Genomic DNA, 72,089 nt, shown 5'->3' with positions numbered 1-72,089 from the left:
TCTCAGTTATTTCCAAATTTTGGCAATTGTGAATAAAGATGCTATACACAACCATGTGAAGATTTTTGTGTGAGCCTGAGTTTCCAATTACTTTGGATAACAGTATATTTAGTTTTTGTAAAGAAATGACCAAACTGTTTTCCAAAGTGACTGTATGTATCAATTTGCATTCCTACCAGCCTTGAGTGAGAGTTACTATTGCTCTGCATCCTTGCCAGCATTTGGTTTTGTCAGTGTTCCAAATTTTGGCCATTCTAATAGATGTGTGCCAAAGACTTTTAAAATTTATAAAATATGACTAATGAAGCTGAATAGCATTGCTTCAGCAATAATAGCATTGATTAAGCAAGTTGTGATTTTACTTCAACGTGTTTTCTTTTTGTGTTTTTGTATTCATATTCATTGGAAGGACTGATGCTAAAGCTGAAACTCCAATACTTTGACCACCTGATACAAAGAACTGACTCACTAGAAAAGACATTGCTTTTCAAGGCCTATTTTTCTGTTCTGGTGATGACTCATTACCTCACTCTGAAATCCTTCAGCAGCATTTTCTTTTTCTTTTTTTTTTTTAACCATTTTTCCAAGTAAGTCAGAGGCCAGAGAGACATAAGTAATTAACTTGCTCAGTGGGCTCTAATACGCTCTGTTTTACTGCACAGTCATTATTCCAGATGATAAACTGGACCCTGATGCTAGGAAAAATGGAGGGCAAGGGGAGAAGGGGGCAACAGAGGATGAGGTGGTTAGATGGCATCACTGACTCAATGGACATTCAGTTCAGTTCAGTTGCTCAGTTGTGTCCGACTCTTTGCGACCCCATGAATCGCAGCACGCCAGGCCTCCCTGTCCATCACCAACTCCTGGAGTTCACCCAAACTCATGTCCATCAAGTCGGTTAGTTCGAGCAAACTCAGGGAAATAGGGATGGAAAGGGAAGACTGGCATGCTATAGTTCACGGGATCTCAAAGAGCTGGACATGACTTAACAACTGAGCAACAATTCAATAGCAGTATGCTTCTGAATGAAGTAAATTTATAGCGTTTAGAACCTTAAAAATTTTAAATTCATTTTGTATGTTATCTTACCAAATTCAGGAATACCACCCCCGTGCTACATAAACACACAAATTCTTTAAAGTTACACACACAAATTCTTTAAAATCAATGGCACAGACACTGATTGCATAATTTCATTTTAGGCACCTGCTCTGTAGGGGAACAAATGAGACATGAAATAAGTGTTCAAACATATAAGCTCTAGACAGATTGTTTTGTTCCTACTAACAAGATCCTTGGCAAGGTATTAAACATCCTCTGTATTTCAGTCTCCTCACCTCCCCCAAATGGGCAAAGTAATATAATACTTTAAGTATTGAACCAGAAAATACATGTAAAGTGATTAAGGCATGCTGGTCTCTACCTAAATCTTAGTAAAGCACAGTTATTATTAGTAAATATACTTATATATAAAATGGCATTTATCACACTAAAGTGTTTCCACTTGAAATTCAATTAATTTCTTTTAAGATTGTCCAGTTTGTTAACAAAGGATGGAAAGGAGATCTGTATAGGAACTCATGATATTACTACCTTTCTCTTTTAATCTTGTCCCAAATTTACATTATAAAATTTTCACCTTTAAGGTTCATTGCCAATTTACTCCATCCTTGATTTATATACACATTTTATCAAAGTAGGAGGCACTTCCAACCTGTTTACTAGTCCTGAAACATGTCTGGGAGCATCTGTGATATGTACGAATACAGGGGTCAGTACAATAGATATTGTGCCCAAAGTTATTTCCATAGTGCAAAAAATCATCAACCTTCTTACTCCTTGCCTAGTTCATTGTCTTCCCATCATTATAACAATTTTCACTTCAACAGGGAACTCAAATCAGGGCTCTTAACAACCTAGACACATGAGATGCAGTGGGAGCATAAAGCAGAGTTTCAAGAGGCAAGGAACATATGTATTCCTATGGCTGATTCATTTTAATGTATGACAAAAACCAACACAGTATTGTAAAGCAATTATTCTTCAATTAAAAATAAATTTTAAAATGTAAAAAAAAATGGGGAAAAGTCTTAAAAAGGTAAATTATGAGCAATAAAATGTTCGTGGTTTTCATGATAAAGCAGTCTTATTTTAGTCTATTTTTTTTTTCTCATACATACTCCTGATCTGCAGTGATAGTTCATACCATTTGATCAATCAGCATTTAAAAGGTCACCTCCTTAGGCATGTTTATTCCTCGGCATTTTATTCTTTTTGATGAGATGGTAAATGTTTCCTTAATCTGTCTTCCTGATCACTGGTTGTTAAGAGTATAAGAATGCAAAAGATTTCTGTATATTAATTTTGTACTGGAAACTTTACTAAATTCTTTGAAGAACTCTGATAGCTTCCTGGAAGCATGCATATGGTTTTCTATGTGTAGTGTCATGATTGTTATCTTCAAACCATGACAGTTTTACTTCTTTTCCAACTTGAATTGATTTTATATATTTCTCTTCTCTGATTGCCATGGCAAAACTTTCAAAACAAAGCTGAATAAGAGTGGCAAGAGAGGACATTCTTGTCTTGTTCCAGATATTAGAGGAAATGCTTTCAGTTTTTCACCACTGAGAATGTTTGCTACTGGTTTGTCATCAGTTCAGTTCAGTGCAGTTCAGATACTCAGTTGTGTCTGACTCTTTGCGACCCTATGGACTGCAGCACACCAGGCTTCCCTGTTCATCACCAACTGCCAGAGCTTACTCAAACTCATGTCCATCAAGTCAGTGATGCCATCCAACCATCTCATCCTCTTTCCTCCACTTCTCCTCACGCCCTCAGTCTTCCCCAGCATCAGGGTCTTTTCGAATGAGTGAGTTCTTCCCAAAGAACTTCCCAAAGTGGCCAAAGTATTGGAGTTTCAGTGTCAGCATGAGTCCTTCCAATAAATATTCAGGACTGATTTCCTTTAGGAATGACTGGTTGGATCTCCTTGCAGTCCAAGGTACTCTAAGAGTCTTTTACAAAACCACAGTACAAAATCAATTCTTTGGTGCTCAGCTTTCTTTATACTCCAACTCTCACATCCATATATGACTACTGGAAAAACCATAGCTTTGACTAGATGGACTTTTTTTGACAAAGTGAAGCTTCAGATTTTTAATATGCTGTCTAGATTGGTCATAGATTTTCTCCCAAGGAGCTAGTGTCTTTTAATTTCATGGCTGCAGTCACCATCTGCAGTGATTTTGGAGCCCCCGCAAATAAAGTCTGTCACTGTTTCCACTGTTTGCCCATCTATTTGCCATGAAGCAATGGGACTGGATGCCATGATCTTCGTTTTCTGAATGTTGAGCTTTAAGCCAACTTTTCCCTCTCCTCTTTCACTTTCATCAAGAGGCTCTTTAGTTCTTCTTTGCTTTTTGCCATAAGGGTGGTGTCATCTGCATATCTGAGGTTATTGATATTTCACCCAGCAATTTTGATTCCAGCTTCATGCAGCCCCACATTTCTCATGATGTACTCTGCATATAAGTTAAATAAGCAGAGTGACAATATACAGCCTTAACGTACCCTTTTCCTATTTGGAACCAGTCTATTGCTCCATGTCCAGTTCTAACTGTGGCTTCCTGACCTGCATACAGGTTTCTCAAGAGGCAGGTCAGGTGGTATGCACCCAGTGTGTTCTCTTGGCAAAACTCTGTTAGCCTGCTTCATTCTGTACTCCAAGGCTAAATTTGCCTATTACTGCAGGTATTTCTTGACTTCCTACTTTTGCATTCCAGTCCCCTATAATGAAAAGGACATCTTTTTGGCAGTGTTAGTTCCAGAAGGTCTTTTAGGTCTTCATAGAACTGTTCTACTTCAGCTTCTTCAGCATTACTGGGTGGGGCATAGATTTGGATTACTGTGATATTGAATGATTTGCCTTGGAAACAAACAGAGGTCATTCTGTCATTTAGGAAACTGCATCCAAGTACTGCATTTCAGACTCTTTTGTTGACCATGATGGCTACTCCATTCTTCTAAGGGACCTTGCCCACACTAGTAGATATAATGGTCATCTGAGTTAAATCACCCATTGCAGACCATTTTAGTTCTCTGATTCCTAGAATGTCTGTGTTCACTCTTGCCATCTGTTTTACCACTTCTAATTTGCCTTGATTCATGGACCTAACATTCCAGGTTCCTATGCAATGTTGCTCTTTATAGCATCAGACCTTGCTTCCATCACCAGTCACATCTACAACTGGGTGTTGTTTTTGCTTTGGCTCAGTCTCTTCATTTTTTCTGGAGTTATTTCTCCACTGGTCTCCAGTAGCATATTGGGCACCTACTGGCCTAGAGAGTTCATCTTTCAGTGTCCTTCCTATCTTTTTGCCTTTTCATACTGTTCATGGGATTCTCAAGGCAAGAATCCTGAAGTGGTTTGCCATCCCTTTCTCCTGTGGACCACGTTTTGTCAGAACTCTCCACCATGACCCATTCATCTTGGGTGGCCCTACATGGTGTGCCTGGTAGTTTCATTGAGTTAGACCAGGCTGTGGTCCATGTGATCAGGTTGGTTGGTTTCCTGTGATTGTGGTTTTCAGTCTTTCTACCCTCTGATGGAGAAGTGTAAGAGGCTTATGGAAGCTTCCTGATGGGAGAGACTGACTGAAGGGGAAACTGTCTTGTTCTGATGGTCAGAGCCATGTTCAGTAAATCTTTAATCTAATTTTCTGTTGATGTGTGGGGCTGCATATCTGAAATTATTGATATTTCTCCCAGGAATCTTGATTCTAGCTTGTGCTTCATCCAGCCCAACGTTTTTCATGATGTACTCTGCATATAAATTGAATAAACAGAAAATATACAGCTTTAACATACTCCTTTCTCAATCTGGAACTAGTCTGTTGTTCCATGTCCTGTCCTAACTGTTGCTTCTTGACCTGTATATAGATTTCTCAGGACACAGGTCAAGCGGTCTGGCATTCCCATCTCTTTAAGAATTTTCCATAGATTTTTGTGATCCACACAGTCAAATACTTTGGCGCAGTCAATTATGGAGAAGTAGATGTTTTTCTGGAACTCTTACACTTTTTTGGTTTTTCATATATGAACTTTATTATGTTGAGGTAACTTCCCTCTATGCCCACTTTCTGGATAGTTTTATTCTTAGAAGACTAATGAGCTTTCTCTAAAGCTTTTTTTCCATCTACTGAGATGATCAATTTGCCAATATGGTGTATTACATTGATTTATTTGCATATATTGAAGAACGTTTTCCTCTCCAGTATAAATCCCACTTGATCATGGTGTATAATGTTTATAACATGTTGTTGGATTTGTTTTGCTAGTGTTTTGTTGAGGATATTTTTGTCTATGTTCATCAGTGATAATAGCATGTAATTTTCTTTTTTTTTTGATGTTTTTGTCTGATTTCAGTATCAGGAAAATGGTTGCCTTTTAGAATGTTCTTGAGAGTGTTCCTTTGTCTTCAGTTTTTTGGAAGAGTTTCAGAAGAGTAGGTGTTAACTCTTCTCTAAATGTTTGATAAATTCCGCCTGTGAAACCATATGTTCCTGGCCTTTTTGCTTGTTGGAAGAGTTTTAATCATGGTTTCAATTTCAGTACTTGTGATTGATCTGTTCATACTTTCGATTTCTTCCTGGTTCATTATTGGAAGGTTGTACCTTTATAAGAATTTATCCATTTCTTTCAGGTCGTCCACTTTATTGGCATATAGTTGCTTATAATCATCTCTTTTTGATTATTTGTATTTATATTTCAATTTATCCTTTGAATTTCTTCCACCAGTTGCTGTGGCTTATGAGCGTGATTATCCAAACCTTTTTTGGTTGCCCTCAAAGTTAGGCATTAAAGATCCATCTGTATTAAACAAATTACTGTACTTTCTGTGGCAAAATAATGAGATATTTTAATAAACCCTATAAATGTACAAGTCATTAACAACAATGCCCACATAATGAGACAGTGCTTTCACATAACCCCTCACTTAAGAACAAATTTATGTATAATTTATTATTTTTCTTTAAGGTTTTAAATTTGAGTTCTATAGCTGCCATAAAAAAAATTTTTTTTTTCAAATCTTTGACATAGAAAAGCATAGTTGATCAAATCCTAGTATTCTGGATTTTGAGACCCATCTGCATGTCTGAGCTGAAATATTTTACCCATGCTCATGACTGAGCATGGCAGGGATACTAGACAGCCTCATTCCTAGGAGATACAGCATTCCTCTGCAAGGCAACTTAGCCTTGAAGATTCCCCTTCAGGCTTGCTGGACACACTGGAACTGCACTGCAGTTTAAGACACTCCTCCCCACTTTCTTTCCTTCTCTCTCCCTTGCACAAAAATCAGAGCTACACTGTGGTCTGATGGCTATCCCAACACAACCTCCATTCTTGTCCTTTTAATTTGCCCACACAAATTATTCTTGCCTAATGAATCTTGAGTTTTTTTCTTCCGTATTGCAATCTGTTTGTCAGATCACCTGAACTTATATGTCCCATCAAAAAAATTTATCTCGTTTGATCACTGAAAAAAAGGATGATAATTTAGATAACACAAACATGTAGAAAAAAAAAAACTTTTTAAAAAGTTAATAGGATGTTTTAGTAGAGATTTTTAACATAGATACCCTTGGAAAATAGATTGCGGTTATAAATTATTCTGGTAAATGTTTTCATTTATTGAATTCTAGAAGTTATACACATATATTTAACTTGCAATTTAGAAAGGTTTATTAACATCTAGTTGATAATTTCATTATAATTTTTATGGGGCTTCCCTCATAGCTCAGTTGGTAAATAATCTGCCTGCAATGCAGGAGATCCTGGTTCAATTCCTGGGTTGGGAAGATCCACTGGAGAATGGAAAGATCACCCACTCCATTATTCTTGGGTTTTCCTGGTGGCTCAGCTGGTAAAGAATCCACCTGCAATGCGGGAGACCTGGGTTCAATTGCTGGGTCAGGAAGATCCACTTTAAAAGGGAAATACTACCCCCTGCAGTATTCTGGCCTGGAGAATTCCATGGAATTTATAGTCCCTGTGTCGCAAATGCTTGGACACAACTGAGGGACTTGATTATGGTTATAAATTATTCTGGTAAATGTTTTCACTTATTGAACTTTAGAGATCATACATATATAGGCAATTTGTAGTTTAGAAAAGCTTTGTTAACATCTAATTGATAATTTCATTATAATCTTTGTAGATCCTAAAGACACATAAAAAGAGACATAAAATTATTTGTGCTTGTCTTTAGAAAAGCTCAAGATACCTCAAGTTAAGAGGAGAAGATTAAAAGTGCTTTAGAAATTACAGGTTTCACTATCAGAGATTCTCTATTTGTTGTATTACTTCTGGTACCTTAACTAATGCACACTATTTTTCCAGCTAAACTTTGTTTTTTCATCTGATCCATGAACTGTTTGAAAACAGGAACAGAAGCAAAAATTGGGAAACCACAGTAAAATGATATCCTATCAAGAAAGTTTAAAACCACTCTACCTTCTGTTTCAATTACCAGTGACAAGCTAAGCATAAAACACGTCATAGGAAATGTCACCTCCTGGATTAATTTGTCACATATCTGTTGAAAAACAACAGTCCATATCAGGACTCTGATATTTGTTGCTCAGAGAAAGTGCAAATCAAATTTTTCTAGTTCCAAGCATATTTAAAATTCTCAAATTAAAATATTAGTTAATATGCAAGATGTTATGTTAGTTTCCAGAAAATTTTAAAAAGTTTGAAAAGGGACAGTTTGTGTAGTGATCCAGTCACTTATGATTGCAGTTAATAATGCACAGTAATATTCTCTGACACAGTTAAATTCTGGGCTTCTAAAAAAAAGTGTAGGAGTTCCTCTCAGATTATGGAAAATATAGCAATGATGAAACAAAATAATTTCAAACAGAGGGATTAAAATGATGAAATGAAAATAATCTATAAGACTAGAGATGTATATCTGGAAAATCCAATGTATTTAGTTGGACTGGAGTGAAGGTTCATGAAGAACATTTTTGGAAATAATTTTGAAAACAATAGTTAAGTAAGGCTCATGGAAGAAGTTGAATATCATAGAAAATATCATAGGCCTGTATTTCTTATTGTTTAAATTAGTGTTTCCCAACTGGTATACAAGGAGATATACAGTGAATTCCCAGAAAGGGGATAGATTTAAGGAATTCACTATTGTTGATATTTCTGAGAAGTCAAGAGGAAGAAGACTGAGGAAGGAGATTGTATTTGATAAATAATGACACCATTTATTGTTTAGCTGTAGCAAAAATTGTGGCAACTAATTTATCTACATGTATGTTATTTTATTATCATAATAATCAGATAAGTTAAATATTACCGTATCCACTTTGCCTGTGAGGACTGGCAGCTTAGAGGAATTGAGTTACTGTTTTAGTCATTTGTTCAGTAGCAGGGTTTACATGCAAACACAGATCTGTAGGACTTCTATTCCACAGAATCCGTGACCCTTCACCAAATCTACATGAGAAGATTAAAGAGTTACGTGAACAAGTAATCAGAAAATAAAATCAACTAGAAAAAAATTCTTTTGCGAGGCTTTGAGGTTAATAATAAAAAGAAGGAAAGCTCAAGAAAGGGACAGGATCAAAGTTGTTTGGTCGTTCTAGTTTGGAGAATGGTGTGTGTCTTGTTTGTCTCCAGCCTTGCTTTTTCACACACTTTGCCTGTCTTTCACTTGTGGTAAATATCACTAAGTTCAATGTGAACTCTTGCCTTTGACTGTTTTACATTATTATAGTTAATGTTTAATAATTAAATAGCGTCTTTGTCCCTTAACCAGGGTATTCTTATCTTTTACCAGAAACTAAGAGATGGGGTTTATATTTTCAATTTATCCAATATTTGGGACATGATGCATTATCTTTCTTCCTTATAAAGGACAGCACAGTAAAATAGGGATGAGGTTTCTTGGTGCATATAGCTCTTAAAAGTCCAAGAACTAATGTCAAATGCATATTTTCAGCAACAGAAAAAGATACTAAAAGTGAAAGAAAAAATCTGAAGGAAACTCATGAGAATGGGGAAGAACTTGAAGAGAAGCTATGTCCTTTGGGGAATGTGAGAGCTGACGCCAAAAGCAATGAAAGCCAAGATCCATAGCTTGTTGTGGTTTCCGGTTACTAATCAATACTTAGCCAAGGATCGTAGGCACAGAGCAGGTGAATCACCAGCATTGGTGCAGTTTGGGGTCACCTAGCTCATCCAGCTTTACCAAAACCCCCAGGGAGAACCTCCTACAACCATAGGAAGGAATAATCCTATTCATGAAGGACTGGGACCTAAATGTTTGCACCAGCTTCTCTCCCAAAGAATCTGGGAAAGGAAGCAATGTAAGCATTCTTTGAGGAAAGACCCTGTGTTTTTGAAACTTAAAAGGGTAGAAAATAGATGCAATAATTAAGGAAATACAGTATTAAAAAAATTACATCATTTAACGTAAGATTTTTACTATTCAGTCTGGGACCCTTGCTCCTGACAGGAGACTCCTCTAAGGGCTGATTTTGATATATGGCTGTTTGAGGCCTCAGGGTTGCTATGCTCCTGTGCATGAATCCACACAGGGGAAAAGCATGGATGATGAAAGATTTTCATGGGTATGGTCTAGAAGTAAGGTTTTTAACTTATCCCCACAATTTTTTGGTTAACACATTCTATACCTACATGCAAAGGAGAGTGGTTAATAGTGACCAAACCAAAGGTAATAAATTTGGTGATCAGCTTTCAGTCACTGCCACAGAAGGGAAAAAAATCAGTATTTTAAAGCTGTCAGCAGTAGTTGTTAATCTTGTTTTAGGCAAAAACAGGTTTCTTTTTATTTAATGGAAAGCATTAATGTGCATTTTGTTTTTGCAAAAGTCCAGTTGCAAGCTTTTATGGAGTGATTTAGGCTAAATTCCGCTGCACAATAATTTAAAAGTTTCTCTTAATTTGTAGATTGTTTGCATTTCCAATTTTATTGAGATTTTGATTGGAGGTGGACAAGAACCTGGGAGCAGAAAATAATATTTTCTTTCATCACCACCATAATCTGAGAAGATGAAGGTAGAATTCAGGTTCAAAACATCACCATTGAGGGAAATAAACTGGCCCTTGCCATCTGACAGTAGGAGAATGGGCAATAAGGCAAGAAGGAGCCAAAAATACTCACTCTGTGAAGACTCATCGTTTTGGGTGTCCAGGAGAATTTATGGCCCCTGTCTGTTGCTAACATTTTCTTTTCAGAGCTATAATTTCTTCTTGCTATCTCCAAGCTTTCACTAAAGTTTGGTTTAGAATTACAACCTGAGCTAAGCAAACTTTGGTAGAATTAAGGGAGAAATCTGTTCCTGTGTTTGGAGTAAAGAATTATGGGCAGACTGATGGCACCAAAGCACAAACTAGAGTCCTTTCACTAGTGACTAGAGGATTATGGTCTAGCAATACTGAAAAAAACTATACTTTCATTTATATTCTTAAAAATACTTTTCTTATTTGTGAAAAAAAAAAAAGCTTTCCTTATTCTTCAATAGTAGAATTAATATCTATGGTATATCAGAGTTAATTTTATCATAGAATATAAATACATGATTCCAGCACTATAACATGAGTTAATTTTTCCAATTATATTGTGTCACATACTTGTTGGTTCTGATTGTATTTACTCAAAATAATATGTTGTTGTCATTCAGGCACTAAGTCGTGTCTGACTCTTTGTGAACCCATGGACTAAGCACACCAGGCTTCCCTGCGCTTCACAGTCTCCTGGAGTTGCTCAAACTCGTGTCCAATTAGTCGGTGAAGCTGTCTAACCATCTCATTTTCTTTGTGCCCTTCTCCTCTTGCCCTCAGTCTTTCCCAGCATCAGGGTCTTTTCCAATGTGTTGGCTCTTCACATCAGGCAGCCAAAGTATTGGAGCTTCAGCTTCAGCATTAGTCCTTCCAATGAATATTCAGTGTTGATTTCATTCAGGATTGACTGGTTTAATCTTTTTGCTGTTCAAGGGACTCTCAAGAGTCTTCTCCAGCACCAAATTTCAAAAGCATCAGTTCTTCAACACAGCCTTCTTTATGGTCCAGCTCTCACATCTGTACATGACTAGTGGAAAAACCACAGGTTTGATTATATGAACCTTTGTTTGCAATGTCTTAATATCTTAATGTCTGTGCTTTTCAGCATGCTATCTAGAATTTGTCAGAGCTTTTCTTCCAGGGTGCAAACGTCTTTTAATTTTGTGGCTGTAGTCACTGTTTACAGTGATTTTGGAGCACAAGAAAATAAAATCTGCCACGGTTTCCATTTTTTTTCCCTCATGTGTCTGCCATGAAATGATGGATCAGATGCCATGATCTTCATTTTTTGAATGTTCAGTTTTAAGCTAACTTTTCAGTCTCCTCTTTGAGCTTTATCAAGATACTCTTTAGTTCCTCTTACTTTCTGTCATTAGAGTGGTATCATCTGCATATCTGAGGTTGTTGATATTTCTCCTGTTAACCTTGATTCCAGCTTGTGATTCATCCAGCCTGGCATTTTGCATGATGTATTCTGAATCTAAGTTAAATAAGCAGGGAAACAATATACAGCCTTGATATACTTCTTTCCCAATTTTGAACCACATCATTGTTCCATGTCTGGTTCTACTTGTTGCTTCTTTACCTGTATACAGGTTTCTCAGGAGGCAAGTAAGGTGATTGGGTCTTACTATCCATATAAGAATTTTCCACAGTTTGTTGTTATCCCAACAGTCAGAGGCTTTAGTGTAGTCAATGAAGCAGAAGTAGAGGCTTTTCTGGAATTGTCTGTTTTTCTATGATCTAGTGGATGTTGGCAATTTGATCTCTTGTTCTCCTGCCTTTTCTAAATCCAGCTTATATAACTGGAAGTTCTCAGTTCATGTACTGCTGAAGCCTAGTTTGAAGAATTTTGAGCATTTTCTTGCTAACTTGAAATAAGTCCAATTGTACAGTAGTTTGAACATTCTTTAACATTACCCTTCTTTGGGATTAGAATGTAAACTGAGCTTTTCCAGTCCTGTGGCCGTTGCTGAGATTTCCAGATTTGCTGGCATTTTGAGTGTAGCACTTTAACAGCATCATTTTTGAGGATTTTTAAATAGTTCAACTGGAATTCCATCACTCCGTCTAGTTTTGTTAGTAGTAATGCTTCCTAAAGCCCACTTGACTTCACACTCCAGGATATCTGGTTCTAGGTGAGTGACCACACCTTTGTGATTATCTGGTCATTAAGACATTTTGTGTACAGTTATTTTGTGTATTCTTGCCAGTACTCTTGCCTGGAAAATTGCATGGATGGAAGAGCCTGGTAGGCTGCAGTCCATGGGGTCACTAGGAGTCGGACACAACTGAGTGACTTCACTTTCACTTTTCACTTTCATGCATTGGAGAAGGAAATGGCAACCCACTCCAGTGTTCTTGCCTGGAGAATCCCAGGGACAGCGGAGCCTGGTGGGCTGCCATCTATGGGGTCGCAGAGAGTCGGGCACGACTCAAGCGACTTAGCAACAGCAGCAGCAGCCACCTCTTCTTAATCTCTTTTGCTTCTATTGCCATTTCTGTCCTTTATTGTGCCTGTCTTTGCATGAAATATTTCCTTAATATCTCTGCTTTTCTTGAAGAGTTCTCTAGTCTTTCCCATTCTATTGTTTTCTTCTATTTCTTTGCATTGTTCACTTAAGAATGATTTCTTATTTCTCCTTTCTCTTTCTTGGAACTCTGCACTCAGTTCAGTATCTTTCCCTTTCTCCTTTGCCTTTCGCTTCTCTTATTCCTCAGCTATTTGTCAGGCCTCCTCAGACAACCATTTTGCCTTCTTGCATTTCTTTTTCTTGGGCATGATTTTGGTTATCACCTCCTATACAGTGTCAAAAACCTCCATCCGTAGTTCTTCAAGTACTCTGTGTGTCAGATCTAATCCCTTCAATCTATTTGCCACTTCCACTGTATAATCATAGAAAGTAAGAAAGTGAAGTTGCTCAGTCGTGTCTGACTCTTTGTGATCCCATGGACTGTAGTCTACCAGGCTTCTCTTTCCATGGGATTCTCCAGGCAAGAGTACTGAAATGGGTTGCCATTTCCTTCTCCAGGGGATCTTCCTGACCCAGGGATTGAACCTAGGTCTCCTGCATTGCAGGAAGATACTTTACCCTCTGAGCCACCAGGGAAGCCAGTATAATTATAAGGGATTTGATTTAGGTTATTACCTAAATAGCCAAGTAGTTTTCTCTACTTTTTCAATTTTAATAATTTTGCAATAAGGAGTTCATGATCTGAGTCCCAGTCAGTTCCAGGTTTTTTCTTTCTTTTTTATTTTTTTGTACAGATTTTCATCATCTATAGTATAGTATAAAATGTATGTATGTATGTATGGGCTTCCCAGGTAGCACTAGTGGTTAAGAACCTGCCTGCCAATGCAGGAGACATAAGAGACATGGGTGTGATTCCTGGGTTGGAAAGATCCCCTGGAGGGTGGCCCACCAGCCCACACCAGTATTCTTGCCTGGAGAATCCCATGGACAGAGGAGCCCTGCATCCTGCAGTCCATGGGGTCACAAATAGTTGGACATGACTAAAGTGACTCATCACACACATACTTGTATATGTATAATATATATATATATGTATAAAACAATATGATAATATGTAATTCATGATTCTTTTTGTTATTTAAGGTATATGAATGTTCTCTGGGAACTCTAGAATACTATAGAAATGTAAGGAGTAATGATTCATGCTGAAAATCACAGATAGTCCTATATATTAATATCTTACTATCTAATAAAAGATCTATTTTCTTCTTGATGTTCTATGAATTCCATTAGACAGTTACTGTATTCCTGAACCATGGATATCAGTAATAATGTTTCATGTTGAATGAAAGGAAATATGGCCTGGAAATAATTTTATTATTTTTTTCTCAACTGTATCAGATAAGGGACGTTCACCACTGCTGTAGGGGATGGAGTTCATCTCCACTGAATCACCAGACTAAATAGTGAGGCATTAATCAGAATTGCATCCAGGTTGTTTTAAAGGTTAAAATCTGCTCAAAGCCATGAAAATAATTCAAATTAAAAATGGAGCTTGCTCTTGCCGTGTTGTTCTGTATACTTTCAAGTGGAAAGCACACAACATTCATTTAAAAACATATTGAGTTATCAAAATGCAATGCAAAAATATGATATTTAGGTAGAAAAGGTCAGATTTGAAAAAAAGCAGGAGTCTCAAAAACTTGAAATGTCAAGATTCTTGGGAAAACTATGAAATAATTTTTAAGCTTACTATTTGATTGAAACTATTTCTCATGAAGTATAAGGAAAATGCAATATAGCAAACTTTGATACAACCCTTTGTAAAAGATGTGAGTGGTAATTTCTTTCTAGGGAATACCATTTTGAGACCCCAGAGTTGGAGGGTATGTTTGAAAGTATGAATTGAAAAATAAATGCTATTGCTTTGATAATCTTGAAATTTCAGGTGGGGGGGTAATTTGACATCTTTGGAACTTTTAATACAAAGATAACTCTATGTATGTGCATGAAGATACACCTAGAGCTTCTTGGTAGAAGGAATTAGTAGACTCTATAAAGTAGCAGAAGGAATTAGAGAACATAAAGATGTATTTTCTGAAGTGAAACAGAATTCAAAAATTGAAAGTACAAAATAACTTGAAAGCAATCAAATATTCATCTCAACTGTAGACAACTTTATTAGCAAATTAGGCCACTGACTGCCAGTGGTACTAAAAGATAGACTTGATTTCTAAAACTTTATATTTTTTGGAAATTGTGAGATCCTCTATTCCACTTTCGAATAGGGTATCTCTGGCCCTCTTGGAATTTATTGTTTGTTTCTATGTGCATCATAGGGTATTTAGAATTCAATATTTTTATTTAAGGATATTCAGGAATTCCAGACAGCATCAAAGTTCAGAGAAAATGAGAAAGAAAAGAAAAATTGTGATGAGAGTTATATTGGCTCTTTTATTTATAAGGAGTCCTTTACCCCTAAGATTTTATTTCAGAGAAGGAGCAAAATTATTGGTGGGAAAAATAACTTAGTTTGATCTCATGTTTTGAAATGGTGTTATTCATTTCTACTTATGTGGTATGATCTATAGAACTCCAGACCAACAAAAATGCTTCCTGAAATTCAGCAAAACTTTTTCCTTGTGTTAAAGGAACCAAAGGCTTTAATGTGCAACTTATGCAATGATTGATATTTCTAGTTTTTCCAAAGCAGAGACTCAAAAACTGTGAAGGAGCCAAAGAAATACTTGATGGCCTAACTGAAAATTGAAGACAGACACAGAAAATAGGAAGAAAATTCTGCCTTAAGGAAATAGATTCTTACTTCTTCACAGTTTCTTCTGGAAAAATCAGTAAATAAAGTCATCTTAAACTAACAATTTATCTTGAGAGGAGTTTAGGAAGTTCATTTTTATTTTCCTTTTACTTTAAGGAATAACAATCAAACAGAAATCCAAAAATACATGTTAATCTGGAAGGATATCTTCCTAATTGACAGTATTATATACAAAGTACAAATATGAAGCATAATCTTTGTCTCTTCTCTTTTGATAACATCAATATGTTTAAAATAGTATTTTCTAGAGCTGCAGAAATGGAAATCTCACAGTGGGCAACTTTTTGCTTACAAGTATGGATTCTGTTTGCAAGAGTGGTAGAATATAGGAGAGTTTTTTTGTTTTTTTTTAAAGAAAAGAAATGGAAAAAGTAATTTTCTGTCATAGATGTATTTTCTCACCATTTGAAACGGCATTTGCATCCTTGTCCACTGTCTCTAATGTCCTCATTCTTCTGGTAAACACTCTTAAAGAATTTTTCAAAAACTTTATCATTCAGCACCTCTTTCAGGAAACTTCTCTTAGCTTTCCCTTCTTCCTGAGTCTTCTCGGGTTTTTCGATGTACTATGAATGAGCTCCATAAATGCAACCAGTATTCTTTAAAAATTATATGCGCTCTGTACCAGAAACTGTGGTTGGCATGATACATGTAAGACTGAATGGTGCTGTTCTTCAGTCACCCAGCTGTGTCCCACTCTTTCTGACCCCATGGACTGCAGCATGCCAGACCTCCCTCTCCCTCATCGTCCCCCGAAGTTTGCCCAAGTTCATGTCCATTGCATTGGTGATGGCATCCAGCATCTCATCTTCTGATGCCCTCTTCTCCTTCTGCCCTCAATCTTTCCCAGCATCAGGGATTTTTCCAGTAAGTCTGCTGTTCACATCAGATGACCAAACTACTGGAGCTTCAGCTTTAGCATCAGTCCTTCCAACAAGTATTCAGGGATGAAGTCCCTTACGATTGACTGGTTTGATCTTCTTGCTGTCCAAGGGACTTTCAGGAGTCTTCTCCACCACTGCAGTTCGAAGACATCAATTCTTTGGTGTTCTCCTTTACGGTCCAACTCTCACAACCATATCTGACCACTAGGAATACAATAGCCTTGACTATATGGGCCTTTGTCCACAGAATCATGTCTCTGCTTTTTAACACACTGTCTTGGTTTGTCATAGCTTTACTGCCAAGATGCAATCATCTTCTGACTTCATGGCTTCAGTCACCACCTGCAGTGATTTTAGAGCCCAAGAAGAGGAAATCTGTCACTACTTCCATCTTTTCCCCTTCTATTTGCCATGAAGTGATGGGACCAGATGCCATGATCTTAGTTGTTTTTTTTTTTTTTTTTTTTTTTTAATATTTACTTTTAAGTTGGCTCTTTCACTCTCCTCCTTCACTCTCATCAAGAGGCTCTTTAGTTCCACTTCACTTTCTGCCTTTAGAGTGGCATCATCCACATATCTAAGGTAGAGTGGTATCATCCACATATCTAAGGTCGCTGTTTCTCCTGCCTCTATTGATTTCAACTTGCAACTCGTCCAGCCCAGCATTTCTCATGATGTACTCAGCGTTTAGGTTAAACAAACAAGGTGACAGCAGACAGCCCTGTCAAGACTGAATATTTAAGTAAAATAATCAGCGATATGCTTTTGACTTCTTCCTCTCACAAATTCATTTTATTTTTCAAGACCTGATTTTAATTTCCTTCATCAGCAGTTTCTCTCCTATGGCACATTATGCATATTCCTACCAATATATTGATTCTATTTCATGATGATGTAATTTGATTGTATTCCCACCAAAGTGGAGATGCTCATGGTTTTTCATTTTTCTTTCTCACACAGGCACCTTGTAAATGATATGGTAGGCATTCTAGATATGCTTAAAAGAGAGGATGAGTAGCACAAATGAAAATTGTGCATGTGAACAAATTGCTTTCTACTTGATGTCGCAAATACAGTTTGCTTAGAAATAGGAATTGCTGTATTGTAAGCTTGGGAGAATATTGTGATTGAGGAGAAACTTTGCTTGGGGTATATTGAAATCTCCTGGCATAATGAACAGGCATATTTTTTCCTATTAGTGATTACATCAATTTTTCTTTCATTTCTTTTGAAGTTATGTTATTAGGTATATACCAAATTATAGTCATTATGCATTTTTGGTGAAAAAAATCTGTCATCAGCGTAAGGTGATCCTTAATATGAAGTCAGAATCTAATAAGGAAAACAGAAATTGCAAGAAGTGCTTCAAACAGAAGGAATTTAAAGCCCAATATTAAATGACCCAGGAGAGTTGGGAGTTCAACAGGGAATGTTAACACAGCTGAAAAAGTAGCAGCAGAAGGAGGAGGCCACTGCTATGCTTGCTAGAATGGAGGAAAGAGGGAAGGAGCTGAGGCAACTAAGCCAGGAGCAGGGAAGATTTGTTCAGCCCTTTCAAATACAGACAAGGGAGGAACCACTGCACACAAGTCCCAGCGCACTGAGAGAAGGGTTGAAACACACTGACTTCCCTTCCTACCCAGCGCAGTCTCTTGCTGATGCTGCTCTTTGGTCAGATGACAGGGAGCCTGCAAGAGCCAGAACCCCTGTATCAATGGGAATAGCTGGAAAGAGTGGGAAATGGATCCAAGGCAAAATAGGCCAGATTCCAGCATATCCTTTTTTAATTTTTTGGGTAGTGTAAAATATAATATTTTATCAAGGTTAAAAATTTTAATTTGGAAAGTTTTGTCTGGTATAAAATTTTTTTTCCATCCTTTTACTTCCAACTGTTTTATTCTTGTCTTAAATATAGGTTTTAGTACATAATACATTGCTAGATTTTTCTTTTTATTCTATTTTTACACATTATTTTTCTATAACTAAAGGATTTTTATTTTCTTTATACCATAACTTTTCTGTGATTTCCATTTACTTTGGCTTTGTGTGTCTTTATTTTCTCTATTCCTTCCTTCTTTTATTTTGAATAATTTTATGTTAGCATTCTATGGTTTTCTTAACTATGTTATGAGTTATATGTATATTCTATTTATTTATTATTTATCATAGAAAATGTAAATGGTCAAAATCTAAATGTTAGCATTTAATCTTTGCCTCTCTTACAATGTTAAGCATCTAAAGCCATTTATCTTTCAAGCCTCCCCTCTAAAAATACATTAATTTCAATTGTAGCCATATCTATTTTATATGCTATAGTTATTAGCAGCAGCAGCATGTTAGTTTTATATTATTTAACCCTGTATAGCTTTATTATTTTTGCTGTATTTAGCCATTGTTTGTTCAAATATACCCACATACTTACTGATATCTTTCTTTTCTTCATTCCTTTGTGCAGTACATTTCAGACATAGTATCCTTTCTGAACAACATTTTGTACATTCTTTGGTGAAATCTCTTCTTGGCAAGCTTAGAAAATTCAATATCTACATTTCATACAAACTACTACTCTTACTTACATATGTTCTTTTCCTCAGGCAACCCCCTCTTTCCTGTAATCACTGATAGTTGAGCAGAACCTAAAGTAATGACTAATATCATTTTTTGCCAAATGCAGCTTATAAATTATCTTTTGTTCAAGTTACATGCTTTCCATTGACGACTGGCTTGTATTAGGCTATATTCTCCTTCCACAGGGAAGCTAAATAGGACAATTAAGAAAAAGGAGTTTAATAGCCTCTACAATTTCAAATCACCAGGGAGGAAAGCATGGTCCATCTCTATCATTATAGTGAAAATATCCATTTGTGTCTTAGCTGGCATGAAGTCACAGAACAGAACATTTCACTTAAACACAGGATCAGCTGGGATTTTCACATGACAACCTTCAGGGCAGAATTGGGACTCCACTTGAGTGAACAATTAAATACAGTTAATCTTTCTAGGCAATTGCAGTTGTTGGCCTGGCTGTATCTCAGAATAGGTAATGAGGGATAATTTGGGGATTAAGAGTATTGTCATTTTACACACTGGTAGTAAAGCATAGGCTACCACTAGCTGAAATATCCTTATCAGTTGTGCCTTTTATCTATCCATATGACACAAAACAAACAAGTTTAGAAAGGCCAGTGTGTGTGTGCTCAGCTGGAAGATAATTTAATGTGTTAAATCACCTCCAATCTGGACATAATTTATTTTGGAAATAGTATCTATGTAATAAAAATGATATATGGAGATGTGTCAGTTACCCCTTATTCCACATCACTATTTTAGGTTTTACAGAATGAAAGCAATGCTTTAGTGAAAACTACTTTTTCATTTTTCAGATAGTTTGTCCTCAGGTGCACAAGAAGCTTACAAAAATATTTACAAATAATCAGATGATCCATTGACACTGGCAATTTTAAAACAGTGTTTATGTGGTAATATATTTAGTTCTTAAAGGAGTAGTAAAGATAATTTTTAAGTATAAATTAGCATTCATTCACATGTATATTAAATATATTGAATTAGTATAAATTTATATCCTATAAATGCTGTTAATAACCTATTTCATTTACCTATCAATATGTACTAAGAGAAAAAATGTAAAATAGGTTTATTTTAAATTTTTATGCTATTTTAGTGTGTAAAATATATATTTTCATAGACAATTTTTGATGGGTATTTTATGGTTTAGCACTTCAGTGAATGAAAATGTACGTCTAAAAGAAAATAAATTAGGGACTCCACAGATGGCACTTATAATCTTTACTTACTATGCTGTAACAGGTGGCAGAGAGTTAGACCTCTAATATGTTTAATAAAGAAATGCATGCATTTCCATATCAATAATATGACACTTCTGTCATCCATCAAACTTCATTTTCCAGCAATGTTGAAGTTAACTCTAAGGGTATCTGAGAATAGAATGACATAGTTTACTGTACCTTCAATTTTTTATTTGTACTTTTCCTTTTCAGTACATGACCAGGGTCAGTTTGTCGGAGTCCATATCCTAAGCAGTGACCTGAAATGGTCCTTAAAGTTTAAAGATGTGGCTGGTGATATCCCATTAGGCAGAAGTACAAGTTTCACCATCTGTTGGGTCCTATTCTTAGTTAGATTGCATGCTGTTACTTCAATCGTGTCTGATTCTTTGTGACCGTAGGGACCATAGCTCTCCAGGTTCCTCTGTCCATGGGATTTTACAGGCAAGAATACTGGAGTACTGATTTGTCATGTATTCCTCCAGGGAATCTTCTTGACCCAGGGATCAAACCTGCATTTCTTAAGCCTTTAGCATTGGCATGCAGGTTCTTTATCATTAGTGCCACTTGGGAAGCCCTTTAGTTAGATTGAAAATGGAGTTTAACCATTTAACATGGAAATATTCTAAATCAGCTCTGTCATGACTCATTGTTCTATGCTTTTTACTTTAGTTCAACGGCCATTTACCAGTGATACCGTAGAGTCGTAGCTTCAAGTTCATTAGTATTGTAACTTCAAAATAATATTGGTGGTATCTTGCTATATGATCTATGGTATATCCTGACATTTCCTGCAAACCTCTGAATAGCTTTATATTATATTATTCCAGATTATATTATCAATTTAAAAATAGTGCAAATATTGATGTATGAAAACATTAAAATCTAAAAAAGAAGTGTAATTTAACTTTCTCAATAAAAATATATACTACAAATTAATACATTTTTCTATCTTATTAATCATCTTCAAAGTTGGCCAAAAAGAAAATGGCAATTTTGAACCTCTTATATCCACTCAATCAAGTAAAACTAAATCTGTCACTCATAATTTATAAGGGAGGACTTTTTTTAATCCAGCAGTTATCCAGTGCAAAAGAAAATATGCACTTATGATAAAAAGTTCAGAAAATTTTGTAGAAATTCAAAAGATGCCATCTTACACTTAAAAAATGTATTTTTACCTCTCCAGATTGACTTTTAGTAATTTTATTTTATATATATTCATATATAATAAATATATGAATTTATTTAACTATTCATAGTAGCCCAAGGTGTATGGTTCTCTCAAAAATGATCCAAGTTTAGCAGAGTAAGATTTATCAGAATAGTGGAGTTCTACAAAATTTGCACTTGCTCTAATGTTTTTATTATCATTCATACATTGCTGTGGATCCAAAACTCAACTCCCACTTCTCTGAAAATTTTTTTGCTTTTTATACTTTCCAAAAAACTCCAATTTATTTAGACATTGTTTCCTCAGGATACACTGTGATCTGTTTGTCTCTCAGGCAAACATGTAAGCATGTTTGTAAGTTTGTCATAAAAATGAATGCAAACAAAATTTACATAAGATTCTAGAGATGCATAAAATATCTACTTATATAATTTTTGTCATAGTGCACCATCATCAAATGTGTGAAGCAGTGTTTATTTTCTTATTGATTCCTTTTATATTCTCTGATTCTACTGTGTTTTCCCCCCTTTATCATCTTGCCCCTTCATTTAACTCTCTGTCTAGATTCACTTGTCAAGATGAAAAGAACATCTTGTATATTTGTAACAGTGGCTAGTCGGTAGTGTTTAAGATGGCCAGCAATCTCAAGGCAGTAAATGTTTTGGGATTCCTTTTATAATCAGTTAGAAATTATTTTAAGATTAGTATAAGGAAAACTTGTCAGATAATATTTGGCCATTGCTTAGTAACTTAATCAATCATTTGTATGGCCTAAAAAGAAGTTTAACTTTTTTCAAACATTGAGGAATGAATATGTCAATTTTAGCTAAGTTAGACTACTGTACAGATTTCTCCCACATCTCAATGGTTTACTACAACCAAGGTTTATTTCTCTCTAAAGCAATATGCCCATCATGTGTCATCTATGGGCCTGCTGCATGAATTCATGTCTTCAGATTGACACCGTGACTGAAGAAGCAGCCCTCATGTGGGACATCACCAGTCTTGTGACAGAGAAAACATCTTGTGAAGCACCTGTCAGTTCTTCGAGCTTCCATTCAGAAATAGCACAATACTTTCCTCTCAAATTTTCGTTTTAGATCAAACCATGACACTACCAGCTACCACATAGAATATGCTTTTACATATGGTTTTTACAGTTGTTAAATGACTTTCTTTATATAAAGTGATCAGAAACTTTTAAATAAACGACCCAATCAAAAAATGGGCCAAAGAACTAAATAGACATTTCTCGAAAGAAGACATACGGATGGCTAACAAACACATGAAAAGATGCTCAACATCACTCATTATCAGAGAAATGCAAATCAAAACCACAATGAGGTACCACTTCACACCAGTCAGAATGGCTGCGATCCAAAAATCTGCAAGCAATAAATGCTGGAGAGGGTGTGGAGAAAAGGGAACCCTCCTACACTGTTGGTGGGAATGCAAACTAGTACAGCCACTATGGAGAACAGTGTGGAGATTCCTTAAAAAATTGCAAATAGAACTCCCTTATGGCCCAGCAATCCCACTGCTGGGCATACACACCGAGGAAACCAGAATTGAAAGAGACACATGTACCCCAATGTTCATCGCAGCACTGTTTATAATAGCCAGGACATGGAAACAACCTAGATGTCCATCAGCAGAGGAATGGATAAGAAAGCTGTGGTACATATACACAATGGAGTATTACTCAGCCGTTAAAAAGAATTCATTTGAATCAGTTCTGATGAGATGGATGAAACTGGAGCCGATTATACAGAGTGAAGTAAGCCAGAAAGAAAAACACCAATACAGTATACTAACACATATATATGGAATTTAGAAAGATGGCAATGACGACCCTGTATGCAAGACAGGAAAAAAGACACAGATGTGTATAACGGACTTTTGGACTCAGACAGAGAGGGAGAGGGTGGGATGATTTGGGAGAATGGCATTCTATCATGTATACTATCATGTAAGAATTGAATCGCCAGTCTGTCTGACGCAGAATACAGCATGCTTGGGGCTGGTGCATGGGGATGACCCAGAGAGATGTTATGGGGAGGGAGGTGGGAGGGGGGTTCATGTTTGGGAACGCATGTAAGAATTAAAGATTTTAAAATTAAAAAAATAAAAAACTATTAAAAAAATATAAAATAAATAAATTATAATAACCAGTTTCATCAGAAAAAAACAAATGATGTGAGTTCAAACATAAATGATATAGTCAAGGAAATTTTAGATCATTTTCAGAGCCATCAGTAAACATCTGATGTATGAATAAGTGCATAAAAAACAAACATTACTTCATAAAATCATGTATAATATCAAAGAAGTTCTGTTTATTTTCAGCCGATGGTTGTGCTGTCTGCTTCTTCCCTCCTCTTCCCCTTCCTTCCCTCTGTCTTTTTCTTCTCTGTTTTCTCTATTACTCTCACATCTTATTTATGGAAACTTTCTAAATAAACTTGGATTCATAATAAATATAGGCATGTTGATGAATATACACAAATAAGTATCCCTAGTATTCCCAATAATATAAATTATGCACCTGTTATAATAAATCCAGGGCTTCTGAGGTTAATAATTCACATTTAAGTTATATTAGTTTTCTGATATTTAACATTTTGGTGGCTTTTCCAAGTTACATAAAATTTCTGATTACTTCACAAGTTTTTACTATCCTTTTAAGCTCAGGGAATGTTATTCCTGAGTTTACATCCTACTGTTATAAATGACTACAAGACCTATGAATAAGTCTTGATCATCTCCACTCTTACTATTCAACTATGAAATGTCTGTAACAAACCACTGGCACTGTTACTGAGCATTAAGCTTTAATGCCACCATTTTCTTTAAATAACTATTAAAGGTATACCATAGCAATCTTGTTGTATAACCATAACTCTAATACTATCAAATGAATGCATACCATTAAAAATGATTCATTGAACCTTTGTATTTGGAAACAACTACAGCACTTTTCTCCTTGTTTGTCCCAAGCTAATCCCCAGGTGTCTGTGCCCCAAATTTCAGATCCCTCAAACTGTTCCATCATCTCTTCAGATCTTCCATCTATAATAACCTCACCAAGACTAGGGGGTGCCCCCATCATCTAATATTTTAGTCTGTCTCCAACACTTCTGATTTCATTTTATTTTGTTCAAATTTCTGTCATAGAATAATATTTTTATGAAAAATTCAGACTCATGTACATGGATAATGAGGTAGAAAGCTTGAAACAGGATCTGTACTTAAAGATGGCATGTCATGAACAAAAGACTATTTGCCTAAGGCTCAGTAACAGGGCAAGTAGTTCGTTACAGAGATTTCATAGTTGAAGGCAGAAGTGGAGATGATCAAGAGTTATTCATAAGCGTTATAGGTGGAACTTCCCAGGTGGCACTGGTGGTAAAAAACCTACCTGCCAACGCAGGTGACATAAGAGATGCGGGTTCAATCCTTGGGTCAGGAAGATCCCGTGGATGAGAGATTGGCAATCCACTCCAGTATTCTTGCCTAGAGAATCCCATGAACAGGGGAGCCTGGCAGGTTACAGTCCATAGAGTTGCAAAGATCTGGACACAACTGAAGTACCTTAGGACATATACATAGATAGTTGTTGTTGTTGTTCAGTCCCTAAGACATGTCTGACTCTTTGCGATCCCATAGACTACAGCACACCAGGCTTCCCTGTCCATCACCATCTCCCAGAGTTTGTCAGATTCATGTTCATAGAGTCAATGATGCCATCCAACTATCTTATCCTCTATTGCCCTCCTCTCTTGCTTTCAATCTTTTCCAACATCAGGGTCTTTTCCAATGAATTGGCTCTTCACATCAGGTGGCCAAAGTGTTGGAGCTTTAACATCAGTCCTTCCAATGAATATTCAGGGTCGATTTTCTTTAGAATTAACTGATTTGATCTCCTTGCTATCCAAGGGACTCAAGAGTTTTCTCCAGCACCACAATTTGAAAGCCTCAATTCTTTAGCCTCATCCTTTTTTATGGGCCAACTCTCACATCCGTACATGACTGCTAGAAAAACCATAGCTTTGACATTACAGACTTTTGTTGGCAAAGTGATCTCTCTGCCTTTTAATATGCTGTCTAGATTTATCATACTTTTCCTTCCAAGGAGCACGTGTCTTAATTCATGGCTGCAGGTAACCCCAGAGAGATGTTATGGGGAGGGAGGTGGGAGGGGGGTTCATGTTTGGGAACGCATGTACACCCGTGGTGGATTCATGTCAATGTATGGCAAAACCAAAAAAAAAAGTTAATGATGAAAAAAAAAATAAAATAAAAATATTATATCTGAAACACAAGTAATCTAAAATCTACTATATTATGTAGATATTTTTCTTTCCAGAAACTGAGAATACATTAAAATAAAATATATCACTTGCCATCTTAAATATCTAAATTCCTTTATGAAAACATTATTTTATGAAATGAGTTCATTTTTATTTAATACTTCATTGCTTTAGGATGAAAAATTTTGGAGTAATAACTAATCATTGAGTTCTTAATATATTGTGTAAGGGATACATTGGGAATACACTTAATCTGTTTGTGTTCACATGATTAATAATACACAGAGAGCCAGGGGACCTGAGAAGTCAGATCTCATTGCCTTTAGTGGACACAATAAAAACTACTGATGCTTTGAAAGTTTGGCAAGTGTACCTGGGACTCCAGTGCCTCATTCCGCTATCCCAAGTCCTAGGCAGGAGAACACCAAACAAACAAAAACCTGTACATAATAGAGGTCAAGATGTTAATGAATTTTTTGAAAAAATAAAATTGAATGCAAATACCCTTAAATAACAAAATTTAAAATAAAAGTACAATCAGTGTAGTAAGTGACAGGGAGAAGGCTTTTTTTGTTTTTTTGTCTGTCTGTCTGTTTGTTTGTTTGTTTGTTTTTAATCTGAGGTCTATGGGAAAGCCTCATCAGCCTGGGAACCACCTTACATTGTATGAAAAAATGTGATGTGAATGTCCATATTTAGGTGTGTATTTACAGATTTTTCTTGTGAAAATAGTGTGGGTTGCATCATATTTATAGGGAAGCCTCTTCATCTGAATAGTTTAAGATTTACCTATTTTCATGACATTATTTATGTGTTGTATATGAAAGTGAGCTAGGACAAAAAGTACAAAAATAGAAGTCCAATTCTTGCCCAGAATCTAAAATTTACTAACAATATCACTAACTATTTGGGAGAGGATGTGTAGATAAGAAGCATGAGCTCTAAAGCCAGGCAGTATGTGTATTTGTTTTGAAATACCCACCAATTAGCTCTTAGACCTTGGGAAAGTTATTTAATCATTCTGTGCCTCCGTTTCTTCAATTGTAAAATGAATGTCAACTGTAAAATGAATTTTAGTGCCTATCTCATGGCGTTCCTGTGAGTATTAAATAAGTGAAAAATATGAAGCTCTTAGAAGTGGCTGACTTGCTATATTATTTGTCACAGCTATGATAATGACTAAAACACTGTTTTAGGTAATATCACAGCTGTTATTATTTGAGGAAACAAGGACACCATGAAAATGAATATTTTTTAATAAAAATCCTATAAAAATTACTAAGCCTACTTTTTGAAGAACAGACTATTTTAAACAATCATAATGTCTTAGCAACATTACATCCAATTCAAGCCCTATCCCATTTACTCTTGTGTCAATAGACACAGTGATTACCATTGTTCGAAGAATAGAACAGTAATAAAACCAGATCCTTTAAAAAAAATTCCATAGCTTCGTTTCCATTAATTCAGACTAGTCTTCACTCTATTTCAAATTATGTGCTCAGTCATGTCTGACTCTTTGCGACCCTGTGGATTGTAGCCCACCAGTATCCTCTGTCCATGGGGTCAAGAATACTGGAGTGGGTTGCCATTTCCTCCTCCAGGGATCTTCCCGACCCAGGAATTGAACCAATGTGTCCTGTGTCTCCTGCATTGGCAGGATTAGGCACTGTTAATTGACAAAAAGTCTGATGTAAGATTACCTGGATTTATTAAATATTATTAAAAGATCCAACCCCAAGGACTTAGTAGCCTCATTTTTTGGAAGACTTATTGAAAATGTTAACTATTTGGGTATCTGATTTTAAAAAATAAGTCTAATATAAAGGCTAGTCCACAATGTGGCCCTGCTTGAAACCCAGCCAGCAGCTATAAGCACTATTATAAGCTCTGGTTGCCATTGTGACCTTTCATCAAGAGGCCTCACCTCATGTTCTGAGCACAGGTAGGCTTTAGTTTAAGTAAACATTAATATTTAGCTCTGAAATCTAAGGACACAATTCACAAAATAATATCACAATAGTTTTTTCTGCTATTACAATGATCCTGTATAAAACTCCTCCATATTAAACTACCTTTCCAGACAGGTAGAAATTATATTTGTAAAATATCAAATTATAAGACTGCATTATTAAGAGTTACACAGTGTAGATATAAAATAAACACTCACATTGGTTTTAACTAGAAGAATAAATATAAATTGAAAAAAATTTGAGTTCTTTTAGCAGTTCAGATAAGTACAGACACAGATATATAATAATCACCATTTTGAAATCGGTAGCCTAGCATTTGAAATAAATATATATTGAGAAGATTTTCTTTTCACTTGGTTAATAGTGGGTAAGTTATCTAAAAAAGGATGACTTCTTGCTATTACTAACCATTTTTAATATATTAACCAAAATGCATTAATGCTAACTTTTAAATTGTGAAATCACTGTCTGTTCTCTGTGACCTGAAGATGTCCTGTTTTAAATCCATTAAATAAAATTATGTGACATTGAGTTTAATTAATTACACCTACCCAGCAGCTGAAAATCAGGCATAAAAATGGGATATTGATCTATAAGAAGGCTGTTGTCTTATAACAGTTATGCAATTACCTACAGGTAGGTTTTGCAAGCAATAGTAGGATAATTGCCAGTAATAAACCAGGGGCTTGTAGCTAATTTAAGCTATTATAGAAGAGTGTTTCACCAAAATGTTACTAAGCACTTAAGGCCCTTTTTAAAAGAGCAAATCATAATTTCCCTTATTCACCTGGGTTGTATAAATTAAGTGGATAAATTCAGTGGTCTCCAATATAAGCTTTATTTTAATAACTGCTTTCTTAAACTTTTTTCCTATCTTATTGTAGCCATGCTGACATCAATAACTGATTATAAAGTGTTACTGGTTTCCCCTGGAGACATTTTTTCTATTTCATAAAGTTAGTTCTCTAAACCAAATAAAAAGTTTGTGTTTCTTTTCCTTTTTCCAAGCCTTCATTTACAACATAAATATGTCCACTAATTGAATGTCATTTCTTATACTCAAATTTTATTTCCTGGTGACAAGTATCTACTTGAAAATGACAAGGATCTTAGAAAAACATATCTCATTGCTTAATTTAGTCTGTAAAATATGCACATATGTTGCTTACCTTTTAGTTTCTAAGGTTAAACTACAGTTGCCACAGTTCATTAATATCTACTCTGCCAGTACTAATCACTTCTTAATAACTTTAAACAATTTAAACATTGAAAAAAAGCTTTTTAGTAATAGTTTTATAGCTCATTTTAAAAAGCAATTATCCTGGACCACATAAACTGGCTAGGATTTCCTTTGACTTTTTCTCAAGTGTTAGTTTTGTTTCCTGACCACATTCAAAATACTGCATATGTGATTTTTTATGAATATGCAATAACTTGTTGCTTCATCGTTATATGTCAGCAATCCCCACAGCAGGAAATCTGTCTGATGCTTTCAATTTAGGAGATACAAGTACAGTATGAACCATGCACTTTCTGGAATATGCAGTGCCATATTCGCTGTGTGTAATTAGGCTAAGTATGTACAACACATTTTCAGAAAGGGCCACTCACACTTCAGTACATTGAATGACACTGAGATGTCCATACACAGCAACCTCTAGTATAATTTTTAATTTCTAAAATATGTTTAGCTCTGTAATTTGAAATGCAGTTATCCTTCACTACTTGCAGATTCTGTATTTGCCAATTTACTACTCTAATATTTTTATAGAGTTCAGTTCAGTAACTCAGTTATGTCTGATTCTTTGCAACACCATGAACTGCAGCACACCAAGACTTCCTGTCCATCACCAACTCCAAGAATTCACCCCAAACCCATGTCCATCGAGTCGGTGATACCATCCAACCATTTCATGCTCTGTCGTCCCCTTCTATTCATGCCCACAATCTTTCCCAGCATCAGGTTCTTTCCCAATGAGTCAGCCCTCTGCATCAGGTGGCTAAAGTATTGGAGTTTCAGCTTCAGCATCATCCTTCCAATGAACACCCAGGACTGATCTCCTTTAAGATGGACTGGTTGGATCTCCTTGCAGTCCAAGGGATTCTCAAGAATCTTCTCCAACACCACAGTTCAAAAGCATCAATTCTTTGGCACTCAGCTTTCTTTATAGTCCTACTCTCACATCCATACATGATCACTGGAGAAACCATAGCCTTGACTAGATGGACCTTTGTTGGCTAAGTAATGTCTCTGCTTTTTAATATGCTATCTAGGTTGGTCATAACTTTCCTTCCAAGGAGTAAGCGTCTCTCAATTTCACAGCTGCAATCTCCATGTGCTGTGATTTTCGACCCCAAAAATATAAAGTCTGACACTGTTTCCACTGTTTCCCCATCTATTTCCCATGAAGTGATGGGACCAGATGCCATGGTCTTCGTTTTCTGAACGTTGAGCTTTAAGCCAACTTTCTCACTCTCCTCTTTCGCTTTCATCAAGAGGCTTTTTAGTTCCTCTTCACTTTCTGCCATAAGGGTGGTGTCATCTGCATATCTGAAGTTATTAATATTTCTCCCGGCAATCTTGATTCCAGCTTGTGCTTCCTCCAGCCCAGCGTTTCTCATGATGTACTCTGCATCTAAGTTAAATAAGCAAGGTGACAATATACAGCCTTGACATACTCCTTTTCCTATTTGGAAAAGAAGTTTGTTGTTCCATGTCCAGTTCTAACTGTTGCTTCCTGACCTGCATACAGGTTTCTCAAGAGACAGGTCAGGTGGTCTGGTATTCCCATCTCTTGAAGAATTTTCCACAGTCTATTGTGATCCATGCAGTCGAAGGCTTTGGTATAGTCAATAAAGCAGAAATAGATGATTTTCTGGAACCTCTTGCTTTTCAATAATCCAGCAGATGTGGGCAATTTGATCTCTGGTTCCTCTGCTTTTTCTAAAACCAGCTTGAACATCTGGAAGTTCATGGTTCATGTATTGCTGAAGCCTGCCTTGGAGAATTTTAAGCATGACTTTACTAGCATGTGAGATGAGTGCAATTGTGCAGTAGTTTGAGTATTCTTTTGCATTGCCTTTCTTTGGGATTGGAATGATAACTGACCTTTTCCAGTCCTGTAGCCACTGCTGAGTTTTCCAAATTTGCTGGCGTATTGAGTGCAGCATCATCTTTCAGGATTTGAAATAGCTCAACTGTAATTCCATCACCTCCAGTAGCTTTCTTTGTAGCGATGCTTCCTAAGGCCCACTTGACTTCACATTCCAGGATGTCTGGTTCTAGGTGAGTGATCACACCATCATGATCATCTGGGTCATGAAAATCTTTTTTGTACAGTTCTTCTATATATTCTTGCCACCTCTTCTTAATATCTTCTGCTTCTTTTAGGTCCCTACCTTTCTGTCCTTTGTCGAGTCCATCTTTGCATGAAGTCTTCCCTTGGTATCTAATTTTCTTGAAGAGATCTCTAGTTTTTCCCATTCTATTGTTTTCCTCTATTTCTTTGCATTGATCGCTGAGGAAGGCTTTCTTATCTCTCCGAGCTATTCTTTGGAACTCTGCATTCAAAGTGATATATCCTTCCTTTTCTCCTTTGCTTTTTACTTCCCTTCTTTTCACAGCTATTTGTAAGACCTCTTCAGACAGCCATTTTGCTTTTTTGCATTTCTTTTTCTTGGGGATGGTCTTGATTCCTGTGTCCTGTACAATGTCACTAACCTCCATCCATAGTTCATCAGGCACTCTATCAGATCTAGTCCCTTAAATCTATTTCTCACTTACACTGTATAGTCATAAAGGATTTGATTTAGATTATACCTGAATGGTCTAATGGTTTTCTCCACTTTCTTCATTTTCAGTCTGAATTTGGCAATAAGGAGTTCATGATCCTAGCCACAGTCAGCTAGCTCCCTTTCTTGCTGTTGCTGACCGTATAGAGCTTCTCTATCTTTGGCTGCAAAGAATATAATCAATCTGATTTTGGTGTCGACCATCTGGTGATGTCCACGTGTATTTTTATTTGTTTAAAAAATATATTTTTATTATGTGTATTTAAAATGTGCAACTTGATAATTTGATATATGCATACATTGTGAAATAATTACCATGATCAAGGCAATTAACATTTTCATTATGTCACACATACATTATGTGTATGTGAATGTTGATTTCACTTAAGATATACCCCCTGAGCAATTCCGTGTGAATAGTATTGTTACTTATGTTCACTATGTTATACATCAGATCTCCACAACGTATTCTTCTTGCATACATGAAACTTCATGCCCCTTAAGCAACATCTTCCCATTTTCCCCTCCCAGACCCTGCTAACCACCATTGGACCCTATTAACATTATTAGCAACCCTAAAATCAATACTTACAATGCTTTCTTCATTCACAGATATGCATAGACTAACAAGTCCCCAAATGAGCACTTTTCCACCTAAGGTTAAACAAGGTGGCACCCTGATTTCCTATTTCAGTTCTCTGACTATAAACATGTGTCTTTTTCTTTTCTGTTCAGCACTGTGTTTTTCACATTTTTTGTGTTTTTTTGCTAGTGATTTCACTGATTAAACTGGCCCCCAACTGTAGCATACTGAAGTCTTGTCTAGTTTTCCTAAGCACAGAAGGTTGTGATGTGCTGTATGGCGGAAAGGGGTAGTATTAGATAAACTTGGATCAGGTAGGAGTTATGGTGCTGGTGGTCATGTGTTCAGTGTTAACAAATCAACAGCATGGTCATTCAGAAAAAGGAACAGGATATTGCCAATCTATATATGAAATTTCTCTGGAAGGTAGTAATGTTACATTTATGATATATGATTAAGTTATGAAAAAGGTAGAAAAGTGGCTAAATTTGTGGACTCATAATATGACTGATTAAAAAGTGCAGTAAAGGGAATTCCCTGGAATTTCAGTGGTTAGGACTCTGCACTCTCACTGCTGGGGCCCTGGATTCAAGCTGTGTTGTATGGCTGAAAAGAGTGTGTGTATACATACACACACACACACACACACACGTATATATGTGTATATATGCTGTCTACTATTGTTCTGAAGCTGAAAGCCAAAGAAATTTATGGTTATGTTAAAATGCCAAAGAAGGCTCAAACTACTGCACATTTGCACTCATCTCACACTCTAGCAAAGTACTGTTCAAAATTGTCCAAGTCAGGTTACAACAGTACGTGAACCGTGAACTTCCAGATATGCAAGCTGGATTTAGAAAAGGCAGAGGAACCAGAGATCAAATTGCCAACATCCACCGGATCATTGAAAACAGCAAATGAGTTCCAGAAAAACATCTGCTTTTTTGAGTATGCCAAAGCCTCTGACTGTGTGGATCGCAACAAACAGTGGAAAGTTCTTCAAGAGATGGGAATACCAGACCACCTGACCTGTCATACAGATACAGAGAAATCTGTATGGCATGTCAGGAAGCAACAGTTAGAGCTGGACATGGAACAACAGGATGGTTCCAAATCGGCAAAGGAGTACCTCAAGGAAGTATATCGTCACCCTTCTTATTTAACTTAATGCAGAGTACATCATGAGAAATGCTGGGCTGGATGAAACACAAACTAGAATCAAGATTGCTGGGAGAAATATCAATAACCTCAGATATGCAGATGATACCACCCTTATGGCAGAAAGCAAAGAAGAACCAAAGAGCCTCTCAGTGAAAGTGAAAGAGGAGAGTAAAAAGTTGGCTTAAAGCTCAACATTCAGAAAACTAAGATCATTGCATCCAGCGCCATCACTTAATGGCAAATAGATGAGGAAACAGTGGAAACAGTGACAGACTTTATTTTGGGGGGCTCCAAAATCACTGCAGATGGTGACTGCAAACATGAAATTAAAAGACACTTGCTCCTTGGAAGAAAAGTTATGACCAACCTAGACAGCATATTAAAAAGCAGAGACATTACTTTGCCAACAAAGGTCCATCTAGTCAAAGCTATGGTTTTTCCAGTAGTCATACGTGGATGTTTGAGTTGGACTATAAAGAAAGCTGAGCACTGAAGAATGGATGCTTTTGAAACTGTGGTGTTAGAGAAAACTCTTGAGAGTCCCTTGGACTGCAAGGAGATCCAATCGGTCCATCCTAAAGGAAATCAGTCCTGAATATCCATCGGAAGGACTGATGTTAAAGCTGAAACTCCAATACTTTGGCTACCTGATGCAAAGAACTGACATTTGAAAAGACCCTGATGCTGGGAAAGATTGAAAACAGGAGGTGAAGGGGACAACAGAGGATGAGATGGTTGGGTGGCATCACTGACTCAATAGACATGAGTTTGACAAACTCTGGGAATTGGCAATGGACTGGGAGACCTGGTGTCCTGCAGTCCATGGGGTCGCAAAGGGTCGGATACGACTGAGTAACTGAACTGAACTGAACCCAGTGTCAGGAAATCACTAAATTCTTCTTAGCTAGCATTTTATTATTAAAGCAATACTTTATATAAGTAATTATTTTAAGAAATCCATGTTTTGTAAAGTGTCTTTAAACAGAAACATACATAAAGCAGGTTATGTATTGATTAGTTAGTTGATAAAAATGTTTTGACCAAAGATTCAAGGAACCTAACCCTCTGTTACTCCTAGAAGTATTGTTTAGTATTTGCTAATTCAGATCTCAGGGAGAATTTCTGGAAATAACTCCCAGGAATAATGAGAATTACAGGAAGTTAAAGAGATAGTACAGAGAAGCTCTTCACCCAGTTTCCCTCCAATGATTACATCTTATATCTAGCATATCTAAAATATGATATCAAAACCAGGATGCTGACTTTGGTGCAATGTGTGTGTATATACTTCTCTGTCATTTTTTTTTTTTTATCACATGTGGAGAAGGATGTTGTCTACAGCTTTAATTGTGGATGTGTCTTACATTTAAATTTTATCATTTTTTTCACATTTAATAATTTTATGTTTTGATGCTTTGGTTTTTGTATATACACATTGAATATCACCATATTTGCTTCATGTGGAAACCCTTTAATAATCATATAACAGTAAATGAGAATATAATATCTATCTATTATAAAACACTTCTTTATGTGGCAATCTATTGAAGTCATTTTCAGTTCTATTGCTCAGTCATGTCCAACTCTTTGTGACCCCTTGGACTACCAGGCTTCCCTGTCCATCACCAACTCCCAGAGCTTTCTCAAACTCATGTCCATCAACTTAGTGATGCCATCCAACCATTTCATCCTCTGCCGTCCCGTTCTCCTATTTTTTCCCGGCATCAGAGTCTTTTCAAATGAGTCAGTTCTTCATATCTGGTGATCAAAGTATTGAAGCTTCAACTTCAGCATCAGTCCTTACAATGAACACCCAGGACTGATTTCCTCTAAGATTGACTGTTTGGATCTCCCTCCTGTGCAAAGAACTCCCAAGAGTCTTCTCCAACACTACAGTTCAAAAGCATCAGTTCTTCAGTGCTCAGCGTTCTTTATGGTCCAACTTTCACATTCATATATGACTACTGGAAAAACCATAGCTTTGACTAGATGGACCTTTTTTGGTAAAGTAATGTATCTGCTTTTTAATATGCTGTCTAGGTTGGTCATACCTTTCCTTCTAAGGAGTAAGTGTCTTTTAATTTCATGGCTGCAGTCACCATCTGCAGTGATTTTGGAGCTCAAGAAAATAAAGTCTGTGACTGTTTCTATTGTTTCCCCATCTATTTGCCATGAAGTGATGTGACTGGATGCCATGATCTTAGTTTTCTGAATGTTGAGCTTTAAGCCAACTTCTTCACTCTCCTCTTTCACTTTCACCAAGAGGCTCTTTAGTTCCTCTTCACTTTCTGCCATAAGGGTGGTGTCGTCTGCATATCTGAGGTTATTTATATTTCTCCTTGCACTCTTGATTGTAGCTTGTGCTTCATCCAGTCCGGCATTTTGCATGATACTCTGCATAGAAATTAAATAAGCAAGGTGACTATATACAGCCTTGACGTACTCCTTTCCCAATTTGGAACCAGCCCATTGTCCCACATCTGTTTCTAACTGTTGCTTCTTGACCTGAATACAGATTTCTCAGCAAGCAGATAAGATAGAAAAAAAACTGTGGAAAATTCTTAAAGATATGGGAATACCAGACCACCTTACCTGTCTCCTGAAAAATCTGTAAGCATTTTATCAGTTATTAAATGTTCTTCTATAACTTTTAAAGAATAGTACATATTATTCTATTAAATGCAATACCCCAAAGTCATTTATCTAAAGACTTCTGTTTAGAAGTTTTGGCATTTACATTTCAGTTATATAAGTAGATTTTCATATGTATCTGATATTGTTCTAAGATGATGTGTTTTCACTTTACTTTGTCTCTCCCGTGGGTCCACAGAGAAAATATAGAGCATCTTGTAGCAGGTTGATTGAGGAAAGAAACCAGATCACAAAATACAAATACAATGGTGGTGTATTTTCTATATTTTTTTCTCTCTCATATCTCCCATACTGGATTCAAAAGAAGTCCCTGAAGGCTTCACCTCAAAAATTAATTCCTTGGTGTGGATCTTTTAAACTGTTATAAGCATCTTAATTTACCTGGCTTCTGGGTATATAATTCTCTGCCTGATGATTCTGACCAGTATTTAATCCACAGTGCCATTACTATTCCTAAGAATTGTATTAGAAGTAGCAGGGGGTAACCTTAATTTCTGCACCTCATGTTCAAAATACCTTTTAATACTTTGAGGTGAGTGGATATAAATTCAAAATATCAATAATTAAATGTAAGTGGCCCATACAATCCAGTTGAAAGATGGGGATTATTTATTAGACAAATAAAAGGGGATATAACAGCAAGCTGTATATGAGAAACATGGTTCATTATTTTTTAACTTTTTAAATACTACTAATTTACAATATTTCAGGTGTGCAGCAAAGTGGTGATATATAGCTGAAGCCATATATATATATATATATATGCTTTCCTGGTGGATCAGATGGTAAAGAATCTGCCGGCAGTGCAGAAGACCTGGGTTTGATTTCTGAGTTGGGAAGATCCCTGAAGTAAGAAATGGCAACCTACTCGAATTCTTGCTTGGGAAATTCCACAGATAGAGGAGCCTGGTGGGCTACACTCCATGTGGTCACAGAGAGTCAGCCCAACTGAGCAACTAACACAGTGTGTGTGTGTATTCAGATTCAGATTCTTTTCTGCTATAGATGATTTCAAGATATTAAATATAATTCCCTGTGCTATGCAGTAGGTTCTTGTTGTTCCCCACTTTAAAGTTAAGGCTATAGATAGGTTAATTTAAAAGGACAGAAAACTATATATACCATGTAAATATTAATCAAAAACAAGTAGCAGTAATGGCCATATTTACATCAAGCAATGTAGACTTCATAAAAGTGGATTTTCCTTGGCACTGCACAAAAGAAAAGGATCATTTCTCCAAGAAGATATATAAAATTTAATATGTATAAACCTAACAATAGAACTTCAAAACATATGAAGCAAAACTGATAAAACTGAAAGGGGAAAAGAGAAAATCCATAGTCACAGTAGTATACTTCAATACTATATTTAAAATAATAGATCATTAAAGTAGATAGAAAACAAAGAGATAAAATTTGAGTCAACAGATTTGAACTCATTGATAATTATATAATTTTATATTATCAAATATAATACATAGTATTTTGAAGTATATGTGGGATATTGTCAAGTTTATCCTTGTTCGTGAAACAAACCTTAACAATTATGTTCCCTGACCATAAAAAAGTAAAAACAAATAATGGAAAAATATAAAGAAAGCTTCAAAATCACTTGGAAATTAAATAAGATACATTAGTAATATACTCGTAAAAGGAAAATCTCAAGAAAATTAGAAATAGTTTAAAGTGAACAAAAAAGTACACATACCAAAATATGTGAGTTGCAGCTAAAATATTATGTAAGAACATTTATAGCATTAACTTGCTTATATTAGAAATTAAGAATGATCAATCTAACATTCTGTTTTCAGACACTACAACAAAATATTTCCCAAACAAATGGAAAATAAAAGTAATAATAAAGAGCAGAAATCAATGATGCAGAAAATTATGAACAGTACAGAAAATCAATAAATACAAGAGCTGGCTCATTGAAAAGATTAATATAATTGGGAAACTCTAGCCAAGTTGATCAACAAATACAACAAGGAGACAAGAAACATTATAATTATGGTAATGAAAGAGAGACTATCTCTGTATACCCCACTGATATGAAAAGGAATACTATGAAGAGGAATATCAGAAGGAGAATACTATTAAAAACTCCATGTCCATAGACTCAACAATGTAGATTAAATCGACCAACAATTCCTTCAAATCCAGTAATACCAAAACCCACCCAAGGATAAACATATAACCTGAATAGTTCTGTATCTTTAAAGAAATTTATTTCAAAATTAAATAGCATCTGGAAGAAAAAAATCACTATTTTGATTGCAAATTCTGCAAAGGTTTTTGTTTTTGTTTTGTAATCAGTGATGGTTCTACAAAATCACTTTCAAAAAATAAATGAGAAAGAAACTATTCCCAGTCCTTATATAAGATCAGTGTTACCCTGATACCAAAGTCATCCAAAGCTATTGAAGGAAAGAGAACGATAAATGAGTACCCTTTAGGAAAATAGAAACTAAATCCTTACAATATATCAACAAATTAAACCAGCAATACATGAAATCAATGACCACTAAATGAGGATTATCCAGAAAGTAAAAGGCCTATAGGGTTTCAAAAAATAATCAGTGAAATCCATAATTTCAATAGAATAAAAATAATTCTTAAAAATATGGCCATAACAAATGATGCAGAAGTATTTGATGAAAATATCTATTAAGATAAAACACTTCATAGACTGGGAGGAGAAAAGTATTTCTGAAACTGTTGAAGGACATCAGCAAAAACCTAAAAATAGCATCCAGGGTTGAAAAACTAAATGCTTTTACTCTAGGATCATGAACAAGGCAAGGATATGCACTCTCATTGCTATTATTCAGGACGATTAATACAGTCCAGGCCACTGCAATAAGGAAAAGCACATTACCATTTGTAAAGGAAGGAAAAATTCCTACCTTTACAGATATGATTCTCCAAATTGAAAATTTCAAGAATTCTACCAAAGAGCTCCTAAAATGTTCTGTCAGTTCAGTCTCTCAAGTCATGTCTGACTCTTTGCGACTCCATGGACTGCAACACACCAGGCTTCTCTGTCCATCACCAACTCCCAGAGATTACTAAAATTCATGTCCATCGAGTCAGTGATGCCATCCAACCATCTCATCCTCTGTCATCCACATCTCCTGCTTTCAATCTTTACCAGCATCAGGGTTTTTCCAATGAGTCAGTTCTTCACCTCAGATGGCCAAAGTATTGGAGTTTCAGCTTCAGAGCCAGTCCTTCCAATGAATATTCAGGATGCATTTACTTGAGGAATGACTGGTTTGATTTCCTTGATGTCCAAGGAACTCTCAAGTCTTCTGCAGCACCACAGTTAAAAAGCGTCAATTCTTCAGTGCTCATCTCTATAGTATAATTCTCAAATCCATACATGACTACTGGAAAAACCATAGCTTTGACTAAATGGACTTTTGTTGTCAAAGTAATGTCTCTTCTTTGTCATATGCAGGCTAGGTTGGTCATAGCCTTTCTTCCGAGGAGCAAGCATCTTTTAATTTCATGGCTGCAGTCACCATCTGCAGTGATTTTGGAGCCCCCAGAAATAATGTCTGTCACTGTTCCCACTGTTTCCCCATTTATTTCCCATGAAGTGATGGGACCATATGCCATGATCTTCGTTTTCTGAATATTGAGCTTTAAGCCAACTTTTTCACTCTCCTCTTCCACTTTCATCAAGAGGCTTTTTAGTTCTTCACTTTCTGCCATAAGCATGGTGTCATCTACATATCTGAGGTTATTGATATTTCTCCCAACTATCTTGATTCCAGTCTGTGCTTTATGCAGTCTGGCATTTTGTATGATGTACTCTGCTGCTGCTAAGTCGCTTCAGTTGTGTCCAACTGTCTGCAACCCCATAGATGGCAGCCCACCAGGCTCCCCCCTCCCTGGGATTCTCCAGGCAAGAACACTGGAGTGGATTGCCATTTCCTTCTCCAATGCATGAAAGTGGAAAGTGAAAAGTGAAAGCAAGTCGTTCAGTCATGTCCGACTTTTTGCGTGCTCTGCATATTGGTTAATAGCAGGGTGACAATAAACAGCCTTGACGTACCCCTTTCCCAATGTGGAACCAGTCTGTTTTTCCACGTCCAGTTCTAATTGTTGCTTCCTGACCTGCATACAGATTTCTCAGGAGGCAAGTCAGGTGGTCTGGTATTCCCATCTCTTTAAAAATTTTCCAGAATTTGTTGTGGTCCACACAGTCAAAGGCCTCAGCATAGTCTATAATGTAGAAGTAGACATTTTTCTGGAAATCTCTTGCTTTTTCAATGATCCAACAGATGTTGCCAATTTGATCTCTGTTTCTTCTGCCTTTTCTAAATCCAGCTTAAGCATCTGGAATTGCATGGTTCACGTACTGTTGAAGCATGGCTTGGAGAATTTTGAACATTGCTTTGTGAGCTTGTGAGATGAATGCAATTGTGCAGATGTTTGAACATTCTTTGGCATTGCCTTTCTTTGGGATTGGAATGAAAACTGACTTTTTCCCATCCTGTGACATCTGCTGAGTGTTGTAAATTAATAACATATTGAGTTGGTACTTTAACAGCATCATATTTTCACTTTCATCAAGAGGCTCTTCAATCCTTTTTCACTTTCTGACATAAGGGTGGCATCATCTGCATATCTGAGGTTATTGATATTTCTCCTGGCAATCTTGATTCCAGTTTGTGCTTCAACTAGCCTGGCATTTTGCATGATATACACTACATATAAGTTAAATAGGCAGGGTGACAATATACAGCCTTGTTTTCCTCCTTTCCCTGTTTGGAACCAGACTTAGTCTAAGACAGTGGAGTAAAAAAACACGCACTCATCTTCCTCTGTGAGAACTCCAAAATTGCACCTTGTTGCTAAACAACCACCGACAGGAGAATGTTTGATCTCACCAAAAAAAGATACTCCACATCCAAGGGCAAAGGAGAAGCCCCAACAAGACTGTAAGAAGGGTGGATCATGTTTATAATCAAAACCCCATACCTGCCAGATACCTCTGAGGGCTCAAACAAAACCTTGTGCACACCAGGACCCAGAGACTTCGCAGAAACTGACCCAGACCTGTCTTTGAGTGTTTGAATGTCTCCTGCAGTGGCCTGATAGGGAGGAGGCTCTGGCTTCAGCAGACCTGGGAGGCACACCATTTGCATAAGTCCTCTTGGAGGAGGTTGCCATTAGTTCCACCATAGAGCCACTGAGCAGACAACACACAAACTGCAGAGCAATTATACCAAAGAATTTCACATACTGTTACAAAAGTTCTAGGACCCACAATAGATTTCCCAACCTGGGGATCTGGCAAAGGGACTGATAACCCCCAGAGAATTTGACTTTAGAGGCCAGTGGTATTTGATTATAGAACTTCCACAGGACAGGGAAACAGACTCTGAGAGGGCACAAACAAACGCTTGTGCACACCAGGACCCAGGAGAAAGGAGCAGTGATTCCACAAGAGACTGAGCCAGGCTTGCCTGTGAGTGTCCAGGAGTCTCTGGAAGAGGCATGGCTCAACAGAGGCCTTCCACCGGAAAGGGGCACTGAATACAACAGTGCTGGCATAAGTCCTTTTAAAGGAGATCACCATTAGGGCCATTACCCCTACCATAGTTTGGCCTCAGGCCAAACAACAGGGTGGGAACACAGCCCTGCCCATCAACAGAAAATTGGATTAAATATTTACTGAGAATGGCCCTGCCCATCAGAATAAGGCCCAGATTCCCCCACCACAAGTTCCTCCCATCAAGGAGCTTCCACAAGCTTCTTATCCCCTTCCATCAAGAGGTCATACAGAATGAAAACCACAATCACAGAAAAATAACCAAGCTGATGACATGGATCACAGCTTTGTCTAACTCAGTGAAACCATAAGCCATGCTGAGTAGGTCCACCCAAGAAGGACATGTCATGGTGGAGAGTCTAACAAAATGTGGTCCACTGGAGAAGGAAACGGCAAACCACTTCAGTATTCTTGTCTTGAGAACCCCATGAAGAGTATAAAAAGGCAAAAAGATATGAGCCTGAAAGATGAACTCCCCAGGTCAGTGGGTACCCAATATGCTACTGAAGAAGAGTGGAGAAATAGCTCCAGAAAGAATGAAGAGATGGAGCCACAGCAGAACACCAAGTTGTGGATGTGACTGGTGATGGAAGTAAAGTCTAATGCTGTAAAGAATAATGTTGCTTAGGAATCGAGGTAAGTTGAAAGTGGTCAGACAGGAGATAGCAGACAGGAGAGAGCAAAAGTGAACACCAACAATTTAGGAATTAGTGAAATAAAATGTACTGGAATGGGTGAATTTAATTCAGATGACCATTATATCTACTACTATGGTGAAGAATCCCTTAAAAGAAATGGAGTAGCCTTCATATTCAACAAAAGAGTCTGAAATGCAGTACTTGGCTGCAATCTCAAAAACAACTGAATGATCTCTGTTCATTTCCAAGGCAAACCATTCAATATCACAGTAATCCAAGTATATGCCCCGACCAGTAATGCTGAAGAAGCTGAAGCTGAATGGTTCTATGAGGACCTACAAGACCTTCTAGAACTAATAACCAAAAAAGATGTCCTTTTCATTATAAAGGACTGGAATGTAAAAGTAGGAAGTCAAGAAATACCTGGAGTAACAGGCAAATTTGGCCTTGGAGTACAGAATGAAGCAAGGAAAAGGCTAATCGAGTTTTGCCAAGAGAATGCACTGGTCATAGCAAGCACCCTCTTCCAACAGCACAAAAGAAGACTCTACATATGGACATCACCAGATGGTCAATACTAAAATCAGATTGATTATATTCTTGGCAGTTGAAGATGGAAAAGGTCGATACAGTCACCAAAAACAAGACTGGGAGCTGACTGTAGCTCAGATCATGAACTCCTTATTGTGAAATTCAGACTTAAATTGCAAAAAGTAGGGAAAACCACTAGACCATTCAGGTATGACCTAAATCAAATCCATAAAAGTAATAAATGAGTATAATAAGTACAGGCTACCAAATTCAACAATATTTCTATATATTAATAATCAACAATTAGAAATTATTTTTAAAATATTACCTTAAACTGACCCCAAAAATGAAATTTGCTGGTATAAATCTAATAAAACATGTGCTTGATTTGCATGCTGATAACTACAAGGTACTAAAGAAAAATAAATAAATAAAGACAACAAATAATTGAAAGACTCACTATCAGTTCAGTTCAGTTGCTCAGTCGTGCCCGACTCTTTGCAACCCCATGAATTGCACTAAGTGTCAATTTTCCCAAAATGCAATTTCAAAAAAAAAAAGAGTCCCACTATTTCCATAGATACTCCAAAGTGTATATGGAAAGGCACAAAACATGAATATCTCTTTCACTTTTGGAAAAGAATAAAAGTTGTAGGACTCATATTTCCCAATTCTGATATTTAAAACAAAGCTGTAGTAGTAAGAAAATATAGTGTTTGCAGAATGATAGGCATATAGCTCTATAACAGATTTCAAGAAATAGACACAAGCATGTGGACAACTGATTTTTAACAAAACTGTTAAGTCAATTAATAGAAAAAATAATGGGCTTTTAAGCAAATGGACATACTTGGAGATTTACATATTATTTTAAATTCACCTTGAGCTATACCTCAGCTATAATACAAAAAATTTCAGTGTATGACAGATTGAATTATAAAATATAAAACTGCTAACCATTTGTGAGGAAAACTTGAAAACATTTTCATGAAATTGGGTTAGGCAAAGAGGTTATAGATGTCATACCAAATGCAGTATCAGTAAAATAATAATATGGCAAGTAGAATTTAATCAATATTAAAAATGTTTGCTATGCCAAGATACCATTTAAGAATCTCAAGGCAGACCAAACGACTAGGAGAAAAAAGTGCAAGTTAGACATCAAGCATGTTAATTCTATGTAGAATATATAAAGAGTTCTCAGAATTTATCAATAAGAAAACAAACATCACTGAGATACCACAGCATGAGTCTTAGAATGAAAATCACACAAGCACATACACACAAACACACACAGAGTTAGTATTACTAACAGTGAGGATATGGTATTGCTGCTGGTAATGCTAAACAATACAAAGTAAACACTGGCAATTACTTATAAAATTGAGCATGCATTTAGTATTGAATATGGAAGATCTATTTTTTTTTTTAACTTGAGAAAGTTAAAATTTATGCTAACATAAAAAGCTTGTCTGGAAAATGTTTTTTCAGCTTTATTCATATTTGCCAAAAATTGGAATCAGCCAATACATCCTTCAATAAAACATATTCTTACATATCCATTGGTGAAATGCTACATGTTAATAAAATGAAACCAACTGTGAGTAAACACAACTGTGAATGAGTCTCAAACACATAATATTGCGTCCAAATCAAGCCTCAGATAGTTACATTTTGTGTTAACCTATTGATACTATATCCTTTAAAAGGAGAAACTGTAAGGAAGGAGAACAGATAAGTGGTTTCTAAGCATTAGTGGTGGCCAGAGGGTTTGACTATAGTGGGGCCGCCTAAGGGATTTTTAAGGATGATGGAACCATTCTGTAATTCTAACAGCGATGGAACTGTTGTAATTCTAATAGTATTGGCTATCACACAAATTTATAAATTAGTTGAATTCATAGACTGTGCATCAAAGAAAAATATTTTTTTCTTTGTAATAATTATATTTTTAAAGAATAGGAAAAAAGCTGGCACATTGGAAAATTCAAAAATAAGCCTTATGAATGAAAGTAGAATATCATATTAAGGGAAGTAAGTCAGACAAAGACAAATGTTGTATGATATCACTTATATGCAGAATTGAAAAATATGATACAAATGAACTCAATTACAGAATAGAAGACTCACACATCTACAAAACTTATGGTTACTGTGGGGCAGAGGGGGAGAATTGTTGGGCAGAGGGATAGATTAGGAATTTGGGATTGACAGGTGCACACTTTTTTTTAAAATAGATAACCAATAAGAATGTACTGTTTAGCACAAGGAACTTGGCTCAATATTCTGTAATAACCTATATAAGAAAATAATTTGAAAAAAACTAGACACATATGGTTATAACTGAATCACTTAGCTGTACACCTGTAATTAACACATCATTGCTAATTATATTCCAATAAAAATAAGCAATAAATTAATGACAAGGATATGTTGTACAGCATGGGAATTAAATGGAGTATAATCTATAAAAAATTTGAATCACTGTATTGTTTATTTGAAACTAATATTGTAAACCAACTACACCAACGTTTAAAAATCAATTAGAAAAATAAATTGTACCTTGTAAATAAGTGTTATTTTTACTTCTTCCTTTGGAATAAACCTTTGTAAGTAGATCCACTATATTTAAAGTTATTGGAATTTCTTTGGTGGTCCTGTGGTTAGTACTTGGAGATTTCACTGCTGTGGTCTGGCTTCAACGCCTAGTAGGGAACTAAAATCCCACAAGCCATGTGGCCAAAAAATAAAAGGTTATTGCTTAACTCTTTCATTGCACTTCTTCTTCTCTTCCTTCCTTTTTTCTTCATGCTTTCTTAATTCTTATTTTCTTTAAGTTTCAACTAAGACTTATTAAGCACCATCTTTACACCAGCAGCTTTAGTGGCCCTGAGGATTTAAGTGCCTAGTATCTGTAAAAAGGCTGTAGCATTTCAAAGAGGCAAGTTCTTTGCATTTTGGCCAAGATATTCTCGTAAGAGAAGAGACAGAAAATAACTAACAAGTAGTTATTTTTTAACTGGTGACCTGTTATAAGGAAAACAATGGGAAAATTATAATGAGTTATGGGAAGGGTGTAATATGGATAAGGTGATGAGGAAGACTTATTGTCAAGAAAGAGACAGCATGCAGGGATTGTGGAAGAACAGTCAAAGAGAATAGAAAAGGCAGGGGCTAAATATAAAGAATTCAAATATTAGCTAATAGAAAATATAGTAAAATATTAATATAATTTACTTCAAGAAATTTGCTTTAGGAGAAATAAACTAGCAACTTATCAGAAAGAGAAAACAACATGTCAAATATGTTTAACTGAGTAAGGTTTTACAATTTATTTCAAATTATAAATAATCCTATGAAAAAGAAAAGAATGGATTTTTTGGATGTTGATTGTATGTTTTGATAACTGGACCACAGTCCCTGCATTTTTTCTTTATAACATTTATCCATGGCTAAGTAAGAGTTGGAAAATTCTCTAGGGTGTTTCTGTCTTCTTACTCCATTTCTAAGAAAACTGTGACCACTTTTGATGTAGTGGCAGTTGTAATTGTTTATTTTCTTAACTGCAGGAAGCCTTTATTATTCATCTCCCCCACTATTTAAGAGTGTATATTTAAGATTTTAGAAAGAACAAATACCCATGGCTCAGCTTGTACAGACCTTTAAGATTATTTTTTAATGAGTTAGCACTACTGAAATTGAATGAGTGAGCATTAAAAAAAAAAAAGCTACACTTGTGTGATATTTTCTTTAATAGAATTTCATTTTAGGACTAATGATCTGAGTTTTATCATTTATATTGATACTAACAGGGGTTGGTAAGAAAATTAAGGCAAGACTGTACACACTACATTGAGTTCAACCTGGTTCATTTTTTTCAAGCTTTTTCCATTTTTATGCTTCATCTGTCATTTTTCACTTAGTCTTGGAGACATCTGGAGAACTGCTTTGCAGACAGATTTTAATTTTCAGGAAAACAGGAGGAGAGGAGGAGAAAACAATAGTAGGGCATGTAGCCAGATCTTCGAAGTTTTATCTTGGTCTTTTCAAGGCTGATTTTCCTGACATGTTGGAAAGGATGAAGGATCTTTGAACGTTTTACAGATAACTATATTTTGTGAAACTTCACTGGTTACAAATAAATCGTCTTAAGAGTAAAGTATAGAAGAAATTACAAGGAATTATGTAGCCACAATCATTTAATTATCAGTGTAGTAGAGATTCTTCCATCCACATTTTCATATTACTACAAAGAAAGGCAGAGTTCATGCAGTTTTAAGTGTGCATAATAAAGAGAACAAAATATAAATTGGTGAGAAAATGTTGCTCTGAATATCTTATATTCTTACTGAGTTTTGCATATCTGATTTTGGACTTCCATAAAATTCAGTTTCAGTTACTTAAAAGACTAAAATAAATCAACACATAAGTGAAGAACTTCCTAAAAGAAAATAATATTTGCCATCTTAAATACTATAGATTGTTCTTTAAATTATAAGCTTTGTTAGATAATAATCATAAATCATTAAAAATTATTAGTATGGTAAAAATTTCAATAAATTTTAGAAACTAAATAATGTATTTAAATAAAATTGTGTTGTATAATTTTAGGAAAAAATTAGAATTGTTCAAAATAACCTGTTTAGTAAATATTCTCTGTATTTTATCTGTATTTTATTTTCATATTCCCCTATTTAAAAAGGTTTAATCTGTTGAATAGTAAATTTAGCAATTGCCTAAGATTATCTCAACCTACTACAATGCCCAGATTTCAAGATTTTAGGAATTTCTGTGTTCTTGAAATTTTTTAAATATCCAATTCTTAATTTCAAACTAATAAACTATACCATAAAAGAAATGGCATATCAGTAGTGAACAGCCATTTGCTCAAGCACATATCAGTGAAAGTAATTCAAATATTTGCAAGAATAAAAGTGAGGAAGGCAATGGCTGTAACATTTGTGTAATTTTTTAGTAACTCCTCTTTCAGGTGAATTTTTTTTTTTTAATTGACTAAAACTCCAGAAACTGCATTAATTGCACAATATTTTGTTTTATTGCTGCAGTCCAATTCGTTCAATATGTTTTGAAGGTGCTGTTTTACTTTTATTAACTAAAAAGATAGTTAATTTTAACTTATTTTTTAAAAGTTTTTTTTTTTTCTATACTGCAAACAAAATTAAGTAGTAATTCTTACGGTACTTATTTGAAGTACAGACCTTTAGCAGTAGCTGTAGGTCCCAAGAATATAGTAGTTAGTAAAATAGGTAAGATTGATGCTGTTGTGTAGTATATGGTCTAGTGGTTAAGATTATTTTAAACAAAATATAATGACAAAAGTATCATGACAAACAATGATAAATGTTTTGCAAGAAAATAGATGGAGAGTGCTTTGGGAAAATGTAAGAGAAAAATGTAGATTGAGGGGATATTGCATAAGACCTTTATGATAAGGTGATATTTATGGTTCCTTCTAGACACTGAGTAGAAATTAATCTTCATCAAAGATGAAGCAAGAATGAAGAGGAGGAGATGATCGTTGGCAGAAAATACAGTATTCGAGCGGCTCTGATTTATGAAAGTGCTTGAAGCATTAGAGACCAGAAATCAGACCAGATGGATGGCAAGTTTTGAGTAAGGGAGTTGGACAAGCAGTAGAGAGGGAAGTCTTAAGATTTAAATGAATATATCTGGCTTTAATTGAAACTTAGGTGGGTTGAAGTTTCACTAAAACACTCCAGCATAAGGAAGAGCAAGAATTTGGTTTTAAATATATTGTATTAGAGATGTTGCTAAGAAGTCAGTGTTAAGAGCTAGGATAAACTGATTTGGAACTCAGATGCTTATGAATGAAATATATTACATTTATCACTTATAAATATTTGAAGCCTTGGAAATGAAGCCTTTGCCCTAAGAGGGCCTAGGTCAAAAGTGTTGGATAACTAAAGTTAAGAGCTAGACTTTTAATATTTAGAGCTAGAATGAAAATGGAAAGGCCTTCAAAGGAAACTGAAAAGGAGCATTAGGGGGATGGAAGAAAATCTGCAAGAGCATCATCTAATGAAACTCAAAGGAAATGAGTTTGTTTAATTTTTCTCTCTTTTTCAGTAGCCATAGTAGTCATTTAATTTTATTCAGAAATAGACTTCTCATTTCATTTTGCATCTCAACCCAGATGTTTCATTTCTAACTATTAAGAGTTGTAACTGTTAGAGCACTCAAGAGGCCTGGTGGGATCTGAGCCTCAGAGGCAAACAGGAGCCTCAGCAACAACAGGGCCCAGTGCCAAACAGGGCAGCCCCCCACCTCCTCCTCCCAGCCTGCCTCTCATACTACTGCAGACACTCTCAATAGCTAGTGAGCAAAATTACTCATTTAATCTGAACAATCATTTAGTCTCAGCAGCATGTGTCATGGGATACTGAGGCAGGAGAATTTCCCTTGATCTTCCTTCCCTAAGTAGAGCTTAGGGTTTTGTTGTTTGTATTATTATTAAATCAAAATCTCGATCCAGAAAGCTAGGCAGGTTTTTGCTCAAATGTATCCAGTTCTCGATATTTCTCTTAGCTCCACACTTGTCCAGGCATCATCATTTTATGTGATGAACTATCATAATAGACTGAACTGGTCTCATCCTCTCCCCACTTTTACCCATTCCTCTCAATCCATTTCCTATAAAGGACCTGGAGCTATCTTTATACTGTATAAATCAGAATGTCTAATCCCCTCTTAGCAACATATCAATGTCTTCTGGGCACACCACTTTCTTTGGCCTATGAGTCTCAACATGGCAGGCTCCTGCCCTTCTCCTCTAGCACATCTCATACCATGTTTCATCTTTCTCCCTGAGAAACATTGCACTGGCCTTCTGTCAATCACAGAACATAGTAAGCTCTTTTTCACTTTGGAAACTTTGGACATTAATATTCCCTGAAATAAATTTATCACCACTCTTTGCCTGGTTGTAACCTTTAGTTCTCCTCAAAATGTCAGTTTCTTTGAGAAACCTTCACAGACAACCCACTGATTTCTAAAGATGTACCATATTTCTTTTTTTATTTCATGCTTTACCTGTTGATTGCCTGACTCACATAATAAAGCATAAATTTTACAAGATGAGGAGCCAGTCTATTTTTTTTTTTTTCCATAATATATCCCAGCAGGTAGAGTAATGAGAGGAAAGAGTGAAAGTGAAAGTTACTTAGTCATGTCTGACTCTTTGAGACCCCATGGACTATCCAGTCCATGGAATTCTCTAGGTCAGAATACTGGAGTAGGTAGCCTTTCCCTTCTCTGGGGGATCTTCCCAACCCAGAGATTGAACCCAGGTCTCCCTCACTGCAGGCAGATTCTTTAACAACTGAGCCACAAGGGAAGCTCAAGAATACTGCAGTGGGTAGCCTATCCCTTCTCCAGTGGATCTTCCCAACATAGGAAAGAATAGATATTTTTCTAATGAGTCAATGAATAAATGAATAAATCAAATAAACTAAGGATTAAATATTTTATGTGATTCACATATATATTCGATTCATAAATATTAATTTAACACACATAATGATTAAAATGACACCTTTAGCAATGTTGTGATTTGTAATTAAACCTACAGAACAGTCATAGACATTTTTTCAAAATAATGGTGCTTTATATCCTCCAATGTGAGGCAGTTTTTACATAGATTAAACACATTTTGATTAATGAATATGTGTTACCCCAAATGATGAATATATTTAGGATAGGTTGTCTTTTTATGATCAATATATTTTCTGCCTAGTCAAGCCTACCAAAATATTAAACCCAGTTTTGATTAATAAAAATTACTGTAAATTGAGTTTTGAGCTATTTAATAAATATTTTAGGTGTGTTACAGATGATTTGAATTTTAATTTAAGCTCCAATATCAACTATTGATATCACATTTTGCTAGTGATGTGGAATCTATGTGAAATGAATGACTTTGCACATTGTAGGTATTTGGTGATTTACTTGGAATTGCCTATACTTGCTTACTTGAACAAAGCTAATGGAGGTGATAGAATTCCAGCTGAGCTATTTCAAATCCTAAAAGATGATGCTGTTCAAAGTGCTGCACTCAATATGCCAGCAAATTTGGAAAACTCAGCAGTGGCCACAGGACTGGAAAAGGTCAATTTTCATTCCAGTCCCAAAGAAAGGCAATGCCAAAGAATGCTCAAACTACCGCACAATTGCACTCATCTCACATGCTAGTAAAGTAATGATGAAAATTCTCCAAGCCAGGCTTTCGCAATACATGAACTGTGAACTTCCAGATGTTCAAGCTGGTTTTAGAAAAGGCAGAGGAACCAGAGATCAAATTGTCAACATCCACTGAATCATAGAAAAAGCGAGAGAGTTCCAGAAAATCATCTATGCCTGCTTTATTGACAGTGCCAGAGCCTTCGACTGCATGGATCACAATAAACTGTGGAAAATTATGAAAGAGATGGGAATATCAGACCACTTGACCTGCCTCTTTAGAAACCTGTATGCAGGTCAGGAAGCAACAGTTATAACTGGGCATGGAACAACAGACTGGTTCCAAATAAGAAAAGGAGTAAATCAAGGCTGTATTTTGTGACCCTGCTTTTCTAACTTATGCAGAGTAAATCATGAGAAATGCTGGACTGGAGGAAGCACAAGCTGGAATCAAGATTTCTGGGAGAAATATCAATAACCTCAGATATGCAGATGACACCACCCTTATGGAAGAAAGTGAAGAAGAACTAAAGAGCCTCTTGATGAAAGTGAAAGAGGAGAGTGAAAAAGTTGGCTTAAAGTTCAACATTCAGAAATTAAGGTCATAGCATCTGGTCCCATCGATGGTGATTGCAGCCATGAAATTAAAAGATGCTTACTCCTTGGAATGACAGGTATGACCAACCTAGACAGCATATTAAAAAGCAGAGATATTACTTTGTCAACAAAGGTCCATTTAGTCAAGGCGATGGTTTTTCCATTAGTCATGTATGGATGTGAGAGTTGGAGTATAAAGTAAGCTGAATGCCAAAAAATTGATGCTTTTGAACTGTGGTGTTGAAGAAGATGCTTGAGAGTCCCTTGGACTGAAAGGAGAACCAACCAATCCATCCTAAAGGAGATCATCCCTTGGTGTTCATTGGAAGGACTGATGTTGAAGCTGAATCTCCGATAGTTTGGCCACCTGACTCATTTGTAAAGATCCTGATGCTGGAAAAGTTTACAGGCAGGAGAAGTGAACAACATAGGATGAGATGGTTGGATGGCATCACCGACTCAATGGACATGAGTTTGGGTAAACTCCAGCAGTTAGTGATGGGCTGGGATGCCTGGAATGCTGCAGTTCATGGGGTCTCAAAGAGTTGGACATAACTGGGCAACCAAAGTGAACTGATACTTGCTTTTATAAAGGTAGATTCAAAACAATGTTTATTGTCTTTATTACCGTATAATTGCTTTACAGTGCTCTGTCAGTTTCTGCTATACAGAAAAGTGAAACCTCCATGAATGCTCAGTCGTGTCCAACTCGTTGCAACTATATAGACTAACCAACTCTTTGCAACATCCATAAGTCCTGGGTATTCTTTGGAAGGAATGATGCTAAAGCTGAAACTCCAGTACTTTGGCCACCTCTTGCAAAGAGTTGACTCATTGGAAAAGACTGATGCTGGGAGGGATTGGGGGTAGGAGGAAAAGGGGACGACAGAGGATGAGATGGCTGGATGGCATCACCGACTCGATGGACATGAGTTTGAGTGAACTCCAGGAGTTGGTGATGGACAGGGAGGCCTGGCATGCTGCAGTTCATGGTGTCACAAGAGTCGGACACGACCAAGCGACTGAACTGAACTGATATATATATCTCTTCTCTTCTTTGGATTTATTCACATTTAGATCACCACAGAGTGCCAAGTACAGTTCTCTGTGGCTATACAATAGATTCTCCTTATTTATCTATTGTATTGTAGTAATGTATATATGCCAACCACAATCTTCCAATCCATCTCACTCCCCTGCTTTCCCCCTTGGTTTCCATATGTTTGTTCTCTAAGTGTATGTATCTATTTCTATACCATTTTTCTAGATTCCACATATACACATTAATATAGTTTTTTCTCTTCCTGATTTAATTCACTCTGTATGACAGTCCTTAGGTCCATCCACATGTCTATAAATAACACAATTTTGTTCCTTTTTATGGCTGGGTAATATTCAATCATAATATTCAATTATAATGACAATTAACTCCAATATTCTTGCCTGGAAAATTCCATAGACCTAGGAGCCTGGAGAAGGCAATGGCACCGGACTCCAGTGCTCTTGCCTGGAAAATCCCATGGATGGAGGAGCCTGGTAAGCTGCAGTCCATGGGGTCGTTAAGAGTCGGGCACAACTGAGTGACTTCACTTTCACTTTTCACTTTCAGGCATTGGAGAAGGAAATGGCAACTCACTCCAGTGTTCTTGCCTGGAGAATCCCAGGGATGGAGGAGCCTGGTGGGCTGCCGTCTTTGGGGTCGCACAGAGTCAGACACGACTGAAGTGACTTAGCAGTAGCAGGAGCCTGGAGGGCTATAGTCCATGGAATCGCAGAGTCAGACACATCTGAGTAAGTGAGCACACACAAAATATTCCATTGTAAACATGTACTACATTGTCTTTATCTATTCCTCTGTTGATAGACATTTAGATTATTTCCATTGTAAATAGTGCTGCAATGAACAATATCTTTAATGTATCTTTTTGAATTATGGTTTTCTCTGGTTATATTCCCAGGAGTGGGATTACTGGGTCATATGGTATTTCTATTTTTAGTTTTATAAAGAACCTGCATACTGTTCTGCTTAGGGGCTATATCAGTTTACATTCTCATGGGCGGTGTAAGCGGATTCCCTTTTGTCCAGAACCACTCTAGGATTTATTGTTTATAGATGTGTTAATGATGATTATTCTGACTGATCTGAGATGATATTGTAATTTTGTTTGTATCTCTCTAATAGTGATATTGAGCATTTTTCTTGTGTGTGTTGGCCATCTGTATGTCTTCCTTGGAGAAGTGTCTGTTTAGCTCTTCCACCTAGTTTTTGACGAGGTTGTTCATTTGTTTAATATCGAACTGTATGAGCAGTTTGTATATTTTGGAGATTAATCCCTTGTCAACTGCTTTGTTTGCAAATATTTTCTCCCATTCTGAGGATTGTCTTTTTGTTTTGTTTATGGTTTTGTTTGCTGTGTAAAATCTCTTAAGTTTAATTAGATCCCACTTGTTCACTCCTGTCTTCATTTCCATTACTTAGGTGGTGAGTCAGAAAAGATCTTGCTGTGACTTATGTCATAGAGTATTCTACATATGTTTTCCTCTAAGAGTTTATTCTAGTGTTTGGCCTTACATTTAAGTCATTAATCCATTTGGAGTTTATTTTTGTGTGTGGTGTTAGGAAGTGTTCTGATTTCATTCTTTTAAGTGTAGCTGTCCAGTCTTCCCTGGACCACTTATTGAAGAGATTGTCTTTTCTCCATTTTATAGTCTCACCTTTGTCATAGATTATGTGACCATAGGTGTATGGATTTATCTCTGGGCTTTCCACACTGTTCAGTTGATATATTCTTCTGTTTCTGTGATAGAAAATTCAAAACTTTGTAAGAAATTAGTTGATGCAATTCAAAAGATTTGAATTCAAGTTCCCTAACTTCATCTATAGGGTTTGCAACATTGGAAAGTTATTTAACACAATCATATTTTCATTTCCACTTCAATAATAATATCTGCCTAACAAGGTTGTCATGATAATTAAATAAAATATTACATATAGATACTTTGGGCAGGCTGCTTTGCATGTGTTTATGAGTGCTATTGTTACTGTTGTCTTTATTCAGAAACAAATCAGGTGAAGTTGCAAAGAAAATTTTCTAGAACCAATACCTAATGTCAAATAAAAGCTTTTTTTGTGTGTTCAGTGTTGAATCAATGTTAGTAACTAAGTTTTAAACAATACAAAGAGAAGTAAAAGCTGGTATTGTTATGCTTTTTAACACTAATGTATTAACAACTCTAATAAGTAGGAAGACTTTCCAAAAGGGAAAACATTTTCATACGTTAAAAAAAAAAAGGATATAGACTGCTGTGAAAATAGTATTGCCTCTAACAATTTCATTATAGTTAACATGTCTGAAAAGTTCATTTTTATTCTACTGTCATAACTACTGATTTAATAAAATACATTCTTGATTAATGTATTCATGCCAATTTGATTAATATCTCTACATTTTCTTCAACTATTGTTTTATGAATGGATAGATTTACTTGAAACAAAAAAGAAGTATATGGATATTGTTCTTTGAATGTTCAGTTTTAATACAATGTAACTGCAAAATAATCTATTTTTCTTTATCTCAGATATATAATTTGTTTTTTTAATGTTTATCATACTTCCAATAATGCCCTATATAAAAAACTCAAAATTATTGCCTAATTTTTTTTGAAATTTTGAATTCTGTTAACAATTATGTTATATATCTTTGTATAGGAATATATATATATAAAAGCAACTTTGTATCAGTGGTTTAGCCCACAGTAACATTTCTTGAGTTTTGAAATACTGTCAGCTCTTAAATAAAACAAAATGTCTTAGAACAGAAATTAACTAACTGTAATTTTAAAATGCTTAAATAATACATGGAGCATGGCTATATGATGTGAATGCCAAATACTACCAAAGAAATGTCTTCATGTAGTCATTAAGGCATATGAAATATGCTTTATACCTTTTGAAATATTTATTTTAAATATAATATATGTCTTCTAGAACTCTGCTGCCATTTTATAAGCATTGAATTGAAAGAACAAAAACAAGTTTTCATGGAGAATTTATCGGAAATTCTTGAATAAAGAAAGTGATCTTGGGCCAATTTTTAAAGTAAGTTTTAATATTGTTTTAATCATGTTAATTGTGCTTAGGTATAGTATGCAACTTGCTATTGTAAAAGAGAACTGTGCTTTTAGTTATTGACATTGTTTTCTTAGGAGTTTGAATATGTCTTTAAGATTGCAACAGTAATCAAAGTAGGAACATTTACTGCCCACAACAGAAAAGAAACAAAATCAATCGCTGTGTAATTCTAAGTACTTTCCATTAAAGAAATCGCCAGTTACATCAAATAGAGGTCAGTCATATCACATACAGATGCTCTCAGCAATCTTTTTATTAAGCTACCCTTTGATATTTTGTCCTACTAGGAGTGCAGTGGCAAAGGAAGCTATTTGGTAACCAATGTTTTAAAATAACTATTAGTATTAGTATAAATTTGTCTGACTATTTTAAATGTATATATACCAAATATTAATAACTTCTTATAGGGATGCTACTGTGGTTGGAGTCGATTGTGGTTTACTCAATGTATCTAAAAGAATTGATAAATGAAACGTACCACCAAATTTTAAATATGTGTAATTATATTATGTTTTATATGTATTTATTGCCTAGAAATATTGTTTGGAATTCTTTTTATTGTTGTTGTTAGAAAGAAGTGTTGCAGCTACTTGAGTTATGTAAAATCTGAAGTAACTAAATAACATTCAAATTATTCAACTAAGTCAGTTATATTGAGTTGGCCAAAATGTTTGTTTGGATTTGGCCAACTTTTGAGCCAACCCTATAAAATGCCTTTATATAAAGGTAATTTATATAAAATGTAATTAAATTTAACTCAGGTCAAAAGTACAAGATCCATAGCTCATTATTCACTCATATAGTTTTTTGCATTTCAGTTAGACTAACTGTAATTTTCTCTTTAATAAGTATACTTAGAAACTAGGATCATTCTGTGATTATTTTTAATGAGTATACTTTTTAATGGATGCATGTATTTAGACAACTAGATTTTAACGTAGCAATTTGTTCTAATCAACTTTGAGCATAAATTGACTACATGTAGATCATATGATGAATGCTAGTAATAATCATTAACATAATGGTCAACATGTCTCTTGTTAGTACTGTCTTCATCTATACTTCTTTATAAAATAGTAGTAATGCTACCCTTTTACTGTGCACTATTCTACTTTTTTGTCATAACACATTACATCCTGAGGTACTATGTAGCTGATTGATTGATTGTTCATTACTCACAACTTTTCTATGAAAATGAAAACCCATAAGGAAGATATCTTCAAATGTGTTTTTCACAGATAAATCCTGAATATTTAGAGCAGAATATGACATATGATAGATACACAATAAATATTGGTTAAATGAATGCTTGACTGAAATAACATTACTGGCACTATTCTGAAAAAAATTCAGATCTTCATGAAATAAATGTTTCTAGAAATTCATATTATAATATTTGATATAAGCAGTAGAAAAACAAATCAATATCATTGAAGAAAAATTTAAATGTCTTTATCATCTATTAAAAATAGCCTTTTATTCAACATACTTTTAGAGGTTCTAACCACATTTCAGTTCAGTTCAGTTGCTCAGTCATGTCCGACTCTGCCACCCCATGAATCGCAGCATGCCAGGCCTCCCTGTCCATCACCAACTCCCGGAGTTCACTCAGACTCATGTCCATTGAGTCAGTGATGCCATCCAGCCATCTCATCCTCTGTTGTCCCCTTCTCCTCCTGCCCCCAATCCTTCCCAGCATCAGAGTCTTTTCCAATGAGTCAACACTTCACATGAGGTGGCCAAAGTACTGGAGTTTCAGCTTTAGCATCATTCCTTCCAAAGAAATCCCAGGGCTGATCTCCTTCAGAATGGACTGGTTGGATCTCTTTGCAGTCCAAGGGACTCTCAAGAGTCTTCTCCAACACCACAGTTCAAAAGCATTAATTCTTCGGCATTCAGCCTTCTTCACAGTCCAATTCTCACAACCATACATGACCACAGGAAAAACCATAGCCTTGACTAGATGGACCTTAGTTGGCAAAGCAATATCTTTGCTGTTGAATATGCTACCTAAGTTGGTCATAACTTTTCTTCCAAGGAGCAAGTGTCTTTTAATTTCATGGCTGCAATCACCATCTGCAGTGATTTTGGAGCCCCCCAAAATAAAATCTGACACTGTTTCCACTGTTTCCCCATCTATTTACCATGAAGTGGTGGAACCAGATGCCATGATCTTCGTTTTCTGAATGTTGAGCTTTAAGCCAACTTTTTCACTCTCCACTTGCCCTTTCATCAAGAGGCTTTTTAGTTCCTCTTCACTTTCTGCCATAAGGGTGGTGTCATCTGCATATCTGAGGTTATTGATATATCTCCCCGCAATCTTGATTCCAGCATGTGCTTCTTCCAGCCTGTGCTTCTTCCAGCCCAGCGTTTCTCATGATGTACTCTGCATAGAAGTTAAATAAGCAGGGTGACAATATACAGCCTTGATGTACTCCTTTTCCTGTTTAGAACCAGTCTATTGTTCCATGTCCAGTTATAACTGTTGCTTCCTGACCTGTATATAGGTTTCTCAAGAGGCAAGTCAGGTGGTCTGGTATTCCCATCTCTTGAAGAGTTTTCCACAGTTTATTGTGGTCCACACAGTCAAAGGCTTTGGCATAGTCAATAAAGCAGAAATAGATGTTTTTCTGGAACTCTGTTATTTTTTACATAATCCAGAAAGAAATCAGACAAGAAAAATAAATAAAAGGAATCCACATCTGAAAGGAAGAAATAAATCTGTCACTGTTTATAGATGACATGATACTATATACATAAAATTCTAAAGACACCACCAGAAAACTACTAGGACTCATCATTGAATTTGATACAAAATTAACACACAGACATCTGTTGTATTTCTATACACCAACAATGATACATAAGAAAAATAAGGAAACAATCCCAATTATCACTGCATCAAAAAGAATAAAGTACTTAAGAATAAACCTACCTAAGGAGACAGAATACCTATATTCCAAGAACCATAAGACACCAATGAAAATATTGCAGATGACACAAACAGATGGAAAGATATATTGTGTTTTTGGATTGGAAGAATCAACATTAATAAAGTGACCATATTACCCTAGAGAATCAATAGATTCATTGCAATGTCTGTCAAAATACCAATGCCATTTTCTATAGAACTGGAACAAAAGAAATTTAAATTTGGACAGTAGCACAGAAGACACCAAAAAAAAATGAAACAATCTTGAGAATGAGGAACAGAACTGGAGGAATCACATTCCCTGACTTCAGAATATACTACTAAGCCATAGTGTTTAAAGCAGTACAGCAATGGCATAAAAACAAACACAAAGATCAGTGGAACAGGATAGATGGCCCAGAAAAAAACCCACACACTTATGGTCCATCAATCTACAAAAAAGGAACAAGAATAAAAAATGGAAAAAACACAAGCTTTTCAATAAGTGGTGCTGGAAAACCAGATAGCTTCATGTAAAACAATGAAATTAGAAAATTTTATAGCCCCATATACAAAAACAAACTCAAAATGGAATAAAGACTATATACTATAAAACTCCTAGAAGCAGAACATTCTTTGACATAAACCAAAGCAATATTTTCTGATCTATCTCCTAAAGCAAAGGAAATAAAACCAAATATAAACAAGTGAAACTTAATTAAACTTAAATTTTTTGCATAGCAAAGGAAATCATCAACAAAACAAAAAGACAATCTACTGAATACGAGAAGATATTTGCAAATAACAGGATGGATAAGAGATTAATATTTAACATATATAAATAGCTCATAGAAACCAACATCAAAAAAATTTGAATAAAAATAGAAAAACTGAATAGACATTTTTACAAGAGAAAATGCAGCTGAACAACAAGCATGTGAAAAGATACTGACCATCACAAATAATCAGGGAAATCCAAGTCAAAACCACCTTATACCTGTCAGAATGGCTATCATCAAAAAAATCCCAAATAACAAATGCTAGCAAGGTTGTGGAGAAAATGGAACCCTCCTACACGTTTAGTAGGAATGTCAATTGGTGCAACCAAATTACACTGTGGTAAACAGTGTGACTAACCTAGAAAGCATATTGAAAAGCAGAGACATTACTTTGCCAACAAGGTCCGTCTAGTCAAGGCTATGGTTTTTCCAGTGGTCATGTATGGTTGTGAGAGTTGGACTGTGAAGAAAGCTGAGCACAAAAAAATTGATGATGCTTTTGAACTGTGGTGTTGGAGAAGACTTTTGAGAGTCCCTTGGACTGCAAGGAGTTCCAACCAGTCCATCCTAAAGGAGATCAGTCCTGGGTGTTCATAGGAAGGACTGATGCTGAAGCTGAAACTCCAATACTTTGGCTACCTCATGCAAAGAGTTGACTCACTGGAAAAGACTCTGATGCTGGGAGGGATTGGGGGCAGGAGGAGAAGGGGATGACAGAGGATGAGATGGCTGGATGGCATCACTGACTCGATTGACATGAGTTTAGTTAAACTTCAGGAGTTGGTGATGGACAGGGAGGCCTGGTGTACTGCGATTCATGGGGTCACAAAGAGTCGGACATGACTGAGTGACTGAACTGAACTGAAACAGTGTGACTGTTTCTCACAAAATTGAAAATCCAGCATTACCATATAATCCAGCAATTTCATTCCTGAGTATATATGTGAAAAGAAAAAAAAATGAAAACACACTAAATCGAAAAAGATACATTCTCTCTGATGTCCATAGCAGCATGATTTACAGTAAGCTAGACATGGAAGCAACCCACATGTTCATCAAGAGAAAAATGAAATTCTGGCATTTGGAACAAGGTGGATGGACCTAGTAAGTACTATGGTTAGAGAAATAAGCATACACTTATTCTTACTAAGAATAATAAGCATATAATTAATTTAAGTCAAAAACTGATTCACAGATAAACTAGTAGATACCAGTGTGGAAAAGGAGGCAGGGGCAAAATAGAGGTATGAGATTAAGAGATATAAACTACTATGTATAAAATAGATAACCAACAAATATCTTCATCCCCCTTTTTCTTCTGTCTCAACCTCTCACCTGTTGCCTTTCCTGCCTTTAGCTCTTCATGTCGTAAACAGGAAAGACATATTCAGATTACCTCAAGTATTTAGGGCATATGGTACTAATTTCTGGAGGAATTAGGTCAGCATAGCACAATATCTCAGTAGTCAGAAAGTCAGGCCTCCGACAGGATGAGATTTTAATTGAGGAAACTCTAGCAGAAAAAACTTGGTTGGTGGGGTGGGGGAGGTGGGGTCTGTCTGGCTTTTACAGTTACCAGTTGGGTGATGCACTTTCCTTCTGTCTCCATTTGTTCCTATAGTCATTTGGCCTGCTGCTTCTCCTATTTGCCTCACACTTAATCTAGCAGAAATAAAGTCTATTTGAATCTATTAATCATTGGGAAAATAAAGTGTATCATTGGACAGATACACCAGTCTTGAGCTCATACACTAATGTATTAAGGTGTAAAAGCTCTGCCAAATGGCATACAATCTTGGTCTACCATTCATACATGCACTGGTCCTCTAACAGGGTGATTCAACATAGATCAAGATTCCATGAAATTCATGTTAATTGTTCCTTTTCAATGACCTACTAAAGCCTTTGAGTTGTTTTCTAGTATTGAGGTATCAGAAGAGATTGCTTATACATGAGGCATACTAGGAATATGAAGCTTTGGTGCCATGACTCTCTCTTTCACAGCTCTCAGCTTTCTTTATGGTCCAACTCTCACATCCATACATGACTACTGGAAAAACAACAGCTTTGACTACACAGACCTTTGTTGGTAAAGTAATGTCTCTGCTTTTTAACAAGCTGTCTAGGTTGGTCATAGCTTTTCTTCCAAGGAGAAGAAATTTCATGGCTTCAGTCACCATCTGCAATAATTTTGGAGCCACTCTTTCCGCATCTATTTGCCATGAAGTGGTGGGGCCAGATATCTTGATCTTAGTTTTCTGAATGTTGAGTTTTAAGCCAACTTCTTCACTCTCCTCTTTCACTTTCATCAAGAAGCTCTTTAGTTCTTCACTTTCTGCCATAAGGGTGGTGTCTGCGTATCTGAGTTTTTTTATATTTTTCCCAGCAATCTTGATTCAAGCTTGTACTTTATCCAGTTGGGCAATTTGCATGATGCAGTCTGCATATAAGTTAAATAAGCAAGGTTACAATATACAGCCTGAGTACTCATTTCCTGATTTGGAACCCATCTATTGTTCCATGTTCAATTCTAACTGTTACTTTGTGACCTGCATACAGATTTCTCAGGAGGCAGGTAAGGTGGTCTGGTATTCCCATCTCTTTCAGATTTTTCCACACTTTGTGTTGATCCACACAGTCAAAGACTTTGGCATAGTCAATAAAGTAAAAGTAGATGTTTTTCTGGAACTCTCTTGCTTTTTCCATGATCCAGCGGATGTTAGCAATTTGGTCTCTGGTTTCTCTGCCTTTTCTAAATCCAGCTTGAACATCTGGAAGTTCACAGTTCACGTACTATTGAATCCTGACCTGGAGGATTTTGAGCATTACTTTGCTAGTGTATGAGATGAGCGTAATTGTGCAGTAGTCTGAACATTCTTTGATATTGCCTTTCTTTGGAATTGGAATGAAACTGACCTTTCTCCAGTCCTGTGACCACTGCTGAGCTTTCCAAATTTGCTGACATATTGAGTGCAGCACTTTCACAGCATCACCTTCCAGGATTTGAAATAGGTCAACTGGAATTCCATCACCCCCACTAGCTTTGTTCGTAGTGATGCTTCCTAAGGCCCACTGGAGTTTGCATTCCAGGATATCTAGCTCTAGGTGATTGATCATACCATCCTGGTTATCTGCAAAGGTAATCCCTTCATTTATTGACATTTATGTGTGTGTGCCCATGCATATGTGTGTAGTTCATGTTTGTAGAGTGTATGTTTTTGTATTTATGTGTATATACAATAACACTAAAGACTAAATATTGAACTCGATGACTTACATTGCAAAACCCTGAAAAGAAATAGTGAATTCTTTGTTTTGTGTGTGTGTTAGTTGCTTAATCATGTCTGACTCTTTGGGACCCCATGGACTGTAGCCTGCCAAGGCTCTTCTGTCCATGGAATTCTCCAGGCAAGAATACTGGAGTGGGTTGCTATTTCCTTCTCCAATAGGGCACACTTAGAACTGAGCAAATTAACAAATAATAGTAATTATTATTATGTAATAAAAATGGTCACAGAGGGAAGACTTTTGTAGCAGGAGAATGAAGCAGCATAATAATAATTGATGTAATCTAGTCTCTGGATGAACATGAAATTTTCCATCTCTTGCCCCCAGCAGTCTCTTAAAACTATTCAAATGAAATCTGATTCACAAAACTCTAAGGATATGTAATTGTCAGGATTTATAGTATAAGTTTGCTGTAAGTAATGGGTCAGTGCACATATGGGAGAAAAGCATTAAAGAATAGTCAAGTTGAGATATTTTGTTTTTAATTTAATTCATTTATGTGCACATTTATAAGATCTGCACCAGGAAGCTACCTCACACTGAGGATAAGAGTCTCCAGCTTTAAGAGGAGCATCTGTCCCCAAAAGAGGACAGCTTGAGACTACTTTGAGGAGAATGACGAACAGATGAAAAATCTTGAAAATATGCAACACATTGCTCTATACATTTGTATAACAAGCCTCAGTGAGAAATTCTTTCCAATACTTACTGCCCTTTTCTTCCAGGTAGAGCATAGTTTTAGATATCCACACTTGTGGTAAGTATACACATGATCAGGATACCACCTCAGTTCAAACCTAAGGCTCTTAATACAAAATAGTTAAGTACCAACTTGCACACATTTTGGCCTAAATGGAAAAGGAGGGGGGGTATGATATTGTTTTAATAGAGATTTAAAATAAATGTAGGTGCAATAGCAAGACAGGTACCAATTTCACTTATGTTGGATTGGATACTGGTAAGGGACCTGGGAGAATTCACAGAGTTTTCCTGGGTAACGATAGGAACCAAAGAAGCAGGAAAGAAGAAGGACATACCTAATAGCAGCTTTGAATAAAGACATATGCTATGCAAACTACAAATGAGTAGGGAATATTAGAATATTAGGTATGTCCAGGGAAATAATTTAAAAGAGTGTGGAAAAATAGCTTCAAGCTAAATTATGAAAAGCCCAAACTGACACACTCAGGAATTTATAATAAAAAAGAGTGTCATGATAAATCTATGTAGAAGACTATTATAATCACATGTAAATCTTGAAAATTTATTTCTGACAAAATATAAAAGGTACATTGGAAGAAGAAGAGATGGAGGTTATGTATTATGAACTGAAGACATCTGAGTATGCGTTGGAAGTGAAGATGGTGGTAAAGCGGTGGAACTGGTATGACTTAAATATGCAGAGTACATCATGAGAAATGCTGGGCTGGAAGAAACACAAGCTGGAATCAAGATTGCCAGGAGAAATATCAATAACCTCAGATATGCAGATGACACCACCCTATGGCAGAAAGTGAACGGGAACTAAAAAGCCTCTTGACGAAAGTGAAAGAGAAGAGTGAAAAAGTTGGCTTAAAGCTCAACAGTCAGAAAATGAAGATTATGGCATCTGTTCCCATCACTTCATGGGATGTAGATGGGGAAACAGTGGGAACAGTGTCAGACTTTATTTTGGGGGGCTCCAAAATCACTGCAGATGGTGACTGCAGCCATGAAATTAAAAGACACTTACTCCTTGGAAGGAAAGTTATGACCAACTTAGATAGATAGCATATTCAAAAGCAGAGACATTACTTTGCCAACAAAGGTCCGTCTAGTCAAGGCTATGGTTTTTCCAGTGGTCATGTATGGATGTGAGAGTTGGACTGTGAAGAAAGCTGAGCGCTGAAGAATTGATGCTTTTGAACTGTGTTGTTGGAGAAGACTGTTGAGAGTCCCTTGGACTGCAAAGAGATCCAACCAGTCCATTCTGAAGGAGATCAGTCCTGGGATTTCTTTGGAAGGAATGATGCTAAAGCTGAAACTCCAGTACTTTGGCCACCTCACGCAAAGAGTTGACTCATTGGAAAAGACTCTGATGCTGGGAGGGATTGTGGGCAGGAGGAGAAGGGGACGACAGAGGATGAGATGGCTGGATGGCATCACCAGCTCGATGGACGTGAGTTTGAATGAACTCCTGGAGTTGGTGATGGACAGGGAGGTCTGGCATGCTGTGATTCATGGGGTCGCAAAGAGTCGGACACGACTGAGAGACTGAATTGAACTGAACTAAAAAGGTTTGGATTAGAAGATGCTAAATTAAGTTGCTTCAGTCGTGTCCAACTCTGTGTGTCCCCATAGACGGCAGCCCACCAGGCTCCCCCATCCCTGGGATTCTCTAGGCAAGAATACTGGAGTAGGTTGCCATTTCCTTCTCCAATGCATGAAAGTGAAAAGTGAATGTGAAGCTGCTCAGTTGTGTCCGACTCTTAGTGACCCCATGGACTGCAGCTTACCAGGCTCCTCCATCCATGGGATTTTCGATGAGGGAGTTTAAACAGTAGAGATGAGTTCAGGTTTTTAAGATCTGTGTGTGAAACCTTCACTAAAATAGATAACACAATTTTAATAATGAGGAGACGAAATAAAGTTTATTTACTAGACTTTGTCAGTTTATTTATTAGACTTTGTACTTCTCCTTTCATTCTTCCTATGGTTATCATTTTCCTATCTTTATATCTTCTTACATGGTGCCTGTTGCCACTGTACTCTAAAGAACAAAAAAGAACATAATTTGGAAATTGTGGCAGTCAACTGAGAAAATGCAATCAAAGAGAAGTCCAAGCCAAGAGGACTTTTCAGTAGGAAGTGTCCAGTACCTGTGTCTCTCTTCTCGTCATCAACCTAAGAAACTCAGGCTCTTTTGACTTTATATAGCAGACTTATCCAGGGGAGTAATTATGAGAGAGTGTAGAAAAATAGCTTCAAGTTAAATTATGAAAAGCCCCAAATGCCACACTAAGGAATTTATAATAAATAGAACATCATGATAAATTTATGTAGAAGACTATTGTAATCATATATAAATCTTGAAAATTTATTTCTGACAAAATATAAAAGGTAAATTGGAAGCAGAAGAAATGGAGGTTTGGACTTTCCTTGTGGCTCAGCTGGTAAAGAATCCACCTGCATTGCAGGAGACCTGGGTTCAATTCCTGGGTTGGAAAGATGTCCTGGAGAAGGGAAAGCCTACCCACTCTAGTATTCTGGCCTAGAGAATTCCATGGACTATACAGTCCATGGGGGTCACAAAAAGTCAGAGACAACTGAGCGACTTTCATTTTCACTTTCTTTCACAGCAGACATAACAACTTCAGCTGGTGAATATGTATTGATTTACTCATGCAACAAGCATGGATCGCTCTGAAGTTACTACAAAATTGTATAACGTACTATGCATATTAAAATGTATAAATATATACCTGCTTTAATTAAATCCAATATTTCAAAGTATGGTGGGCAGAATAATAGCCTCTATGGTGGTTTACATGCTAATTCCCATGGCCTATATTATGTTATATGGCAAAGATAGATTTAAATTACAGATGGAATTAAGTTTACTATTCAGCAGAACTTTAGATGAGGCTATTATCTTGGGGTATCTAGGTAGGACTACTAAAATCTGAAGGTCCTATAAGTGAAAGAGAGAGGTATGATAGCTTCAGTATGTTGCAACATGAGGAAGATCCAACCAGCCGCTGCTGCTTCTAAGATGGAAAAGGGGCACAAGTCAAGGTGTGTAGGCAACTTCTGGGAGCTGAAAGGGGAAAACAACGGTAAACAGATTCTAGCCTAGAGTCTTCAGAAAAGAGTACAGTCTTGCCAAACCCTTGATTTTAACCCAGTGAGACTCTTTTTTAACTTATGACCTCTAAAACTGAGATGATAAATTTATGATTTTTTAAGCCACTAACTTTGTGGTAATCTATTGCAGCAGCAGTAGGAACATTTCATCTTTTTTTCTATTTGTTTTATTTAATGAAATGTGGTAAGTCAGCAAATGATTTTAATGCATTGTTTGAGGATATGAAATTTTTAATAAAATTTCTGCATCATAAATGGTAAGATGTTTCTCTAAGTTATTTTTTTAATGGAAAGGCTATCTACTTAACCTTTACTCATCTCATATATCCTCATCTTCATAGACAAGGAGAGCTAATTTAATAATTAAATTCTAGATAGAATTTCAACACACAGTCTATGCAACTTTGGAACTAAATGGTTTGTAGTGCTTCCCAAATTGTCCATTGCTATATAAAAATATATACTACTCTTTTGGAGGCTTATAGATGATAAATATTTAGCCCTGGTGGTTATCTGGTGGTTATCTGGTGATCTGGCTAAGTCGTGTCTGACTCTTGTGATGCCTTGGACTGTAGCCTGCCAGGCTCCTCTGTCCATAGCATTTCCCAGGCAAAAATACTGGAATGGGTTACCATTTCGTTCTTCAGCAGAGCTTTCCAACCCTGGAATTGAACCCAGGTCTCCTGCATTGCAGGCAGATTCTTTGCTGACTGAGCTACAAGAGAATCCCTTAAACATGGTAGAGAACATCTAAAATTTTAATGTGCTGTTTAATAACTGACCTCCTAGTTTTCTTAAGTTTGGGTAACTGTCTGCTCTTGTGTGAAAGCTAGACCTAGTAACTCACTTCTAAAGAATAGAGTATGGTAAAAATGATAGGATGTCACTTCTCTTGCTATATGCCATTCTCGTCTTGTCAGCTGCCCTATGGAGAGATCCTAGCATCAGGGAACTGCCAACAGCCACTGAGGACTTGAGGGCTATCAAAAGGCACGTGACTGACCTTGGAAGTGGACCCTCTCTCAATCAAACCTTGAAATGACTGCAGTCCCAGCCAACACTTCAACTGTAGCCACATGAGAAAACCTACACCAGAAAACTCAGTTCAGCTATGCCTAAATCCTTCATCCTCAAAACAGCAGGGTCATATTCATTATTTTAAACAAGAATGTTTCCAGGTAATTTGTGAAGAAGTAATAAATTAGTAGCACATAGCTAAAGCACATGGAGAATAAATGCTATTGCATATATAGAAATTCACATGCGATTTGGAACCCCAATATTTTGACTCCATCCTGCATTTATGATTTTTGGCTCTATAGATAAAACCATAACCAGATTAGCATTGATTTATATTTAATATTAAAACATCTAAACTTATTATTTTTAATTTTTTTCAAGTTCTATTTTTCAATCAACAACGATTCTGAGTGTGATTTAAGACAAATAGGAAATGGCAGAGAAAGGTGGAGGATGTGGACATGTCAATTATTAGACTAAATTATATGGAAATCTTTCAAAGAATTTTATTTTTCCTTCTATCACATTTTCATGAATTCAGAGACAAACGGAATATATTCAGAGGTAGTTTTTTTGAACTAAGCAATTTAGAGGTTATTTTGCACTGGTCACCATGACCCAGGCACTGAAATATTTTGATCCCTGGCATTACTAAAGTTTGTCTGTTAAAGAAAAAAAAAAAACTAGTAGAGTCTGTAATGATAATGACACTCTGCTTTATTTGAGTTTTCCAAAGCAAAACAGCCAATGAAAGTCAGCCTTTCTCTAAATTTGGGAGAGAGGTTCCACTCTGAGGGGTAAGAATGTGCAGGGCAGGATGGGAGGTCAGATCAGAAAGGGGGCCACTGTCTTTATTTACCCATTGGATGGGCAGGGCCTGATTGCTAAGGGATCTGGACTTCTCTTTCTTGTCTATTCAATCAAAACTTGAAACCACATCCCAAACAGGGAGCAAGCTTTGCTGAATTAACAGTTTAAAATAGGATTCAAGAGCAAGATAATAGAAGACGAGTACTTTTACAATATAAAAATAGAGGCTAGGTTGTGAAAAACGCTGTATGGTTTTTTTAATGTTTTGCATCTTTCAAACCTTTGTCAAATTGTCTACCTCAATGGCATACAATTTTTGATGTGTTGAACTGAGCAAAGAAAGATATGATTTGTGTGGAGAATGTTGCTGGAGTATTATGAAAATATCCTTTACTTCCTCCAATGGGTGAAGCCAAGTCACTTGAAAAACCCCTTGGAAAAGTTAACAAATGTTCATTGTGGTTGGGGAACCACAGTTAACTGATATCTGATTTACCCTTGAAAAGTGCACAGCCAACACACCAGCTAGACTGGAGTATGGGAACAGAATAGTGGAAACAGGAGAAAGATAGAGGTGTTTTCCTATGGACCACATGCAGACAGCAGGAGAAAGTCCGATTAGGTCATTTTGAAAAGAATCATAACACAAGGTGATTTTCTTACTAGGTTAATCAACCTCAGTATAAGTAGATAGAGATGCACCACTATATTCAGAAAGTACCAAAAAAGCAAGTAAGTTACCTGTCAGAGAAAAGGACTCTTCAATCACTGAGATAAAACTTTTGTATGGGGAATTTTTATTATCTGAAAATGACCAAAATAACCCTCTGAAATATTAACATAATGAAAAATCAATAGAAATAAAAATGTCACTCTTAATTGGGTACAAAGTATTATTATAGAATTTGTTGGTATTATTTGACAATGATTCATTGGTAAATCTTTACATTTTAGTCATTCTCAATCGTATTTTGTCAACATTTTGATATTATAACTCTTTTAACTGATACAGATATGGTTAAGGTCTAGCAGATAATTTTTTATAGCATCATGTAAACCTTATTGAACCTCAAGCCAAAGTGGAATTTGTAAATGGATTATTTCCTATCTATAGATGTTTACAGAAATAGGCCACAAGTAGAACACAAAATAAAAAGTTTCAAAATGCAAAGGGTCAATATCGGACCTTTTCTACACTAGCATGGCTTTGAAGAATCAATATTTTTCATTTTCTTAACCTGAAAGTAAAGCATTGTGTTAGTACCAAGAGACATGCTGTCTGGCTCTATTACTGTGGTTGCATTTCTAAAGCACACTTTGATATTAATAATTTAAAAACACACTCAATTTTTTTAGAATAATTTCTCTTTTAAGCAAGGAAAACAATCATGAAAATGATTAGATTTTTTTAATAAAATAAGACCTTTGCTAAAGCTGTGGAGTATTAAACATTTGCTTAACAATTGTAGTATGGAAGCTTATAGGAATATTAAACTCATTTGTTACTGAAGGAAGATGGACATTGTCTGAAAATACATCTTGAGATATTCAAGTTGGGTTTAGAAAAGGCAGAGGAACCAGAGTTCAAATTGCTAACATTCACTGAATAATTGAAAAAACAAGAGAATTCCAGAAAGAAACATCTACTGCTCTTTATTGAGAACACTAAAACCTTTGACTGTGTAGGTCACAACAAACTGTAGAAAATTCTAGAAGAGATGCAAGTACCAGATCACCTTCCCTGTCTCCTGAGAAACATGTATACAGATCAAGAAGCAATAGTTAGAACTCCATATGGAACAACTGACTGGTTCAAAACTGGGAAAGGAATATGATAAGGCTGTATATAGTCACCCAGTTTATTTAACTTCCATCCAGAGTACATCATATGAAATACCAGGCTGGATGAATCACAAGCTGAATCAAGATTGCCAGGAGAAATATCAACATGTATGTATGTTGATATCATATCAAATAGATATGTAGATGATACCACTCCTCTAATGGCAGAAATTGAAGAGGAACTAAAGAGCATCTTGATGAGGGTTAAAGAGGAGAGAGGAAAAGCTGGCTTAAAACTCAACATTCACAAAATTAAGATCTTGTCCCATCACTTAGTGGCAAATAGAAGGGGAAAAAGTGGAAGCAGTGACAGATTTTCTTTCCTTGAACTCCAAAATCACTTCAGATGGTGACTGCAGCCCTAAAAGTAAAATGCTCACTCCTTGGAAGAAAAGCTCTGACAAACCTAGAGAGCATATTAAAAAGCAAAGACATCACTTTGCAGGCCAAAGTCCATATAGTGAAATCTATGATTTTTCCAGTAGTCATGGTTGGATATGAGAGCTGGACCATAAAGAAGACTGAGCACTGAAGACTTGATGTTTTCAAATTGTGCTGTTGGAGAAGACTCTTAAGAGTCCCTGGGACTGCAGGGAAATCCAACCAGTCAATCCTAAAAGAAATCAGTTCTGAATGTTCATTGGAAGGGCTGATGCTGTAGCTGAGGCTCCAATATTTTGGCCACCTGATGCAAAGAGCCCATTCATTTGGAAAAGACTTTGATGCTGGGTATGGTTGAAGGAAGGAGAAGAGGGCGACAGAGGATGAAATGGTTGGATGGCATCACCAACTCAATGGATATGAGTTTCAGCAAACTCTGGGATATAATGAAGAACACGGAAGGCTGACGAGCTGCAGTTCATAGGATTGCAGAATCAGACATAACTTAGCTACTCAGTTCAGTTCAGTTCAGTTCAGTCTCTCAGTCATGTCTGACTCTTTGTGACCCCATGAACCACAGCACACCAGGCCTCCCTGTCCATCACCAACTCCCAGATTCTACCCAAAGCCATATCCATTGAGTCGATGATGCCATCCAACCATCTCATCTGTTGTCCCCTTCTCCTCCTCCTGCCCTCAATCTTTCCCAGCATCAGGGTCTTTTCCAATGAGTCAGCTCTTCGCATCCAGTGGCCAAAATATTGGAGTTTCAGTTTTAGCATCAGTCCTTCCAACGAACATCCAGGACTGATCTTTAGGATGGACTGGTTGGATCTCCTTGCAGTCCAAGGGATTCTCTTCTCCAACACCACAGCTCAAAAGCATCAGTTCTTCTGTGCTCAGCTTTCTTTTTAGTCCAACTCTCACATCCATACATGACTACTGGAAAAAACAGAGCCTTGACTAGATGGACCTTTGTTGACAAAGTAATGTTTCTGCTTTTGAATATGCTATCTAGGTTGGTCATACCTTTCCTTCCAAGGAGTAAGCATCTTTTAATTTCATGGCTACAATCACCATCTGCAGTGATTTTGGAGTCCAGAAAAATAAAGTCAGCCACTGTTCCCACTGTTTCCCCATCTATTTACCATGAAGTGATGGGACCGGATGCCATGATCTGTTTTCTGAATGTTGAGCTTTAAGCCAACTTTTTCACTCTCCTCTTTCACTTTCATCAAGAGGCTCTTTAGTTCTTCTTTGCTTTCTGCCATAAGGGTGGTGTCATCTGCATATTTGAGGTTACTGATATTTTTCCCAGCAATCCTGATTCCAGCTTGTGGTTCATCCAGTCCAGCCTTTCTCATGATGTACTCTGCATATAAGTTAAATAAGCAGGGTGACAATATACAGCTTTGACGTACTCCTTTTCCTATTTGGAACCAGTCTGTTGTTCCATGTCCAGTTCTAACTGATGCTTCCTGACCTGCATAGAGGTTTCTCAAGAGGCAGGTCAGGTAGTCTGTTATTCCCATCTCTTTCAGAATTTTCCAGAGTTTATTGTGATTCACACAGTCCAAGGCTTTGGCATAGTCAATAAAGCAAAAACAGATGTTTTTCTGAAACTCTCTTGCTTTTTCGATGATCCAGTGCATCACAACAGATATTTGTTAGTTTTAACCTGCATAGAGGTCTTTGGAATTGACCTCCCAGTTTTAGAGAATTTACCTTTCTTTCCTTCCTTCCTTCTTTATTTTGCCAGTCATTCCACATAGTCATCTTTCCAGTTTAAAC

Source organism: Budorcas taxicolor, chromosome 7 (genome assembly GCF_023091745.1).
Source record: "Budorcas taxicolor isolate Tak-1 chromosome 7, Takin1.1, whole genome shotgun sequence".
NCBI lineage: Eukaryota > Metazoa > Chordata > Mammalia > Artiodactyla > Bovidae > Budorcas > Budorcas taxicolor.
This window is presented reverse-complemented; position numbering follows the sequence as displayed.